We start from the raw sequence: 72,089 nt of genomic DNA, 5'->3' as shown, positions 1-72,089 counted from the left end.
AAGGGTAATTTTCTAGTTGGCTGTGTGTCAGGAATATAGTCTTTATCCTACTTTTTAAAACAATTAACAGTTACAAGACTGTGATAATGTCATGTGCAGTAACTATCACAGGAATTTCCACAGGCGATATCTTGAAAAGTCCATGGTTCTTTTTAACTAACTTAGATTGAGACAGGTAAGAACTTGTGTATTCAAAACTCAGGAGCTTGTGGGTATAGCCCTTGTCCTGAACAATAAAAAATCTCAAATTTGCAGACATTTGTGATTTTGTGGTGATTTAAATGAACTATTTCTCAGTAATAAGGACTATATAGCACTGTCAGGTATCATGGAGAATGACATCAGACATTAAAAGTATTTTTCATTGGAAAACAGACTTCAGATTGTAGAGCTGAATTTTCCTTTTTGTTTGTTTGTTTCATTTATATGAAGCAGTAGCTTATTGCTCAAGTAATACCATTGAAATCAGTGGCATTGGTCCTACATTCAACAGGAACACAAACTTTAATGCCTGCTCTTGTTTTCAAATTGATCTGCACAGAGGTGAGATCCACAGAAGACCATTTTGAATAAGGTCTTGGCAAAAGGTTCAACCATGATGCATGGCAAAGAGACAAGAGATTTCAGAATGATGTGTTGAAATGCAACTTCTTACACTCTTGTTTTTATTTGTTTGTTTAATTTTTGATCTCCTCCTGTAAGTTTTATATCAAATTTTGAAAGTTTTAACCAAACTTATGACTTTGTGCTTTTGTGTTCTAAAGCCAGGGTTTAGTGATGTATGTGCTATGTCATCCAGAAGCATATATGGAAACGTGTATGGTGAAATTCTAAGCAGCAGTACAAAACAAAAACAAACAAAAAAATAGAATTTGTATGGAAAATAGTGTCAAAAGGAGGGGAAGGTGGAACAAAACATTGGGATAAATAAAGAAGAGTGGGAGGAAAGAGGAAGAGAAGGGAAAGAGCACAATAAGCTATGTGTTGTTTTTTTTCAAGACATGGAATCATTTCCAAGCCTTGATCTCCAGATGACATAAAACTGTGCATGTACACTGATATCACTTCAGCAATGCCAATTTAGATAACCAAGTATTCTGCTCTCAGACTCTCTGCAAGTCACTCCTCAGCTCCTGCATCCTTCAGGAAACTGCCTCAAGGCACTAGCAAAGGAGCTGTGACAGCAACATGAAGTGATGAAAGGTAACGTTTGGGTTTTAATGGTTTTAAGCTCCCTGGATGGTGCTTCATTTTGATCGTCTGAGGGTCTGAGAAGTTAATGTAAGAGTCTGCGGAAAACCTAGCCTATCATTTTAGGACAATGCACTACAGTCACTTTTGCAGCCTGGAGAAAATTGCCTCGTTGCAAGATCCAACCACAACAAAGGGAATTTTTCCTCAATGAAATCAGCTAGTGTTGGAAAATATCCATCCTCCACTGAAATCCACACTTGCTGAGAGGTGAAGAGCTTGTTCCACATGGAGTGGGACACAAAGTGTGAAGAAAAACCAACTGCAGAACCCCTCCTGGTCTCCATGGCAGACCCTGAGCAGCAGGAAAGTTGTTTGATTTGTCTATTTGTTCCATTTCTTCTTTCAGTGGTGTCCAAGACAATGTGATGGCAACTGGAAATGTGCCTGTGTCTTCCCCATACACTTCACTTCACCTGGACAGCTAGTACACGAGGACTGTTTTACAAAATTTTTACCCGTTTCCTTCTAGACTGTCAGTATCAGCTTCATTCTGCTTCTTTAAACTTAACAAGTGAAGTGAAGTGAAGTGAAGTGAAGTGAAGTGAAAAATTTGTTCTTGGAATCACGAGCCAAAATAATATCATATTTTATAAAGACCGTTACACTCTATCAAAATGATAGCATTATGTAACTAGGCAAGCAATGGCTCTTTAATAGAAACCATAATAAATATATTAAATGAATTCATGCTGTGCTAATTGGTTCAAGACCTGCTTTGTTTTCTTATGTAGGCAGTTCCTCCTTGTGTAAGTCACCATAGATTTGGTATTTCCTAACAGTCTCAGGTGTTAGAAAAAGAACGCATTTTTATTTATATAGTGTTTGTCATGGCAAAAGCATAGAAAGCCATTGTTTTAAGGTCAAAAGCATAAACAAAATCTCTTGTCACAACAGATGAATGCAAATTCTTGACTTTTGAAAAACACGAGTTCCCAACACTATGGGAACACTACTCGTAGAGCACCCAACTCACCTGCAGCACTAACAGGGTCCATGCACTCACTTGCAATCCCTGTGCAGGCTTTCAGTGTTTGCCTTGACCCTGGCAGAGGGCTGGAGATCAGCCAGCTGCCCGAGAGCAACGTGCGCCCAGCACTTGAGCCAGCACATGGAGAACAACACCGCGCACACCGTGCAGCTGCTGAAAGATGTTATTACGAGTCGGCTGGTAATGAATATTTTCTTTAGAGGCCCACCAGCTAAACTTATTTAGTGTGCAAGAGTCTCAACTTTCCCTTAAAAAGTTATTTTCTAGCCCACATGGCTGGGAAGGCAAACATAAAAATGAAATAGGAAACCTGTGGATCAAAACGCAAGCCTCAGAAGAAGCCCAAATGTTTTATTTTAATTAATCTCACATTTCATGGGATTGCATTCACATTTTTCAATACACGGGATTAGCAGCAGTGCACATGCAATATACAGTATTTATTCTTTTAATTAAACCTGAATTAACCAAAAGTATAGGATTTCTTGTGTGACTGATTTATTTTTATTTTTCTGAAATCTTGTTTTCTTGCATGGGTGTGAGACACACCATGGCCCAAGAGCAGAGATCTCCGGAGCGATCACTAAAACTGATGTCTTTCTGAGGTCTGAAGCAGTATTTTTGCCAAATGAGATGTCTGGCTGAAACACATCTCTTGTGAAAGTTAAAATACCTTCCTGGATTTTCACATACAAACCTGGATGTGGTACATGATAGTAAAGACTGCTAGGAGCAGGGGATTAGTAAGAGACAACAGCCTTCTACTTGACAGCATTAATAAAATGCAGTAATTTGAATGGACAGATGAAATCAATCTTGAATCAACAGTCCCAAAAAATCTTTCAAAGTCATTTTTTAATTTGGACCTGTGTGCAGTGCACTTAGAAACAAAGAAATAAATCACATTTGCTTTATCTGTTTAAAATTCTAGATGGATTCTCTTTCACAAGCAATGGATTAAAGTGGATTTCCTAGCAACCACTTAGCGTGTAGATACTGTACAATAAATTGTCTTTGTAAATAAAAGTGCAAGTCTCTTATTAATGGTAACATACAAAAAAAAAAAGAACAGATGCAGAACAAGTCTTTTTCTTAGCTGAAAAGGCACAACACTCAATAGATGGAAAAAAATATATATATATATTCTTAACAGCAAAAGTTGAATCTATAATTATCTCAAGGTGCAGGATGTGCACAGACCTACTGCTGTTGTGGTCTGACATCTGAAAAACATTTGTTTGGTATAATAAATACGTGTAATTCCTACTGCTACAATGAGAATGATAGGCATAATTATAACAATGAAAACAATATTTGGAAATTATATCAAACAGTTCTCAATCACAATTAAGATAAAAACTTGGTGGGTTTTAAAACCTGATAATTCAGAGTTGAACACAAACAAGCCCAAATCTAAATGGGGCAATATTAACCTGAAAAAGTTGCTTCCTTGTGAAAAGAAAACTAAACCTGTCTGTAATTTTTACAAAGACAGAAACAGTGACAAATTTATCCAAACGGTGAAATTTGAGTAGAAACACATCTCTTTGTTTGAAAGTTTTCCCAATTCTGAGGTCAGTTTCATAAACATTATTAGTTCATTTTTAGTTTTAGCACAATGGTTTATATAGCAGTTAGCTGTGGTAGTTAGCTAATATAACAGTTCGAAGCCAAAAAAAAAGGGTATCTTAAAAACAAACAGAGGAATGAAGTTTAAATTTAGTAGACAAAATGTCAGAAATAAGCATAAAGGAAATGATGAAAAATGAACTTCCAGTGAGACTCCAGCAAATATTATCTTCAAGTTGAGCAATTCAGCAAAACAGTTTGAAAATGTTTGGACAGTTATTCTCTCAAACAGACGTTTTTAGTACTTTGAGAAAGGAAAGGATTATTTTAGAGGCTGAAAACATAGATCAGTATTTAGGATTGTGGTATGAGATTTACTAGAGAAGAGTACCATTATAATAAATTTGCCATTAAAATTATGCTGTGCACTGTCCATTAAAGGGAAGTGATATTGGGCATATTGATATAACACCTTCTGTCTTCCAGAAGTTTACAATAGGAATTGCTTTTATAAGAGAAGAGCTTTCCCCCCCCAATCCCCCACCCCACCCCCACACCCCCACACCCCCCAAAAAAAGCAGTTCAATTCGTTCATTTTTAATCTACCATTAAAAAAAGAAAAGGGATGCAGAGTTGAAAGGCTTTACTTAACCCCATCTTTCAGCCCTAAGGTGCTGAGTCCTTCAGTCTTTTATTGCCTGTTTCTGTCTCCTTATCCTCCAGCCAATGTTCTACCAGGTAGACCTTCTCCAGGTCCAACTCTCAGCCAGGAGAAAGGCTGAAATGCTCCACACTTTTCACATGAAAACCTTTTTTTACTCTCTGTCAGATCTGATAGCTGGTTAGGTCTCCGCTCATAGGAAACTCATTTCTTTATCCCGCCTGGGACATCTTAGAAATCCCAAGTATCCTCCTTGGTACCTAAATGTCTTTGAAAATCTTATTCAAATATATAGATTTTATATATTTATATATATATATATATATTTTTAACACAGGTATGAGTAACACTCCATCCACTATGGCTACATAAAACAGTTTTCTGCAAAGTGACTAGAGACTGTGGGTGGCCACCAGGCATCTTCAGGGAAAAGTTAAAACATCAGCCTTTCTATTGCAACAGGTACAGCTTTCAGCCTGTGACCAGCCTGTGTATCACATAGCCCTTTTTTGGCTTCCAGACTTCTGCCAGAGATCCACCGTACCACCAAAAGTGTGGTGACTGATGCTCAAACCCTGAACCAAGAAGGATCCACTTCCAGTCGGAAAATGCCATTCATTGTCCATCTCTTAGCACAGGAACAAGCAGCAAGCATGCATTTGGCAGCCACCCTCGGTTTTAAGATGGGCTCTTGTAAGGGAGGTGAGGTCAATTTTTACCAGATGGTTTTATCTATTTATGTCTCAGCAGCCCTTGCTCAGCTGTATTTATATTTATTGCAGAGGCTCTGCTTGTGGTTCAGGGATTGCACCAGAGGTGCGCTGGAGCATTGTAATCAGTGCTGACCATTCTGCTTGTTGAACAAATGACAACTGGCAGCCTTTGCAGTATTTCCATTTCGTAAGCACTTACTGCAGTGTCTCTCTGTGATGAAACACGTCAGCTCCCAACAGCATAGGACCACCTGGAGTGCATTAACATCAGAGTGATTTAACATCCTAATCAGATGTATTTCAAATAGCAAGCGGGATTTGGAGGGAACAGGACATGGAAATCACACAGGCTTTTCAAGCAAGCACACTTCCAAGCAGTGATCCAGTTTTCAGCACTCCGTAACTTCCAGGATCACCAAGTAGCTGAGTGGGTAACAGAATATCAGGGGCTCTGAATATTGCCAGGAACTGTAGTACTGCTGCAGCGAGAGCAACTGTACCTGTTAAATATTACGAGACCAAAAACAAAGAGGGGAGCAGCCTCTCTCCACTAGATGTTAGCAGTGGATTATCCAATGAATTAAGGATCTCGTTCTTTTAAAACAAAGATATTTTCTTCCAAAACTGGCAATGATCTTCTGATCAGGATCACTGCCTGTCAAGGAAAATATGGCTATATGATACCCCAAACCCATACTGAAACAGCACTGTGATTAAAAAGCCTCAGAAGCTGGGAAATGCCATTATCAGCCCATGTGTGTGTGCAGAGGCTGTGGGATACCTAGGCAGGGCTGCCTCTACCACTCCATGTTAACACAACTGGTGCTGCAAGGCCTTGCTTCTTCACTAGCATCCCTAGCTGTGAATGCAGGCAAAATAAACAGCAGAGACAATAATCTGAGCTATTACAGGATGTCCAGGAAGGATAGAATTAATAAGAATTAATTCAGCATTTTCACAGAATCATAGAATCATTAAGGTTGGAAAAGACCTCTGAGATCATCTCGTCCAGCCATTTTAAAAGACAATGGAGTACCTTGGGAACACCAGCCCAAAGATTTTATTTTTTTCTTAAAGACTTGAAACACATTTTGTAGTTTTTGAAAATGATTTTATGTATAGGCAAATTGAAAAACAAACAAACAAGCAAAGAGCACAAATAGTAATTACTGCTTTGTTTTATTTTTCATATTAAGGAAAGACATATTTTCACCAGGGGAGCAAATGATAAGTACAAAGAGATCACATTTTCTTTTAATGTTAGTGTTATGACCGATAATAACTGTTACTTTAAAAACCTTTGAGAATGTCCTTATGGCAATTAAAAAGTGTTGTAAAAGAAGAAACATTCTTTTCACTAGTTTTCTTTTGGACAAAGCTGGAAGGGACTGCAGGGGGCACCAAGTCTAGTTCTGTGTAATGCCAGGGAGCCATACAAATGGCTTGGAAGTGTCAGTTCAAAAGGGTCTCTAAAACCCCATCTGAGTTGACCCACACCCCACAGATTATAGCACCTATCCCATCAACACTTCAGGACCTCAACTCAAAGGTCACGTTATAAAGTACCCCCGGAAGAGAGAAGGAAAGATATAGGAAAGTCCTTGTGCCCTAGTTCCCTACAAGAGCAACAGTATTGCTGTTGCATAAAACTCCCAAATGTAAATATAATTTTCATTTTATTTTAAGTAAGTTCCTGTGCTTTTCTTTCTTCCTTTATATTTTTCACTTGATGTACAATTTCTTACATTCCAGTCTTTTCTCATTTACACTTCTGGAAAAGCTTTGTTTATAAAACGCCAAGATCCCAAGGCCATATAAAATTTTGATCAGATGTGTTCTCACAGGGCTAAGGAGGACTCAACATTTCACCTGAAAGTGCCTCTCCGATTAAAACCAGGCCACGTCAGTCAGCCGACGCACGGCTGAGACAGCAGCAGATGCTTTCTGCTCGGCCTTGCTGGCTCAGAAGAACAGGATTCTGCTCCAGACGTGGCCCAGTATCTCCCCCCTCAAAAACGGCCCCCATTAGATGCGTTGGATGCACATTTTGTTTGCTCAGGGCCTGCTCAGCTGCGACCTTCTCCCAGCACGTGGTGGGACCAGCACCAGGGAGACACCTCCCACAGCTGGGACTTCCTGCTCCTGCAAAGCACTAGGCCCTACAGGCCGACACATCGGGCTTCGTGCCATCCTGACCCTGAACATCGGCAGGGATTAAAGAAAAGGGCTTTTTACCAAAAAAAAGTACACAGAGGAGGCCCAGACTAGAGCTTTGGAGAGCTTCCCAGGAGCTTCTGTTGGCCTCTCCATAGATGACTTTGGCAAGGCCTCACCTTCTCCTGCTCTCCTTGTGCGACCATCCCATATAACTTGTGGTGCAGATTTGGGGTTTATCCCCAGGAAGGATGCACATGCTAATGGGAAGCAATGCAGTAGCTCAACCTCTCACCCAACACACGACTTGTGCATATATAACATCCAGGTTGATGATAATGGGGGAACACCATAGATCCTGCTCCAAGTCCTTAGAAATCCACCCTCCGGCTCTGCCTGCTGCATTTTGCCAACCTGCACTCATAAGGGGGCTAAGTGGATTTTATTCCTTTCACTAGATTTCCAGTAGAATTATTTCCTGAGCCATAATTACAGGGGTAAGAAGATGCATCCCCACAAAGCACATCCCAGTGTGCACAAATCTATGAGAGGGCAGGAGCAGGCTCTGCAGATCCCAGCGCTTTGCCACTGCTTGTATCTATAGGGGCAGCATATAGATGCATTTCCCTTTTACTTGTTTTATTGTGACTGGATTACACCTTTTCATTTTTCATTGCAAAGTCTGAAATGTTATTTTGTGTGGTCTTTATTTCCAGAGTGGAGTTCAAGCAGTTGCAGTTGAAATGGTCTTGTGATTCTGACTGAATTTTTGTTTAATCCCTAGCCAGTAAGAAATCTTTTGAAGTAACAAAGCTATGCTTCTCCGTGGGTTGATCTGGACAGACAATAATCAGAGAGAGACAGCAGGCAAATGTACTTTGGAGCAGAAATCACAGGTTTGATGCTAGATTCCTGACAGCTCCGGGTAGATACTCTCCTCAGGTTTTGGCTTTAGTTTTGCATACTTTCCCCTTGCTCCAAAGAGAGGAGCAACAGTGTAAGGACCTCACCCATTAAGCCCTTCAGTCCCCCCTGCTGCTGGCCTAAGACCAAGTGACACAACCCTTGCTGCAGCGTCTGCCTTGCTCCTGCTGAGCAGCCCTGCTGGTCTTCCACTGCACAGAGCCCTGCTCCATGGCATGGCCGCAGCTTGCAGGGCAGCCCCACAACCAAGCTCCGGGCTGGGACCACCAGAGAAAAAAATCAGCTCATGGTTATGCTGTGGAGTTCATCTGTGGTGCGTGCAGAGAGGGAAAAAAAAACAGCTTGAGGTGTGTAAGTCCAGGCTGTGGCTGTGCGGTGGCAGCTGACATGGTCGTGATCCAGGGTGGGATTAACCAGTGACATGCTGCTGCCTCTTGAAAGAGTACTTTGAAACCTAGCTGACCATTACATAGCTGACCATTACATGGCTGCCATAAAACATGCAGCATAACAACCAGGAAAAAATGCACAGAAAAGACTGAGGCAGAGGAGCAGCCTGAAATTGGTGCCTCTTCTGTCATCTCCATCTCCCTCAGAGGAATGCAGTGCCCATCACACAGAAGGATGCAAGGTGGTTCTTAGGCTGCCTTGCACACCTCAAGAAGGTGAAGAGTTCCCACATACAAACCAGATTGCTTCAATGCAGAGGAGAAGCACAGTGCTTCAGCTCCACAAACAATACACAGTGGTGATACAACCTGAAAACATCTTTTCCCAACTATATTCAATAAATCATAAATACAAGATAGTAGACACTGGAAATAGGTGTTGCTGCCACTTACAGTCCTATTCAAATTGACTTTGGAGCATGTGAAATGATTTCTAAACTTCAGTGAACATAACTACATGTACATCTAAGTATCCTCTTGTGACTTATTCAGAGAAGATATTTTTCTTGTCTGGGCTTTTATCTCAGTGTATACACTTTCCATATTCTAAACATGGAATAAATTTGAAAAATTATAATTCAAAGGGAAAGTATTTATACTTTAGCATTCATCCTGCTGTGTCAGAGTGCAGGAGAAGATTTTGGCATCAAAATGTGCTGTGAGGTAGCAATTCCAGGTCACCATCCAGGTGTCCAGCTTGGCTGTCCTGCAGCTGTGCTGGTGCTGTCACAAGTGTTCACTCTCTTCTTTGGTCCCAGTAATCATGATATGTATTTAAAGACAATTTACACTTTATTTAGGAGACATTCATTATGCTGAAGATTTCTTCAGGCGGCATCTACGATTTTGTGTACCAGCTTAACGTGCAAACCTGAGCTTGAGCTGTGTTACATCTGCACATTAAAACTGGGCTAGTGTGACAAAGCATCGAGGACAACCAGGAACCAGCTCAGCTTATTCTGGGACTTGTGTGAGCTGCAGAGCAGAAAATCTGCAACATGTGTCTAGAAATCAGTTGCTCTGGGGAAAAGTAGGACAAATGTGTTAGGAGGACCAGGCCTGAATGGCTAAATAAAAATGTGGTGCAGATAGAACAGACTAGCAATATACTATGAAGTCCTGTGGTAAATTTTTTTTTTTTCCTTAAGCATATGGTAGATATCATAACATCATGTCAATCAGCAGACCTCCTAAAATGCTACATAACCTGATTTTCAAAGCTCCTACATCTATGTTAATATGTCACAGAGAGGACTCGAAGTGCTGTACTGGTAACTGATGCTGTTAATCACAGCACTGCCTATACTATGTAGAAGCCTGGCACTTAGTATTTGCTATGGAAACTGTTTCACAGCTTTGCACTCTTTATTGCTCTCTGGTCTTCTGAACTATTAATATAGAAAATCACCTTTTTTTTTTTCTTTTCTTTTCCTTTTTTTTTTTTTTTTCCAGAGCCCCAGTGAGATGGCAGACATCTATTTTTGAAAGGCAGTGTCAATCTGTTTTAACTGTGTGCAAGCTCTAATGACAGAAAATGATTTAAAAATAAATAAATAAAAAAAATCCAATATTTTCTTGGTTCTTGGCTTTAGAAACCACCAGCTTTTTGCTGCCTTCACAAAGCTTTGTAAAAAGCTCTGTGTATTTAAAAATATCAGGATATTAATCAATTAGGTTCCTCATATTCCCCTTTGCCTTGTTTTTTTAAAGTAAGTGGTCAAGCAAGTAACAGGCTGGTACTTTGCAGCAGGTGAATTCCTCCCTATGTCTGTACACAGGTCCTGCCAAATTCTCAAGTCTGTCCTTTGTCCTTCCCATCTGGAGTTACGTGTGGTCTCCTGCACATCCACAGGCAGACACAGTCATTAAAATTGTCTGCATCTCAGGTAGGTGCATTAGCTGTAAGACCATCTTCCTTTAGGTTTGGTGACTACAACCCAGAGCTGGGTATTTTATTACCTGGAGCCAATCCTTGGTGCAGTATAGAATTCATGAAAGTAAAGAAAATGTAAACAGTGAGGGTCATGCAACCCTTCAAAAACATGATCCTAAGAGCAAGAACAGATTTTAAGCACCCACAGGTGAGTGCACTTCAAATTTTAAATAATTAATGTGTAAAATTTCTTAGATCCTTTTCACGAGAGCAGTGACCAGCAAATATTTCTCACTATTCAGCTCCCCTTACAGTCAAGGGACCAAATCGTGCTGGCACCAGCCCCAGTTTCTCCACCACCCCCTTGGGACTGCCCTTGGAGCCTTTCATTTCTCACTATCCCGAGTCCTCCAGCACTTCAGTTCCTGGACTTCACAGTACTAAAATTCCCAATTCCCTGTCCCTGCCAGGAGCTTAACAGCAGCAAAGGCTGCCTCCTGCAGTGCCAGACACCTACGGCTTCTGCCTCCTGAGGTTTTATCATGCTCATGCTAGTAGATGTAGCGTAGTCTAAGTGCTTTGAACCTTCTGGCCTCAAAAGCTTAGGATTTTGATTGCTTGCCGAATTGTTCTGTCTCAAATACCTGTGTTAGCTCATGCTGAGCTGCCTCAGACCCCCTAGCCTTTAATTACACAGCAACACGTACCCACTGGCATGTTCACTGAATAATATAAACTTCTGTAACACACAGAGGAGAATGGAAAACTATTGAAAATCAGCTTAATGTAAATGTAGATATTCAGTACTTTCCAAATACAGTTTATAAAAAGCTCAGCCACAGATACAAGAACAGGTCTGCTCTGCAGCACCACCTGCTGCAAAGAAATATGCTTGGTTTGCCATCGACCTCGAGAAACGTAACTGTTGAATCAAGCCACACATCATGCTCCTGTGGATTTGGGTTGGGAAAAAATGTTATAGGATTCACCTTGGGCCAGCTGATGCAGCACTGCTACACAGGGATTCAAGGATTGGCTCGTGTGTGCCTGTTTAAGAGGTGTTACTTAAATGTAACCCCTTAAAAAGATGTTTTTTTTCAGTCTAAGAAACTTTTTCCATGTTTTGGTAGTACTGCTGTGGCAGAAGATATTTCAGCTCCCCTCAGTTTGGTAATATTAATGTAAGGCAACAAAGCATTTTAAAAATATTTTTAAATGATTCAATAAATACTGAACTGACAGTTTAGCATGCAACTGCCACAAAAGTATTTTTTAGTGGTGAAGAATTTTTCTTCTGTCTTTTTCCTGATATATTATCCTGTAGGGTATGTAAATAATGCACCAGAATAATAAATTCACAGAAACTGGGCTGAGGTTTGCCCATCACAATAAGAAAGAGGATTTTTCTTTATTACCTTTAAAATCCTAATCGGTCGTGTTGAGCTCTGAGAAGGGATTTGTGTTCGGCAGCTTGGATCAGAGCGACCTGGAAGATGTGCTGGGTACCCCAGTGCTGGTCGGCTCCCGCAGAAGGGTGAAAGGAGGTTGCAATGCCAATGCCACGATACAAACAGCATCAGTGGCATGCACAGTTAATACACTCCAGGGTGTAAATGGCCCAGCTGTGCACTTTTTTTTTTTTTCCTAATTCTCCAGGTGCTCTTTGTGTTATGCTGAGTTACGGTGAGCTCTGTTACTGCGAGTTATGTTGGGTTATGCACGCATTTGTGTTGTGTGGCGCTGAGAGCCGCTTTCCCTCGGTGCAATCGTGGGGAAAATCTCCGCTAAACCCTCTCTGCAGGCTGTGAGCTGTCCCAGGCACGCCGGCTGAATTTCCAACTATGCCCTGCCCTCTTGCGGTGTCCTGCCGGCCTCACCGCTCCTTGCTGCTCCCACAGCCCCCCAAAATAAGTGCCGGGGAACACCCCCCCCCCCCCCCGAGCCCCATCCGCAGGGATGCTGTGGGTGCAGAGCTGTACTGCTGTGAGCCTTAGTGAAACAGTCAGGGAAAAATTACAGAAAAAAAAAAAAAAATCTCATAGTGCCAGCACTTTCCTCTTCTTAGCTATAAATGCAACATTTAGCCCTTCTTTCAGATTTTTAACCCGGTCATATAACTCCTGTTTTTATGTTAGCCCGTTCCCTGCAATAATCTAGTTTTATTCCCCTTAATGTAGTTTGCTCCTTCCCAAGCATTAATGCAGTGAGTGACTGTTGTACGAGGCAGACAGAGGCAGGTGAGAGCCTTTCTACAGATCCCATCCCACCCCTCCTTACCTTGAGATGAAATCTCCCAGTACCACACGAAACAAAAAGCCCAGTCCGTGGTGAGCTCAGCTGATACCTTTCCAGCTAAGGCAACATGGTTTCCCCAAGTTATATCATTATTTTCTTGTCCTAAGCCTTTTCAGCTGATCAAAAAATCAATCCTTTCTTTCCATCTGACAGCTGCGTGTCTCTCCTCTTTCAGCTTATTTCTCTGTCCAATTTCTTCTATTTTTTGGCTACCTTGCTTGGTTTTATTTTCTTCAGTGCAATTTTGCCCAATCGATTTCTCTCACCACTCCAGGATTTCATTTGACTCAACTGCAGGACCTCTTTCCTATGGCTCCCCCCTCCTCTACCTTCCTGCAGCTGTTGTGTCGCATCCTTTGGTCCTTGGTTCAAAAACTGGGGGAAAAGACCCATTTTGGTTGGCTAAGCTGTGAGCATCGCTGGTGAATGAGGCCTTGCTACACATGATACAGACATGTATCCTTTGGCCTCTGGGAAATGTAAAATATTTGATAATTGGGATGCACTGGTCTTAGCTTCATCAAAAGCTCAAGCTCACATTATTTGCAAGTCATCTGTGGTTTAGGCCCCTGTAGCCTGAAATAAAGAAAATTTTAGGAGCTACTCTCAGGATGGGTTTGTCCTTCTACTGCAGTACTCGGAGTGCGAGCACAACTTTCTCTTTGCTCATTCCCATTCATTATTAAAGTAGAGGAAGAGATCATTTTCTAAGTGTGTGAGCTATAGTCAGATGGAGGAAATAACTGCAAATTAGTCTGCACTCCCTTTAAATAGTGAATGGCCGTGCTTAATAATAGCTGGCCTGCGTTTTCCTTGGGGAAGATGCTACTTGCAATGCCACCACTGCCATGCAATGAGTTGTTACCCCAGCAACTGCTACTTCAGTGACTAAATGTCAATTTTAAAGCTCTCAGTTATATTTTCAGCATTCTTCCTCTAGATCATGCACGTCGGATGGACCTACCTGGGGAGCAGGAGGAGCTGGGGACCCCCGCTGTTCCTGTGGTCCCTCTATCCCAGTGAGAGCATCCTAGTGCTAGGCAGTGCCCCAGCCCCAGAGGCACTAACCCAGCTCACTGCCCTGTGCAGGCAGTTTTTTCACTCAGTGTGTGGATGCTCAGAAGCTAGGAGGGTGAGAGACAGGAAGCGTTTCCTTCCTGTGAAATGCGATATGTTGATTACTGTTTGTGCCTCTTTAAAACATTATTTTCTGTTAATTGGGGCTTAGTGTGTACACAGCAGGGCTCTAATTTTCAATGGCAGATTTCAGCCTGGAACTCCATTAAGCCCCTGCCACTCTGGCAATCATTTTAAGGGCCTTTCAGTTGATGGAGGCAGCACAGAGAGCAGGCAGAGTTTCCACGGGAGCTGTGACTTAAAAGCAGGGGTCCCCAGCATGACGCTGCCAAAGTCTCTCAAGCCTCTGCTGCTGCTGACATCATTCCCTTTATAGAGGCCGTGCCAGAGAGCTGGTCCAGAGAGAAGTGTGGATCAAAGTCTGTAGCAGTACCTCTGTAAGCCAGGATTCCCAGGACAGCAGTCTGGCAACTGTATTAATGGCAACGATATGCATTTATTAATACCTAGAAGCACTGCTACAATAACTGCAGCCAGCAAATCTGGGCATTTGATGCCCTGTAGACGTATGAAAAGAACTGGATTTATTTTTTTTTAACCTGCCTTTTCTTTTTTCAATTAGAAAAAAAAATGGAAAAAAAAAAAAAAACAACACGCGTTTCAAACGCACAACATATTGCACACGTTGGCCACAAGATGGTACTGCAACACAAGCCTTTCTGTTAGAAAACTACAGCTGCTCAGACGAGCATGATTGGGTTTGCCTGTGGCAGGGCTATCTATTGGGAGATATCTATTACCTTTGTGCTCCACATTTGTGCCTCGTCTATAACAAAAGAGCGTTGGTTGGAAGATGGATTAATTTCTTAGCAGAAAGTTGTATTCAGAAGGGTGACAACCTCACTGCTTCTCTTCAGTTTGTTTGGCTGAAGCATACAAGCTGTGCACTGGGCTCAGGAGATAACAGCGTATCATTTTCTTTGTAAATCAGTGCCTGTTTTTCTTAGCAGGAGAGCCTTTGTTTTCACTGCGCGTCTTCCAGCCAGCCAACGTGCTTGGCCCGAGCGTGCAAGGTCTTACAGAAAGCACATTTCGCATTCTTCTGCAGTAGCAGCAAGAACATTTGGAAACGACCCTTTCCTCAGTGCCTTTGGGCTCAGGAAAGCTGCATCCTCGCCTGATTACTTTAGTTCAGCAGAGATAAGAGTAAATAGGGAATGAAGCACACATTTTCTGAGCTCTGTGCAAAGAGCCACTGCTACACTTTGGCAAACATGAAAACGTATTGTCTTGATAGTAAGTCCAATTTCTCGGCAAATTACTGCTCTTGGGATGTAGGACAAGTCAGGGCTACAGTGCATAACAATAATATCATATTCTTTCACGTCTAGAACTGTCAACAAGAAGGTAAAGACACTGGAAAAATTTTAGATGAGCCTTGTCATATGTAGAGATTTGCTGTGAGGCCAGAGTGAAGCCACTGAATGGCAGCAGTACTTTGCTCTTGCTGCAGAGGAGGGGTCTGACACCCACCATTACTCAAGAAAATCAAATGCTATTTTATTTTATTCTGAGTCACCAGTTCAATATTTTTTTATAGTCTGTACTAGAGAGCAAATCACCACCACCACCCCCATCCCCACCCCCTAAACTTCCCAAGAGATGCCCTCTTTAATTTTCTACTTTTTAATATTTAGTCTTTCAATAACACAGTGTCATAAGGTTGCGGTTCCTTAAATCATGAGATCACGTGCTGAAGCTTATGAAAGAGATGAAGACATAAAAGCAACCTCACTGGAAACTTCACTTTTGGAAGAACCATAGGCTCCTTACAGATTATCAATAACTATAGCTCCTTCCCGCTGCGTTACTGTTCCATACACACTGTGGTGACACTCAGAGCACCACTGGCTCTATGTTGAACTTACCCACACTTGAAAGGCCATCACTGTCCTCCTTTGCACAGGGAACCCTCAACCTTTCCCCTTCCTTTGAGTCATAACTAGGCAAGATTGTGATCTAGCAGTGTGCTGGGGCTGATTCAACCTGGGGCAGAAATTTTGGCCTTGAAGCATGTTCTAATTTAGATTGTACAAGTAGGCAATGGACATAGAGAGTCTCTCTGGCCCTTGATGAAATTAAAGTTCAGCACCATGCCCAAACTAGTACATATGATTAGTTCAGGGAATTGATGTTCACACTAAATGAAAATGACACTCATTAGCATTTAGGGTTGGTAAGATAGTATCAGATCATGGCTGTAGCTGGCAACTAAACAGAAATACAGAAATGTGTCCATGGCAGTTATGTTTAATAAAATTTCCATATAGTTTTCCTGGCCATACGGTGTTGATTCTAATTCAGAGAACAGCTAGCAGAAATGTGTAGTGTAAATAAAATATTGAGTGAAAATTTTAGCTGTGAATTCGTTCTGACTTTCTGATCCATGCTGCCATAATACATTTTTTAGACGGGTAAAAAAAAAAATCCATTCTCACTCCTCTAAGAATTTTTGATCTATAAACATTTCTGAACCAGAGCTAAACAGTTCTGGTTGTCCAGAACAGCTTACCTAAATTTCTTATTTTAGGCATTCCAGACTACAAACTGAATCCAAAGTTTCTCCACCACCCTTAAAATAGCTTTTCCTCAAGTCTTTATTTTCAAGCCTTTTTTAAACTAGAGGTACATAGTGTGCAACTAGTTCATTAGTTAACATATCCTTTCTATAACGATGCATGATATGGTGTATCCTGTCCATTAATGCATTTAATGACCAGATTTCATAATGATTTTAAAAATGCATACTTCTTTGCAATGGAGTAGAGCACTTGTGTAGGACCTAAGAGAAAACTCCATAAAAGCTCTCCATGGCCAGCATTGACTTTACATCAAGCCCAATAATGGTTTCCTAGGAAAACGTGAATGATATGAATAGATGATACATGTTGGTGTTTACATGAACAAAATATGGAAGGCAAATGGATTTGTTACACTAAGCATTGAATGTGGACTGTTGTTTAAATTTCAGTCATCCATTCTTATGTGAACGTAAAATTTCTTTTAATTTTGGGGCTAGGAAAGCCTATTTATACTGAAGATATAAATTAGACTTGGAAATTTATGTAAATGTAATTATCTATTAAAGTTACTTTCAGAATTAAGGAGACATAGAAACCTTAGTGTGAGAGGAGACTATTTGTGAACATGCTGACAAAAAGAAACAAAATTTTTGGTTGAATTCACTTAAAAAATTTAATGACTACATGACATTGATAGTTTGAAAAAATGAATGAATAATATATATTGAAAATGAGATTATAAGTGTAATTGTAAGAAATTGATGCTAATTCCGTGTTGCAGCATCTTAGAGAAGGTTAAACTTCTGCATCCCAGCCGAGAGTGTAAGACATTGCCTAACACTTTTCCATCCTACACTTCTGCTGGGGTAAAAGAAGTTGCAAGAAACTCATAAGCAAGATGCTTTACATTCTCACAAGGAAAATGTGATATAACTGTCATGAATTGTGCTGACTGAAAGTGAGAGTCTCATCTCATCAATCGGCTTCTCTTTGGAATGGGAAAAATGTAAATATCCACGCACAAAAATAGAATTTAAAAAAATAAAAACTCCTTTAAGCACTGTATTTGTGGCACTAAATTTACATATTATGTCCTTTTCCATAAAAAAGCATCATCAAAAAGAACTTGTGCCAGTTTTGTATTAAAAGGCCTGTAGAAATCTCTTAAAATTGCCTTTGTTGTTGGTAGCATAGGTCCCAGGCTTCTGTCTTCAGGTCGTCTAGTGTTGGATGCAGGACTCTTTGTAATCAGAGCTTCTTGTTTCTCACTTAGAGGTCCTGTGGTAAAATAGAATATTATCTTAGTATTCTTCCCCAAAAATGCCCTTGCTAAAGAAGAAAAATGACTAAGTCGGAAGGTTTGCCAAGTGAAGACAAATGGAATTTGTGGTAGCAGAGACAGTGTTTCAGAATATTGAAAAACAGGTTTAGATTAGTAAAATGAATCATTTTTAGTAAATATGGAAATATGTTTTTCTCTCATATTAATTAATCATCTGTAAAACAAGCAGTGTAATTCACTTCTAGAGGGAAAGATTTGTTTTCAGAAAATAACTCTGACACTGAATATACTCCCTGTCCTTTTTTGGAATCAAAATTCTTTTTTTTTTTTTTAAACTGTTATTTCACTTTATGATGTGAGTTGTCTAATCCGTAGTAGAAACTCACTCATTAGACTCACTCATGGGTTGTACAAGCCCCCCCCCCCTTTTTTTTTATTGCTGTTTCTAAGGTTGTCAGTGGGATCAAAGTGATACACAGGTATAGTAATATATATACACATAATAGATATCACAGGAGTAAATCTTAGCCCTTGACAATGTACTTCAGAAAGATAATAACCCACAGACTTCTCCAGCATAAACCATCTTCAAGAAGAAGATGCCAAGCTCTTCATCTGTTCAATCTGCCACATTCAAAACTTTCTCATCATCTAGACCAGTGTTTGGACCAGTCAGACTATTTTGCAGCCACGTTTTCATCCTCTTGCTACTGTCAAATCAACATTGGGCAACAGTTTGTCTGCCAGCATTTCTCCGAGGATTAGCAACAGATGTCTCAGTCAACACAGCAAAAACACAATTTTCCCCTTCTCCCCAGCTAAAAACACAACCTTTCAACATACCCGCATTTAGATGCTGGATCAGTTTTAGCTGGCAACAGCATTCACAACCTGGTAACACTTGAAGCTGTTTAAATTGCGTGGGATAGATCTTGCACCTATGTAAAACCCATGACAAACAAGCCCTGACTGCCTTCAGAAGCAGGACCAGCTTCTGTCTGATAAGATATATCCCTACAATGTGAAAGAGTTTAATATTTTTTTTTTAATACAGTTTTATTAAGTTCTTCTAACACCAACCGTTCTATGGGAATTAGGGAATTTTAATTTTGCTTGACTCAAGGCAACAAGATTAATGAATCCTTCAAGACTGATTCACACGCTTTTGTTTTGTCTGCTAATAAAGCAAAAATAACCTAAGAAGGATAATAATGATTTTTTGCACTTATCTCAGAACAGCCAGAGGACACCTACCCAGATCCAGAAACTGGAACACCATGTGCATGGTGTATTTCACATTTGATGCATGATCCTCTAAGCGAAGAACAAGTATCTGATCTTTGTCAAAAACAGTCAGCCAGTCCAAAAGATAGACAACATAAAGCCCAACCTGCAACCTTACCTATAAGCATAAAAAACAAACAAACCATCAAACAAAAAAACTGATTAATTTACATCACTTTGAGCAAAAACAAACCAACATTCATTTATGTCTTCTGGGCACAAATCCCAAATATGTTCTCTGGAAGGACCATGAAAAGACAATGTATGAAAAAAAATTAATTTTACTCTTGCTTTCAGTGAAGCTTATGGAAATCTTTTCGAAAGGCCTATCTATGAGAGGAAACATTTTATGAAGGACCTGACCTTGCACTCCTGCCTGCAGCACTTGCTGCATCAGCCGCAGCTCTGCGTAGCAGCGTTGCCTCCTAGGAGCTTGGTGGCCTCTGATTGTGATCTCCAGATCTAGATCTAGGCTGCAACAGTGGCTGCTAGTCAGCGTTTGTGGTGTGTCGGCTGAGCACACGCTGAGAGCATCACGTTGTGCAAACCAGAGAGGAGGAGGATGGGTGGGAAAAGCTTGTCCTGACCTAATCTGTTTCCCTCCAACCCTCTCAATTTTAGATAAGTTGCAATACAAAAATTAAAAGTCCAGCCTCTGACTGTGCTTATAATTGTTTTTCTAAAACTGTTCAGGCTCAAAAGACAGAAACATGAATCCCAAGTCATAAGCGTCTTTCATAAAAGAGACTTAACAACTTTAGTCTCATTACCAGAGAACTGATGAAGACACATAACAAGTCTTTCGTTTCTTACTAAGACTCATGTACCTAAACTACCTAAATAAGCCCCCAAATAAGCCAAATTTTGGATTGTTGCTAAGCGATTGTTATCACACTGTGTGATTCTGATGTGTCTTTGGCTGCTTTTTACAATAAGCCCCCATATTCAGCAGACTTCTTTATATATGTGCTGCACAAGATCTTGAACTCTTATTTGATTAAAACATTTGATTAACCTTATCAATCTTAGCTAGTATCCTGTTTCACTGAACTCTGGGGAAACATGTAGCTCAGCACTGGGTTTCACTTTTTTCTTCTGATAGATAAAGGCGAGTGAAAGTCCAGTCTCGGCTGCACGGTACATGTTGGCAGTGCAGTGCTTTCCTCACACAGGCCTAGAATCTTTTTTTTCAAAGCTTTTCACCAGAAACAGGAATTTTAACTATCTGTCCCATTAATTTTCTTTATATCAAGAGCAACCTTGATTTCCTACCCTACATAGCATATTGTACTTCCAAAACACATCATCATCTTCCATAAGATTCAGTGCTTCGTCCTGCACATCAAAGGGCACCAGTGGGGTTTCCCAAGCTATTCTCCTTTCCATAACATCCACATCTGCAGGCTTGGTTTGATTCCTTTGGCTCAGCATGCCTATATCTAGATAATGTTTTTCACAGATTCTCAATGAGGATAAACTGACAAACGCCTCGTTCCTTACAGGCTGGCATCCAGCAGCAGTGACAACATCTATGACATTCACCTCTCTTCTTTCAGGAACATGCTAACTAATAGCAAAACATAACTGGCAATCTAATAAGCTCACAGGGGAAAGTGATCCCATCTTTTTCAATCTATAGCAAACCATGCACATAACAGAGATTATCAGCTTGTCTGAAGAAGGGGCTGAAGAAGTCCAGAGGAAGGCAGTTAGCATCTGTGTTTTCTTATGAACATCTGCTTGGGTTTGCATCTTCTGAGGGCTGCCTAAGACAACAAATGAAGAGTGTTTCTGCACCCTGAGGAAGAATAGAGAGGAAAAAAATCTTTCCTTCTGGTTCTCTCCCCACACTGGAAGAAATCCGTTTATGCAAGCAGATGCCTGGGAAGTATTGTAGCACCACCTGGCAGCAACTCCTGTCCTTGGAGGTCCTGGAGGCTACCACCCAAGCCTTATGGCTCCATTCTACTGCCAAGGTAAGGAAGAGGAATATCCCATTTTCCCTGCTGCTATGGGGCTCAGGCCTGTGTGATGCACTCATTTATGGGCATTTTATCGACTGAAGGAGACAATAACTTCACCCTGGGGACAAAGGAGGGAAGTATTCCCTCTGAGGCCGTTAAAACCTTAGCAAATAAAACAGGATTGGATGGCAAATTGGCCAGACTTGATACTTCAAGTCAGTCTCCTCGATATTATTCTGCATAGGCGTTCGTCTCCCTCTCAAGGAAAATTCAAAGCCCGTTCTACACTAAAAATGTGAATTTTGGAATACTGAGCCTGTAACATCAATCCTCTGCCAGCAGTTTCTGTATTTCTCTTTATCATTTTTAGATGTGCACAATTTAAAAAAGGAAGATTTATCTAGTTATTGGTAGACTTCTCTTGTGAAAGAATACATAATTTATTCTGTTTTTGAGGCAATTTCCTACCACAAAGGTCCTTGCCAGAGCTACTTTTTGGAGAGATTTGCAAAAAGCTTACACATTAAACTGTAATCTTCCCTAAATGTGCTCTCCATACGCCTGCACAATAGAAAGACTGTATTATTGCTGTTGGCATTCATCAGGGAACAGACTGAGGAGACAGCTGAGCCAGTACATCAGCTTTTACATGCTTACATATATATTTATGTCATCCGCTTTACAAATGAAAAGGAAGAAAGTTTTATTTCTTGATGTTTATAGGCACAGCGTTTTGGCATTTTAACAACCTTGACACAGTGTGTCATTATCCAAGCGAGGAATCCAACGTTATTGGAAATACGTACGGGCATGGCATTGTTAAGGGTGTTGTTGTAGACGCAGGCTCTCAGTGAGTAATCCAGCATGCAATTCTCAAACAGCTGCAGTGATTCTGCCACTTTCTCATGAAAATCTTCTGCAGATTTATTAGCACTTGCAAAGTACAGATAATCAGAGTACAATCTGTGGATGAAATACGTGCAAGTAAATGACAGAGGAAATGAAAGAAGATCTATTTACATGACAATGGCAATCACTTACATGAATTGAGAGCAGTGGCACGTGTGTGTAACATTGCCCCACCAGCCCTGTTCAGCCATGACACATTTTCTATTCAATTTGATGGGCTTTGGCTCAGAATGACAGCTACTCCACGGAGCTGCTCAAAATCTTCCCCGCTTGCTAGGTCAGCATCTTGTGAGATCTAGACCCTAGTAATCGCATGAGCCAGTAATTTCTCATAAAGGCAAACTTTTTGAACATATATACTTTAAAATTGTGTTATCTATAAATGGTAGAACTGGTCTAGGCAGATATCGGTACCCCCCTGTACTAGGTGCTCCACGCTGCCATAGCACATAGAAAAGATAGAAACAGTCCTTATTTCAACAACTTACAGTTGAAACCAAAACCAACAGGGGAATGGGATGAGTTAGAAACAACATTTTTTCTCTGATTACCAAGCTGGCCATCATCAGAAATAATTAAAAAAAATCTAGATTTCCTAGTTTTTCCAGGAAGCTCCACCTCCAAATCCAAAATTGTTTCTATGTCAACTGCCCATTGAAAACTCCCCAATTTACATCATTCCACTTTTCTTCCCTGTGTTTGCAGGAGAGCAGAGCCTTGCACTAACCACCAGCAGCAGGAATTCCTCTAAGTTGCTGTACAGGAGGTTTCCCCTCATTGCACATTTTTAGCACAAGTTTTACAGTTGCTTAACGTCTCTCAAGAAAGATTATCTAAAATCAAATCCCTTTGGGTGGTGGTGGTGGGAAAATAGCCCCAAACCTAGAAGCAAGTAACAAATCTACTTTTGCATTAATCCTTAAGACCTTGATTAAACTCTGCAACAATGCATGGTCCAAAGAGACAAGGGAGATGCTGTAGCATGACAAATATTAGTTTGTGAATCATCTGCTGAACATGGTATTTTAATTTTCTTTCTTATTTAGCCAGTTTTGTAACACTTGAGAGGGATTTACTTTCCCAGTGTTCTCATATTACCCATATTACAGCTCCATGGCACCACCTCCCAACACAAGGTATCTTTCAGCCTCTTTCAAAAAAAAAAAAAAAGGCTCATTTTATTAGTGCGGTAGTCTTTTGTATTGCACTCGTTTTATATTTTTACTTCCCTAGGTTGCCACAGGTACTTTAAAACTCATCATTTAATTTGGAAAGTTTAGGCCCTAATCCAGCAAAGCACTTAAGCCCAGGAATAGCCCCTCTGCACTCATTATTTATGTTAGTGTTTTGCAAGAACAAGATTTTTATTCCCATATGACAGACAAATTCTCTGTACATTTAAAAAGGAAGAGAAGGGATGCATATGTTGCAGACTGTTTTTAATTCAGTTTTTACACCCTTTAAAATAGAAATCACGGCAAAGCATAGAAAATGAGGCAGCAGCAACCAATGCATCATCCATTAAGAAAGATTGAAAATCATTACTTTTGCCCAGTTCTTTCCAGTCTGGCAAATGCTGACGTGCTGCTGCCTGGCATCACTTCCCATGTCCACAGGAGACCCAGCTGCACAGGCAGCACACAGCCCCAGCTGCTATGTCCTTCTCCTTGCTCTTTGTAGTGAAAGCAGAGAATTTGCCAAGGTTGCTCAATTTACTAATTTAACAATATTCTGCCATACTATGCACTGCCCACGGTAAGCGTATTTGATCTAGGTGCTTTGAAAACTGCTTAAAAAATAAAAATCTCAGCAGAGGGTGTCTGTATTAGTTATGTCCCATAGTTATTAATTTAATGCTGATAGACTTTAAAAAAATAAAATTAAATATATTACTGGTGACTTGTTTTTCATTTTGGAAAAATTGCCATGAAAGTTAAGAAGAATTCATCTCAGTCCTGTTTTATGAACAATTTGGAAGCAATATATATATAAATAAATATATATTTAAACGAAAAAGCTCCATCTCAGAGCACAGGAAAGGAGGAAGGGTACCAGGCATGGACCAGACTAACTAGTACTTGAGGACAGCGATGCCCAATTGTGCTTGAGGACTATGACCACAGCACCATGCCTGTCCTTTTCCTCCGGGAGTCCTTCTGCTGGACCCACCAAAGAGGACAAGGATGAGATGAAGCAAAGCTATGGGGCAGAGCCAGCCAACTTCAGCTACATTGGACGCACAACAGCCTCTCCTGTGTGCAGAAAAGTGTGTGCCTGTGAAGAGTGCCGCTTAACAGCGAGCAAACAACAACATGAACAAGACTCATCCCGGGTAGGGCACAACCAGCTGCTCCTAGAGGTGGAAAGGTTCCTGCCTGAGGAAATCAGCCAGCAGGCATCAAGTACAGCATGGGTTGGCTGCTGTTTGTTTAAAAGGCTTAATAGGAGCGCTTAGTATTTCTAATCGTGCATTAAAATAAACCCATAGTTTTAAAGACTTGCTGACATCTTATGGAAAACCATGATCCTGAAGACAAGCTTTCTCTCTCTGCAGGGCAGCTGAGATTTTCTATATTTCTCCCCATCTGTTTTTAATTCTGGGGACATCTGTGTGGAAATAAAACCTTTGCTGATTAGGATTTCAGCTGTTCGAGCTACTTGAAGTCATTACCCTCAAACCCCATCCATTACAATGAAATAAGGACACCATCAATACCCACCATCACCAACCTTGATGTCCTTCAAACACACCCCATTTTGGGGGGCACTGGGCAGTTGCTCTCAGACCCCGTGCAGCACCTGCACACTGCCCCCTCACCTTCCTTGCTATTGTAAGGCAACTGTCCCCTGGTGCCCCTTCCTCCATTCAGAGGAGCTGTAAAGCTGCAAGGGCTTCACAAACAAGAAAGCAATTTTACCATACATACAGTAAGGGAGGAGAAACTCACTTTTCATCTCACCCTCATTACAGCTGGCAAAGAGCTACACCCACATTACAGAGGGTGGTTAAAGCAATCAGGGAATTTGTTGGTAATTTACATGAGGAATTCACTTCGGCCAGCTCTTTCTCATAAAATTACCATCTGTTAAATCCTGAGGTCAGGAGAAGCCGTTAAGGGTTGAGAGCTGTATTTGCTGACATGGGAGATGGGAGGCTCACACAGCTCTGCACTTCATGAGTAGGTCCCCATCAACATCTGCATCCTTCTCTCCTCTTTCCTGGGTGCTCCTGGGTGCCCCTGAGCTCTGACCCAGCCCCACGTAACCTGAATAGGTACCTGAAAAGGTCTCTGCCTTTGTCTCCTTCACCCCCACACCCCCATTATCTTCCTCCTTCAGAGGACGCTGGAAAGAAATCCCCTAAAACTCTCAAACAAAACTGGAGAGAGGAAGATTGAAATGCAGATGGAAGGAAGGACATTTGTGGCTAAAACAGTGGAAAACCTATCAAAAGCAGCTCATACTTTTGTGCAAGTAGAACCCTTCCTTTGCAGACAAAGTCAGGAAGACGAAGAGGGAACTCCTAAGTAGCTGTTAGCTCTGCAAGCTAAAATTGCTTTAGGAAGTTTTATGGGTGTTGCACCAAGCATTTTTCATATATAAAAAAAAAAAGAAAAGTATTGTTTACTGACTCTGGAGCTCTTCACAATCTTTTGATTATTTAGAACCGTATGCCCTTGAAGACATAAAGCTTATTATTTAATATGGATGGAAGCCCTTCTCAGGGCCACTTATGCTGAGACATGTAAATGCCATGCCATGCTCAGTCTAGTGAGCCCTGCTGAGAACCAGGGCATGTCAGCTCAGGTAATAGACTTCCATTGTACTAGGCAACGTACAAATTGCTTTGTTCTGAGTAGCTCTGGTGTCTGTGCATGGCACTCACTGGGGCATTACACTCACACACCTCTCTTTAAAACACTATCACAATTACATACTCCAAAAATTACAGACCAAGAACATGATATGATAAACTAAGTAACTGACCAAATACCACACAAGCGTTTATTTGTGCCCCAGAGCAAGACTGAATCAAGTTGTTATAGTAAGAAAATGTTCTTGCATGCTTTTGCAATGCAATCTTTGCTCACCTTTCAACAGGATCTCTCAGCATGATGATAAGTTTGGCATTCGGTTGGAAGGCATGGATAAAATCCTGGATTAAGAAAGGAGGTTCTCCTTCAGTACTGTTGTCATAAAAGAAAATCCATGCGTTGTTGTCCCACATCGTCGAGGCACTGGCCTCCCCTGGAAATGAAAAACATCGCTGCTAGTAACTCATTTCATTCTTTGTATCAGTGTGGAAATACAATAGCTGGTGTAGACCATTTAAAAGCTGACTTCAACACACCTTGTGGGTTCTTCCAGATGGATCTGGCTGATGCACCCCAGAGCTAGAGCAGTCACGCTGCCTCAACCTTTATGAAGCTGGTGATGGCTATGGCAGGTTTTATGCAATTAGACATGAACTATTAATGTCCCCACTGCCTTTTTTTCTTTTTAATATATAACTGCAATTACTATAGAACAAGTGAAATGTAAGTATTTACTAAAGATTAACATTTCATTAAATGTCAAATTCTTACATACTTAGATTCTGAAGAGGCATACTCTTAAGGCAATGCTACAGGGAGAAACACAATAGGTAACACCTCCACCAGAACAAGGTATATGATGCTTCAGCTGCTAAATATATGATCTGATATGATGTTTTGAATTGCTCGGTCTTCCCTGTCTTTTTAACTAATAGTGGCATTTATGTGGCACACTGCTGCTTAATAAAGCATATGTGATATAGAAGCCTTTTGGAAACTTCTACTCTTTGACAGCCTAATGAGAGCTAACTCTTGTTAATGAGTTTTTTTGAATCAAAAGGAATGAGATAAAAAAATAATAACACTATTGGAGGTTTGTAGACCTGCACATGATTTTCTGTTTTTGTTTTCTCTCTTGGGAAAGACCAATAAAGATTTTAAAAGATTGCCAAAACACAACATGAAATAGTTATTTGCTCCAAACTCTAGCTTAATATAATGTGATTCATTAATAAAGTCTGGGAGTTATTAGAAAACACATTAATCTTCTGTCATGTTCATTTTGCCTCATTTCAAAAGGAGGGGATCAGGTCCATTGGTTAAAGCTGGGTGTCCACAACAGCTCTGTGTTTTCATTCTAAATTAATCAGCCAAGGCATCGCCTAATCATTGGTGGGCTTTGACTTGTCAGTTAAAACTCACTTAGCCTGGCTCCCATGATGGCTGAAGCAGAAACACAAAAGACTAAATATGGGACAAGCGCTGAGATAGCTGGGCCACAGAAGCTATTCCAGTGCTAGCAGAAGAGGGCACATTTTCCCATATTTCTTACTGCAGTGTAAGCTCTTCAACTCCATACTCTTTTATACACAGCCTCTTCCTCTCTCAATACGGTTCTTCTGATCTTCCTTCACACACCTGTGCTCCACAGACTTCTGATTTTATTTCATGCTCTGTATTGGACGGAGCATTTCCCTAATTAGCTCACATAGGGTGACTAAACCTGAACATAAGAACATCTGCATACACACGTGCTATTTGAACTAAACAAAGTCAATGCATTTAGACATAAATGGGCAGATTCTCTTAATACCACAGATCAAAATACTCCATAGAAATCACTTCAGCTGGATCAGCTGCCACCACCAAAATCTGCAGGCAGCGCAGGAGCAAGGGAAGACCAATGTCACACCATCTAATGCAGATAAATGCTCTAATAGTCCAGGTTAGGTTGGGTTCCAGAATGCAAGTCTCAAAACAAGATGGCCATCAAGAATTAAAAAGAAAAAAGAAAAAAGAATCATTCTGGTCCCTGCTAATTATAATTTTAATTTCCTGAAGCAGCCCAAAAAACTTCTGATAATTTGATACTGCTCTTTTCTGAGTTATAATACAGGTTTAATATCTGCAAAGAGAGTCAGCCATACCAAACATGAGAGAAATTAATCGCTGCTATAGTAATTCTATGAAATTAATGCAGTGCAACCAAAAATGTATTTTTTTTTTCTCAAGGACTTAAAGAACACATGAATTACTAAGCTGCTCAAAGAATAAATGTATAACTTCTATATTCAGTCATTAATGGATTATAATCATATTGTGCTTTCAAAAGACATTCTTGTGAATTAATGATATTAATGATCATAGATAAACAAGTCCTGCTCAAGCTGCCTCAAGCTAGTTCAGCATTGTCCACTTTAATTCTCTCTAAGCAGACATAATTTTATTTGGAAAAATGCAATTATTACCCACTAAGTATAATACCCAATGAAGTTTACGTTTTCAAAATAACATAGCATGATGAACTACTGAAATGTTTACAGGTTTAATTAGATTTTTCTTTCTAATAACCTGAAAGAGGAAAATGCAGGATTCTAAGCAAACCTGACATTCATACAGATTCATTTTATCGTAGCTAGCTTTGTTTTGTTTCACCAAGGTAATAAAAAAAAGTTAATGAGCATAATCATTCAGGACTTTTCCTGTAAACTTAATAAGAAAAGTGAACAGAACCTTAATGAAACAAGAAATGAGACTACAGGAAAAAGAAACACAAACTGAACTCTAGAAAAAGCTGTAACAGGAGGTAAGTAATCAAAGATGTACACAGCCAATTAGATTAGTGTATTTAATTAGTATAAAAAATTCACCCATGAAAGGACAGGAGATACTATTGTAAGTAGGAGGAAAATCTGCAGATGTCCTTTATGGCAACATTTCTAAAGACCCAGTCTTGCAACTTTTAGCTCAGCACTGAATATTTAATAAACCAAATGGTAGACTTAAAGGCTAAGGAAGTATTGAACAAATGTGACTATAGCCAAGTCTCTGACTTAAGAAATGTAACACAGTGTCACAATTCCATCAAGCCAACAATAGGTTAATTTATTTTTGGTTAAAATTAAATGAAAAAGAGGATTCTGAGGGTATTCTCTTCATGAGCAGGCAGCAAAACCCTTGTCTGTAATTTCTGTAGGATAATAACTTCAGCTTATTTCAAAAGTCTCTTTTCAACAAGGAACTACCTCTTGCCCAACTAATATTTTCATGGTGGTGTCAGGTTTCCGTGGAAGATTTGGAGGTGACAGAGTAAGATCAGCAAAAGTTTCTTCCCCTTGGCTTTCTGCTTCTAGCAGAAAGCAAAAACAGAATCTAAGAATTTCTGCTGATTCTTCACAGGCACTGCAATCCGTTTGCACCACGGTGGATGAGCATGGTCTACTGAATACCATGTGTCATGGAAAGCAACCCAGGCATCCTTCCGTGGAGCCTGGACCTGATCATAGGCTTCCATAATGTGCAACACAACAGCTTTTCTAAACTGGATATTTCTATTTTTAATGCTAATTGAGTAACTTAATATCAACTGGAACCATAAAATTGTCTTCAAATTCGATCCTGTACCATGCCTCTCAGTTCCACACCTGAAAAATAATGCAGTGCAAGATAGCTTCAGCTTGACTCTGTATACTCCTGCTCTTGAATTTGTGTTATCTTTGCTGTTAATGAAGCAGCTCAGGGTTTCATCCTGTTTATGTCAGTCCACCATAGGCTACTGTTGTAGCCCAGCTGAAGCCAGAATGGCTACATAAGGATGATGACACAAAACATGGTGGTCTTTCTTCCTATGTGTCTTATGATGGAGCTTGAGAAGAGCCTCTTGTGTCACTATCATGGAAACTGTCTCCAGTCAGCTACAGGATTTCTACAGTGTCATTTTGTAAGTAGTAATACCACAATTTGTTTGCTATGCCTGGGAAGAAACATTGCAGCATTTGAACCTGAAGCTACAATCCTGTGGATACAGACAAACCCTTTGTAATGAAAACAAAATTAAAATGTTTGAAGGAGTAACCAAGTTCCCTCGTTTTCTTTTTATTTTATTATTTAATTAAATGCTGATGTTCATCAGGCATTTATTGCTTTCTCAGGCATCTTCTCAAGATAAGAACTTCTGCCCTATCCGTGCACAGCAGGGGAAACAAGCATCAGTGGCCCCATGCAGTGAACCAGTCACCCCTGAGAAAATGCCCTTTTCATGCCTACAGTACGGATGCTACAAACACAGAGATGAAAACACATTTCAGAAGCTGTATTTGCCCTACCAATTATGATGTTATTCGTCTTGCTGTGCTCTTTTGCTGCTTCACTCTGCAGTACGCCCTGAATTTGATGTGCTGCTAAGTCAAACAGATCAAGGTAATCTTCCACTGGGTAGCGGTCATGAAATCCATCCCTCAGACGAATGATTCCTAAAAACAGTGAAAAGAGAGAAGTTTAAAATAATAATAATAATAGCAAGGCAAGATTAACTGCTGGTGTACATCAAGACAGCTTCCTTGACATTGCTGGATCTGAGCCAGCTAACATTGGCACAGAATTAGAGCCATGAAATGTAACACTCAGATAAAAGAGTCAATAATGGAGTAACTGAGATTCAAGATATTACACGATTAAGCCATAAATTCTTAGTGATATGAATATCTTAAGTATTCTGTTTTATAGTTTCTGCATGAATAGCTTGCATTTATTTTCTTCAAAATTTAGCATTTAGAATGAATGAATATAAAAGACAAAATTCTGCTTTCATTTTCACTGGTATAAACCGGAGTAATATGGACTCCAACTAGATTTACTGTATTGAGACTAAGAACAGACTCTGATGCCAAATATGTAAATTGATGTACATTTATCAAAGTCAGAAAACAGGGAAATTATTCATGTCTTTATCTTTCAGAAGTAAGAAAGCAAGGCTCCACGATAGTAACTTTTTTTCCTATCCCTCCATGTGCTGTAGGGTGCATTCAATATCATCATCCTTCTCCCTGCATTTCTCAACATTGTGAGCCACATTTCTCAGCCAGACAGAGGTCAAGGAAAACAACCAAGTGGGAACAAAACTAAGGGCATAGAGCAGGACTCCTTGGCTCTCATTTTCTGTTCCTGCAAGGCAGGTAATTATCATTTATGTGAGAGAAAAGCTCAACAAGAGGGTCCTTTTGCTTATTTCCTCTGATTTTCCCCTTTAGGAAAGTTAGATTTAATGAAGTTGGAGAAAAGCTCAGCAGTGTATTTTGTTTTGTTTTTAAAGGAGGAAAAAAAAAAAAGGCTCAAAAATGCATGGTGTTACAGGCTGCCATGATTTGTTGCCACCCCACTCATGGGAGCAGCAGCTGTGGCTAAGAGCCAGGAAAGAGAGACAGTCAAGCTGGGACAAAGTCCTGTAGAGCATCAACCATCCCATCGGAACGGGAAAGTGGTGATTTGTGAAAAGGGACCTTCCCAGGGGGGTTGTTTAGCTTCAGCTGAAACTAGTCTGTCTTATAAAAAATCCCTGAATCAGGGAATGCCATAGAACAAAGAGACTTTCTTCTCCGGATAAGTGTGACAAACTAAACAAGATAATAACCAGCAGCATAGAAGTCATATCCACAAGCTGACTTTTAAAGAGGGCTGTCTCTATTTCATTCGTTAGCCTACTTGTTCTTTTTTTTTTTCTCCTTTTTATTTTTCATTTTGCTGAATAGCAACCATTATCTAAAGTACTTCGGGGGCAGAAAAAATTAAAATTTAGTTTTTCTGTATGGCAGACTGCCTGAGATGGCCGGAAGGTCATCTCTATAGATCTTACTTCAATAAGATGCCAAGCTCTGCAAACTTTCCTCATTCTTCAGCTTTAAAAACAAACAAACAAACAAACTGATTATGGAAGGAAAGTTCCCTTTGTGGATCTGCTGCAGGTCCCCCAGTGACTGACCACAAGGCTGTGCATGTGGAAGGTTTGTGAGTGCCAGCACTGAGACTGGAATTCATCCTTGTTCTCAAATTACACTCATTCCAAACTGACTTCTGTTCAGTTGGTCCATTTCTGAGCAACTCTCTTGGCTTTAGTGAGATTGAGTGCACAGCCTCCTCCACCATGAATTGCAAACATTGCTGTTAAGACTACAGTAAGCGTAGATACTCATTTAGCATCAAGGATTTTAGCTTAGTTCATCACTTGAGAGTTTGCTTCTGCCTTTCCTGCCAGCACTCTCCTGGAAGACAATCTTCCACAGATGGTTTTGCTGATGGTCCCTGCATCCAGACACCCAGAAACAAGCAGCACGGCATTCGCACTGGAAGGTGTCCAAGTCTCAAATCCACTTTCCTCATTGATCTGACTTTCCACCTGCAGGTCATGAGGCAATTCTTATCATTCATTTTCAGTCAGCCACTGACTGTGATGAATGAACTCCTTCTCAGGGGACTTCAAGAGGCACCACAATGCTTCTTTTCTTTGACTTTGCAACTAGCCGAGCTCCTTCATTCACACTGGTACCTCCTGTACCTCCAGTACTGGAGACAATTATCTTGAAAGCAAAACTGTATTTTCATCATATTGTTTTAACTCTTAATTTATAAGAAACATTTTCTAAATGTCTACAATACATTGAAGAGGGTTAATTGTATTAGAGACAAAGGAAGCCAAGCTCGCTGTTTCTGCACTAGCTTTGTGGTGCACTACATATGAAACACCACTGTGGGTTTGGTACGAGCCACTTTCTCACGGCACTTTCAAAGGAAGAAAACAAACCCCAAGAACACAGCTAAGCCATTTCTGTATAAGAAATTAAGAATCCCAGATCTGTGGCTGAGCCAAACAGCAATGATCAAACCCCCCATCTGCAGGATCTCAAGGGTTTTTCAGGGCTTCAAGGCAAAAAGAAGGGAGATGGAAATGGTAACACCATGTGTATGGGAATGAATTGAAGGTACAACCCCAAAATAAAGCACAGAGGCAGCACTGCAGGTGTCCCAGTCCCTCAGAAATCGGCCTAATGTTAGCCATGGCAGTTCATTAGGAGAGAGAGTTTCTGATTTCAAGGAAGCTCAGGAAAAGCACCACAGGGAAGTAGTGATGTAAAGGCTTCATCAAGTGATCTACCCCACAGTGCTAGGTTTTCCCTTGCTCCAAAGGCAATGGCTATATTAAAGCACAGCAAATCACATACGGAAGGAAAGATAATGTCAATGTAAAATAACCAGCATCTTCTGGGAAACAATAATACCACTGAAAAGTCTGTGAACTTTGATAGCAACATCCTAGAACTTAGCAGCTAGACCCAACCACTATTACCGTGACAAAACACAAAGCCTGGGTGAAATAAAGCAAGTACTATATACGCCTGCATTTAGAGGAAAGCACTAAGCACACAGTAAAGTCAAGAACTGAACTTGGACCTTCTGAGTCTCATCCAGTCTTTAGCCACAAGATTGACCTGCCTTCGTACCCACAGAAGAGAGAACAAGAAAGATATAAACACTTCAGTTGGATAAAACAATGCATTCAGGCCCACGGTTTTCAGACATGCTTTGAAGAAGCGGCCACAACCTCAGCTGTTCCATTCTGCCTTCAGAGATGAAGAACCATTTCCTAAAATACTGATGTCACTCAGGAAGAGAGCATTAGGAATACATCCATGTTCCTCAGTGTGAGAGAGATGTCTCACACAGAGCATTTGACTAGAGCTGTAACACTAGTGAAGCTGCCACTATAATACACAGTTGTATTTACTGAATCACAAGGACAGAAAACACTCATGTATCAAATAATGTCCCATCGTTTATCCATACTTCACAGAAAAATTTTGCATGGTAAAATTATTACTGCTATTCTTTAAACCTCTTATCACAACCTAACTGTTCCTTTTCTTGCTTTTACAAAACATAGTTGGTTTTATCCAGTGTCTTTATATTTTTCTAGACTTTTCCAATCCACTGCAACGAAACCAAATTTAATGTGCATCATCTTGAAAGGTTTAACCCAAAACATTATTAAACAGAAGCAAGCTAGAACCTATTGAGTATCCATCACCTTCAGTTGTTTCAAGGTAAACCAATATGGACCAAATCCATATAATTCACCCCAGATACATACAAGTAACATCAAAGCTTCATAGACCACCCTCCTGAATACCAGAGGGCACGTTTACTCACCAAACCGCTTTCTTGTCCACCAGTGTGGTTCTTTGATTGCTGAGAACCGAACGTCGGGATGCAGCCTGAGCCTATCGTACAAGTCTGTTGTCCCACATTTGGGCTGGCCGATGATGTAGAAGTGGGGGAGGCAGCGCAGCCGGTAGTGCTTGTCCTTGTAATGGTACAAGTGGTTCCAAAATACCTTCCTGAGGTAATCAAATATGGTTCGAAAACGCTTTGAATACAGTGCATAGGAGTTCGTTGTATAAGGATCTGTGGTTGTGTTTCCTCTGTACTCTTCATACCAACAAGGGTTCTTGCTATTTGGAAGGAATTTATTAGGAATTACTGAAAACATCTGCAACATAAAGAACAATAATTTCAGTCAAGGCAGAAAAAAAGTGGCAGTTATATTTTTCTAACTTAGCACAATGATACAACACAATAGAAACATTATCATTAACATCCCCTGCCCCCCCCCCCTTGTTTTACATATATAAAAATATATATATTTAAACTAAGAAACTGACTTAACTTACTTCTGATGGCACTGGAAAAAACTCCAGTGCAAACAGTTGGACTGGGAGAGAAGTACGTTTAAAAATCCTTTGAATTTAAGGCCAGAAGGCAGATTAACAAAACCCCACATCCCCCACCAACCCAGGAATTAATTTTTAAAGTCAAAGTTGTAATATACAAATTAACTTCCAGTTGTTAATTCTGAAACACAAGGTTTGCAATAACCAGTTTTTCAGGAACGCATGCAGGTAGTTAGAAAGTCTCCCTCTTATTTATCACTTTAGGTGACTGGCAAATCTGACTAACTCAGAATGATTTTGGGTGAGACAAGGTTCTCAATTCAATGAGAGTGTACAGCTGCCAGAAGACTGCCTGATTTTTTGTTTCAGGTGTCAAGACCATTTATATAGCCCATCCATTTTGCCTCTGACTCTGAAGGACTTGATCTATAACATCAACTCTTCAACTGGTATAAATAAGGAGGTTCCAGGTGGTATAAATCACAATACGAACATGAGAGCATCTGCACTGTTTTTATCTTAGCAAAAGATTGACCCCAAATTCTTGAAATAAACCAGCACGCATTAATTTCAGACACACTTTAACTCTTACTTACATGTGGCTCTTGTTTCCTCAGCTCTTCTAAATCAGGGCGCTGTCTTGTTATAAACTCTATCTTTGAAGAAATAGTGTCAATAATTAATTTAATGCTTGGATAATCCTTTACATATGAAATATTAATTTTAGAAGACTGGTAATGGTCTTTCATCTCACTAAGGCTTTCATTGTCCATTAAGCTTGGATTGGTAGTAAAAGCTCCGTAATGGAAGGGAGACGGTATTAACAACAGGCCATGTTTGGCTCCAGTCAGTACATAGGATGCCATCACTAGAGTCATTATAATCAACCCAAATATTAAGCTGCATAGCTTCCCCTTCTTCAAGCAGGGAAATCCATGCCAGCTTTCACTGTGATCAGTCCTTACTTCCAAAACTGCAAGCAACTTCATCTGCTTGCTATCAGTGTACAAATGATTTTTATTTTCTCCTTTGCAAACGGGACACTTCTGGTTATTATGGCTAGGTCCACGGCATCTGAAACACTGTCTGTGCAAGTCATTTGGTAATAAATGTATGCAACAATTAATGCAATGCTTCATATTAGTACTGTTAAACTCCTGTATTAATGAGCCTAGCACAGCCACAAAAATGTTTCTGAAGCATATGAGTCATCTTCTGCAAGTCTGAAATTATTTAATTCCTTGAGTGATTCTATGAATTCTCAGTGACACAAAAGGACAGGTTCAAACCAGAACAGTTAAAAGGACTCCAGAAGTGAAATATGACATATACAGGGGGGAAAAAAAATAAATCCAACTACAAAAATAGATGTATTGTAGACACGTTTTCCAAGAAATTGGCTCAGGAGGAGGAATGTGGCAAAATAAAAATCAGCTACACAACTGGCTCAAGTTTTTCCCATTGAACAGAACGGGAAAGAAGAAAATTTGTTACTTGGCATGAAAATATACAAAAAATAAAAAGAATTCATTGTCCTCTGATTTACGTTGGAATAAGCAAATATGCATAGAAATTCCCAGATATTCTTAAAACAAGCAGGTTCCAAATCAGACTTCTGCTCCTGGAAGCTTCATTGTCCCAGAGATGTTCTCAAAGATGTGCATTGTGCAACCTAAAGAAAAAAAACGTGTGTTGACACACGCAGAAGAGCAAATGAGTAATATGTACATTCACCTTCATTCAAGGTCATAGCAAAACTGCAATCCATCACAAGTAATTTCACACTACCGTATGAAAGATGCCTTCTGTTTGCTAAGTATATTAATTGCGGCACTCATGATATTAAACCCAGGAAACGCTTGGCTTCAAGCCGGCAGCGAGTTACCATTTCTTTTCAGTCACCCACCTGCTCACATCAGCAAACAGTTGTTGACACAGGTAACACTACTCTACCTACATCACCTGCTCACTAACCTCTATAACAGCTTTTAATCTGCTCTTTAAGTCTGAAAGCATTTTTGGACAGTAGCCAATAACACAGGTTTAAATGTTCACCCTGTATCTGTGCACAGGGACCTTAAATTAACTTTCCTGAAGTGGGGCAGGAACCCAGGTAAGAGGACAAGGTAGAGATAAGACAACAGTATGCTTTCAAGCACAAGGGGAAGACAGCCAAAAAACAAATAAAAAAGCCACAAGTAAAACATTCAGTAAATTTAAGAGATTAAATAATAGACATAAGCAAAAACTCCTATCAGGATCTTTGTTTTCTGGAACAAGTGGTTCTGTGACAAGAGCAACCACCAGCAATGCACTACAAAGGCACTAAGATGCTTTCAGCATTACCTGTCAAATACATTTTGACAAGATATCAATCAACAAAAATGGCAAGATGTGTTAGTTAAATGAAATGTACAATCAGTACTGCAATTTCAAGACAAGGCCCTGACCCAGAAAATCCTCTTAAATGATCGCACTTCAGTACAGGAGAGGTTGTGCAGTAATGACCACATGAGTGGATGCCCCCTTGCTCCAAGGACTTGAGCACTCACGGATCTCATGGAGGCCTCCGCATCCATGCAGGTTAAAGGACCCTGATGCACAGGACATGTGCTATCCTCCTCTAACCACTTCATTAGCACAGTTGCTCATAGCCAAAAAGTGACTAGAGGTGGTTAGAAGTATTTGTGTCTACCTTTGACAGCATTCATGCCTGGTTTTCCAGACAGAATTCAGAGCAGAGATGTACAAATTCACAAACAAGTCCTCAGCTTTCAAAAGGATAGTCTGAATTACAGCATATTTATGCATAGTTCCTCTAGACTTTCTGTTTTTGCAGCTTATTAAATAACTTCCTGGAACTACCCACATTTTAAAGTCAAAAACAAATCCAGTTTCTCAAAACAGAGATTATCAAATACAAAATTCACAGATAATACATGTGCTTCAATACACTAGATAATACTTATATTACCTATTTTTAAAAATTCCAAGAATTACTTTGGTTTGGGAACTAATGACAGCCCAGAAGCCCAACTGCATCCTTGGTCTGCATCAAAAGAGTCATGACCACTAGGTCGAGGGAGCTGATTGTCCCCCTCTACTCTGCCCTGGTGAGGCCCCACCTAGAATGCTGCATCCAGGTTTGTGGCCCCCATCACAAGAAAGATGTGAATCTGTTACAGTGAGTCTAGAGAAAGGCCACAAAGATGATCAGAGGGCTGGAGCACCTCTCCTATGAAGAAAGGCTAAGAGAGATGGGGATGTTCAGCCTTGAGAAGAGAAGGCTCCGGGGAGACTTCTTTGTAGCCTTTCAATACTTGAAGGGGTTTTATAAAAAGGATGGAGAGGGACTCTTTACTCGGATAGATAATGATGAAGGGGAAAACAGCATTAAATTAAAAGAACATAGATATAGATTAGACACTACAAGAAATTCTTCACTGTAAGGGTAGTGAGGCACTGGAACAGGCTGCCCAGAGAAGCTGTGGATAACCCATCCCTGGAGGTGTTCAAGGCCAGGCTGGATGGGGCCTTGGCCAACCCAATCTGGTGGGTGGCACCCCTGCCTATGGGGGCATGGGGGTTGGAGTTGGATGATCTTTAAGGTCCCTTTCAAACCGAGCCATTCTGTGACAGGAAATATTTTAAAACAATTTTGAAAAGTCAGAAACAAAGCAGTAAACTTGGACAGAATGAGAAGGAAAAGAAAAAGATGCTGAAAAATAAAGAAGCAGTTATGCCCCTGAAGGTCAACTTTTATTTTGGCTTCTGTCACCCAGTAAAGACACAACTTCCCTTTAGTCCCTGGGAATGAAGGTGTTGTAAGGCTTTGTCTCTGTGATACTCCTTGTCCATCCTCACATGGACTCTGTGAGAGCAGCGATCCACTCCCCCCAACACCTCCACTTCCTTGACAGCACCATAATGGGGAGAGAAGGATCCAAGATTTAAAGTAAGAAGAGCTCAGCAGTTCTCCAAATGACATGGACAGTCAAAATTGGCAGAGAAAGGGAGGATGAGAAAGGGAGGTTCTGACAAGTGAAAAAGTTTCCACTTTGCAAGTCAAAATGCAAGGTAATAAGGCACCTGAGCAAAGATTTTCACTGGGAAAGAAATGGAGTCAGGAGGAGACTCAGGAAGGGCAGAGTTGGGTATTATCCATTGGGGCTAGAACAGAGTTTCCAAGAGAGTTCCTTCCCCCAGAAAAGACTGCAAAAAGACCGGATGGAAACAAGGGCCCTGAAAAGAAAAGGGAGCTGAAAGATGCACAAGGAACAGGCAGCAGGTTACAGCGGTAACTATAAAAAAAACTGGGTAACCAAAAGGAACTCTACAGCATCAGTGCAATTAAGCATTTTAGGTGCTGCTTTTATATCTTCGTGCAGTCCTTCCACCCCAAAGTCAACGATACCCAACGAGTATCTCAGTCTCCTCCTAGCCCCATGCTATGTATTTTCAGAGGGACCAGTTACTGTGCACTACTAACAGAAAATCCATTTTATTTTCCAGTCCTCTTCTAACAAGCACCTGAAACTTTCACAGTGTTATGGATTGAACAAATGTACCCCATACACTCTTGCAGAATCAATTCAAAACTTGTGTATTTGACATTATTTCTCAAATTTTTAAAAAGAGCTATCAGAGGTACATTGATGGATTCAGATCACAGGATCTCAGAAACATTGCATAAGCTTCTCAGTCCTATTCTATGTCCATTTGCATGTTAATAAAATGGACCAAAATTTATTGAACTCTTAATAGGTGCAGACACTTCTCATGAAACTGCAGTATACATATTACAAACTCAAGGAAAAATCTTACTAACTGCACTTTTGAAAGCTGAGGAAAATGCTTTATTGGGAAGGTGATACAAGGGAAGGAAAAAAAAAAGAAATACGCTTAGGCCCCAGTAAAACTGAGATCTTAATCACACCAGTCAGGAGAAAAAATTTAAAGTTCCACAAGTAACCATAATTCTGCCAGCTTATGCATATGCACTACAACAGGTTGTTTTATTAGATGATCTCTTTGAAGATCTATCACTGGGCAATATGATATATTACTCAGCTAATAGAATAGAGAGAGGGCTTTTGTTTTGTTGATTTTTATTTATTTTTTTTTTAATAACTTAGTTGCAGACGTACCATTTTATATGACTTCCCACTGTCATGGTCATGCGATATAAAAATTAAAAAAAAAAACACTAAAAAACTACTGTAATGAACACACAAAAACCAGGATATAATTCCCTACAGCCACTCCCTTCTCTTTACCAAGAAGTTTTAATTAAATACATTCCCCAGTCTTCCACTGTGCAATGAAGAATGCACACCCAGAAAGCCAGGATCTTCCTCAGGGCAAGAAGCCCATGTTTTCCTCATTCATCCCACGAAATCAAGCAATCTAAAGTATCTCTTCGTTGTTTCTTCCACTCAGCATTTCCAGCAGTCATAATCACAGATATGCTTTACCTTTTTTGTATTTCAATACTGACAGCAGAAGAAAGTGAATTGCAGACAGAAGAAAAGCTGTGAGACTTGAGTTGGTAATAAAACCATTTATGTCTTTTTATTTTAGTTGCAAAACTGCTGTCGGCTCACTGGCAGAATATTACTCTCTTTACACAACAAGCAGTATCTTTGTACATTCTTGAATAATGTAGCATGTAATTTCCTCTTGTTGAGATGAATGGTGAATTATTTATGATCATGTCTATGCAGTATTTTTCTGCTGTACATAAATATATACCAGCTTACAAAGCAGGAATCAACATAAACCTTTTCAAGCACCTTGGCCAAAAGTAATCCTCCTCATAAAAATGAGGGTTTGGGGGAATCTCCTAAGTAGGAAACAGGGACATCAGAATGGACATAAGAGATGACACATCAGAATGAGGAGGGGAGGGGGGAAAAAAAAAAAAACACTTCAAATAGCTACCTCAGATTTCAGCAAACTCCCACTGAAGCCAACAGGACCTACACTACAGATTTCAACTGAGGAAGACTTAACCTAACAAATATATTTACAGACAACAGAGGATATAATAGGCAAATAATTTTTTTTTGCCTGTTAAAAACTGACTTTTTCCTTGCTAGTTTCCCTGTGCAACTCCCACTTTACATAAAACTGCCCAGTATTGCCCAGGCTGAATGGCCAGAGGACTCCTGCTTGCCCTGTGCAGGCTGCAGAAGACCAGAGTAGTGGCAGGTACACCTACAGATACATCGAAATCAGCACAAGGCAGAGCTGCCCACTACAGCCTAGCAACAAACCTACTGAAAATGGAGTACCCACTATGCCTTATTTATCGTCCTAAGGACAGCTAAAAAGATAAATCCCATGAAGAATAAAACACGCAAGATTTTTCATTGCTCACATATTTTCATACATACCTACATAATTCAAAATTTGTTTTATTTCTTTTAAATAAAGATTTAATATAATCCCTCTCAGTTCTCTTAAAGAACTGTAAGGGAATACTGTAATCAAAATGACTATGAAAATAAATTACTTTCATATGCTCAGTCGTATAACTAAAATTCTCCTCCTCAATGAATAAGATAAACCAGATGGAATAGATTTTACAGATGCACACACATCTTCTGGACGTCTCAGCATATGACTTCTATTTTTCAGGTCACAAGCTTCAATTTTTAATGTGCTTTCCTTTTTTCATAGTTCTTTAAAATGAAGACAAAGTGACCTTTTGCTAGTACACTTAAGTCTAAATTTTATACTAGCCTTGTTACTTTTAGACATGCTCAGCTTTTCCTGCTACCACATGAAAGAGTGGCATGCTGTGAACCTATTATAAACACACTTCAAGTAGACCAGTAACACGCTTCCCAGCTTGATGTATAACAGTGTTTCTCTGTTTGATGTCAGTGGAGCTACATCACTTTGTTTCCTCTCTTCACACCATATAATTAAAATGTGGAACTCATCAGGGCCAAAAGTTTGAATGCATTTAAAAGATTTATTCTCCATTAATTGTCTAATGTCTATCAGTGGTTGCTTTTGCCAATTACCACAAGACAGAAATATGGGGCTGGGAGAAATCTATAAATACCTGCTTTACACTCTTTCACTGGGCACTTATTACTGGTCATGACCAGAGACAGGAGACAGGGACAGAGCTGTATGTGCCATTTGAAGATCTGACCCAGGAAGGTTGTCCTGTTGGGAAGGTCACAGCCTGAAAATGTGGATGTCTCAGACAAGTTGCAAAATAATCCACAGACTCTCAGGGTAGAAGTGGTGAAGCCCAGCCAAAGCACATCTCTCAGATATAGTTCCCACAGACAGGCTCTCCAGTCTCACAAAATTACTTTTTATTTTTTCTTCTATTTTCCTGTTGCCACCCATGTCTGGCATCACATTAAGGTTTTGTCTGCTGATGTGTTTATTACACCTGAGAAAGAAGGGCATTTTTTTCACAAGAAATCTTCATAGTTCTCAATAAAAGCCAAAACCTAGAACTATTAATACACAGAAACACAAGAGAAGTTCATGTTCTTGCTCTGTTGCTTCCTTGTTCTATCCTTACTGGAAAGGATAAGGACTGAGCAAGATTGCAGGCTGCACAGAGGTTTTGCTCTCGAACATGGTGTTTTCAGAGCAAGCCAAGGTATTTGTTCAAGCAACGTGAGGAAGTTCATCCTGTTAGTGAGTAGGCAGTACTGGTTCAATAAACAAAACAGTAGAAGCCATAAAAACTGGACATAAAAAAAACTGCTCAGCAAAAGAAAGGAATAATTGTATATTTGCTCTATCCTGCTTATTGTACTCATTTGGCCGCTCAAGTTAGCACTTTAGGAAATAAACTTTGCCTGAATTCACATCTACTTACCTCAAAGAAATCAAAGAGCTGCCAAAAAAAATGAGAATCGTGATTCATTGCTCTCTGCAACCTCCTTGCAAGATAAATAAATAAGTGAAAATAAATAAAATAAAAATGCTATTGCAATGGTTTAGAAAAGCCACAGGACTCATTACAAAGCTCAGCAACCTCTCACAGACTGAAGTATAGCTCTTCTACTTGCTTAAAAATGCTAATTTAAAAAAAAAAAAAGTAAGTGCAACTCCCAAGAAGTGATATTAAGCCACCACAAACATTTGTAAGGCAATCACTTGAGAAACAGTTTCATTTTTAAAATCTAGAATATGTGGTCATAACCCGTGGTCATACATTCAACCTGTTGAACAACAGCTGAACACTTTTCAAGCGTACAATATTCTTTAAAGAACCCGGTTCTGAAGCCTTTTAAAGCCAAAGCAAACCTCCTGAATCACCACTGAATCACCAGTCTTGCCCAAATACTAACTGTGGCTCATTCCCTAACACAGCTGGTTTCTTTCTCAAGATCTAATACAAACACACTACTCCTTACTCATCAATATACTTCCAGAGAAAATGCAAAAGTGGGACAAATGATAGCCTCTATTTGCAAAAATCAGCAAACTCCCCTAACATCAGATTAACAACAGTATTTTCAATCAAATAAGGACCTACTCTTCTTATTTGTCCTGCAGAGCTCAGGAAATAGTTACTGAGCTTGAATCACCACTTAATTAGGGCATGAACACTGCCTGAATAAACAGATTATCAGAAGCAAGGAAAAAGGAGGGGAGGTGGGAAAGGGAGCAGCAGACTGTCCTAGACCAGCTGCAGCAGGGCAATGCCTTCCCCAGGAGCCTGTTATGTCTGAAGTCCATGTGTGTTCCCAGAAATGATCTAGGCATAGCTTCTTGCTTCTGTGTCAGCATGTTCTGATGTGTTATTGTTTGTTTTACCTTGAAAATGTGAAAATGCTAATTAAGCCTGATATTGTCCATTTTTAGATTATTTTTCAGTGGGAAAAATAAATAAATAATTTAATCACTTCTGAGTTGGTTTTATCTTTGCATTTCACCTGACTTAAATTGGTCTAGAATCAGACCCATCATTTCTCCATGTTAAAAGCAGAATAAAATGTCCAGACAGGAAAATAAAACAGAACGAAAGAGAGCCAGCCTCCATCTTACTGATAAATACCAAAGCATAACATGGTGACCCTGTTAGATCTAAACTAGCATAAAGGTTTAGAAGGCAATGGGCTGGTAGTTCTGCATTTAGCATAGGGAATGAGGTCTAGCCAGTAATTCCTCCATGGTGATACCTGCCTCAGATCCACACACAGTCATTTTCCAAAGCAATTCCAGTGCAAGATTTATGTCAAAGATGAGAGCAGAAGTGAAGCTTAGGGACCTGGAGCATCATTACTGCATTGACTTCTCCAGAAAAGCAGTTCCAAAAGCCCTGAAAGAAAAACCACCGCTGCCAGCCACCTGACCTGTGACACCAGGCATCCCAGGCATGGTGAATCCTTCACCTTGCATCAGGATGGAGCTCACACTGATATTTTTAAGGCATTCCTCCTCTCCAACCACGGAACAAAACATTGTTCTCACGTATTGATAAGGGTAACTCAGAGCAGAATTTTGCTAGTACTCAACTAGCTTCTCAACTCTTGATCAAAGCTTGTTGATTACTGTGTGCAACATCTCCAGTAATTCATCTTTTTGCTTCACTTAGTTTCTATTCATCTCACATAGCGGCTTGCTAGAGAAATACTGACAGATTTATACCGAACATTAAAAAAAAAAACATACTGTAGAAAAACTTCACCTTTACCTAAATTATACTAGTGCCTGTCTTCTCACAGAAAAGCCATTTTAAGCCAGATTCAAAAAGCATTATGCAGGGTCAAAGTTCAGTATCTTTATTTTATTATTATAATTATTATTACTCACATAGTTACCATGAGCAATCTCCCACTGTATCCTACACAGTCACTGAGGTCATCCCACAAAAACAGAGATAAATTGATGTGTCCACTCTGTGTGGCTCACAGATTCCTTTCCCACAAATCTGGAACCAGATTTGAAAGTTGTGGTATTCAGAATGCAAGCAGAAATCACATCTATTTAATGGCTATCAAAACAGTCAGGCCCTCACTGAAAACAACTGAATCACTAAGAGCCAGAACAGATATAAAATATTGATGTTAATGGCAGTTGACTTTTATCCCCTGATAAAAAAAAAAAAAACACACTCTTAAATCTCCAGAAAGACACCCAGCGTCAACAATGTGATCAAAACAGACATAGGAGGTTAAATCACTCGTTCGGTGATTTACTGTCACTGAGAATTCTTCAGGTTGAATTTGCTATATTTATTTTCTCTTTGTTATGAAGCAAAAGAAACAAAGAGCTCCTGGTAAAGGTAAAGGAAGGGACCACCTGAAATACAGCATCAGGTACAGTGGAAGCAATTAGTCTGGCCTTGCACAAATTATTTTATTAGGTATTTAATAGGTTCAAAGATATGTTGAAGTTTCGTTTTCAACACAGGATATCACAATACTTTACAATAATGAAAATTCTTGCTTATATGCACTTTCAAGCAATAGACCACACTATCACTCTGTAAATTGGTAACATTCCCATTAAAAGAACTAATACAACAGGGAAACACATAATGTGAAGGGTGAATCTGTGATGGAGCTCTTCCACTCCAGGTAGTTTTTTTAAAACAACAAAATGCAGGGGGTTGAGGGATTGGCAGGTGGGAAAACAGCTCCCACATGCCCCGCAGGCAGGCTGTAATCAAAAAACAAATAAGTACTTATCTGTAGAAAACTCTGGAGGCAAAGAATTGCTCCAGTATTGACAGAGTTCACTTATCAAAGGCAGGCTATTTTTCACTATGCACTTCTTTCTGACAGCTGCCCATCCCACTTTAGTTTCAGCCTTCCAAACCCGCTTTCTTGGTTGAGTCTCTGGGCTGACACTGCCGTAATTTACTCAAATAGCTCTTCTGGAGCAACTTGCTCAGTGGAGATACAGCTTTTCCCTTCATGTAAAACTGGGTTTGGTGAGGACAGCATGCTTGTTTCCATCACCTTATCTGAACACAGAGAAATCCTCTGTGTGCTCAAGCCGCCCAGCTCTGCAGCAAAGCAGCCTGCCCAGCCATGGAAATCAAAGGGATTTAGAGACCACGGGTCCTCTACAAGCTCACATCAGGACACCAAACAGTCCTGATGCAGCAAGTACAGTACTAGCAGATACTGCAGTAGTGAGTGCTACCACGCCATTAACAGTGGAGGGGGGGGGGGGGGGGGGGAAGTTCAGCAAGCTGAGCTTGGCTCGAGCACTTTCTTGCATTAAGAGAAGCAGACTGCAAGGTTGTCCAGCTCTCAAGGCAGTCAGACAGCATGCAGCAAGAGCCTGAGCAGACAGCACAGCTCTCCTGCGTGTGTTCACGCACTTGTACCTTGGTCAAGTACTGATCCTAAAAGAGCAATACACAGAAACGGCTACAAAAATAACCTGGAAAGAGAAGACATTATTTACCAAACATTGTCATTCCTGAGACAAGAAAATGTGATTTCCCCTTTGATTTCTATTATTTTATTAGGAGCTGATTGGTAGGCCTATTCTTGTCCTCAGATCACAGTGTAATTGTGTACCTACGTCAACTAAACACTGACAATTCTTTTCAGGGTTTAACAAGTTAAATATAAGAGCAGAGATATAAAAATATAAATATAGATTACAGTACGAGTCTCATGCCATTTACCAGACTGTGCTTATAAACAAGAGTACAATTAATGCAGTGAAGCAAGTAAAATGTATGTTCTCAGAGCTCTTGTAAAAATAAGATCTTTGAAGTGCAGGTTCTTGGAGAATTCACCTTCCTAGGTGTGTTTAATCAACCTAAACTTAATCTAGCAGTTTTATAAATTTATATTGGCTGGAAGATTATTAATGAGTATCCATTTGACAATTCCCCAGTTCCGTTTTCCTCAAAAAACAATGTTGCCCTTCGGCTGAAACTCACGCATAAGGATCTGCTTCAGAAAAGCTCAAGTCAGAAGAGATGAAATTAATCAGAAGAAAAGTACATGCCAGAGATCTACACACAATATGATCACATTGGACACTGGAGAGAAATCATCCAGAGGAAGCAGTCTAAATATGACCCATGTCCTTGGAGATCCTATATGTTTACTTGGCTGCAACGTGAGCTTTGAGTGACTTGCTTCAGACTTAGACATCTGCACACCTCTAAGGTGAGATGAACACGAAAGCTTCACCGTGTTGAAGACAAATATATCTTCCTATTCAGAGCGCCAGCAAGCTCTTATTAAAGAAAGAGATGGCGGGTGAATGTAGCACAGCTGACTCTGCAGGAAGAGATCTTTCAGTGATGAAGAGTTATTTTCAGCATGGGTCTTTGTCTCTTGTATTGATTACTGGGCCAGGACCAACACATGGGAGAAAAATGTTCTGAGAGTATTTCCAACAGTCTTGCCAAGCATTTTCAGCCTCGACATGCTGCAAAATAGTGGGCATTCACAGCTATGTTACTCTGATTACCGTCTTGTTCTTTTTACACGTTTGATTTTACTTAATTTTAGCAGCTGCTACCTCAAGTTGATTTAAAGTGAGAAACATATTCTTCCCACCATCTGAAATCTAATACTTTCTGCCACTTTGCAAATGGTATACAGTATAAATTGCTAAATCTCGTGGGTTGTGAGAGATCAGCTGCTAATTTAAGGATGCTTTTGAGGGATGAATATTATTATATGGAATAAATAGAATATGCATAACATAATGCCTCCAGTGCCTGTTTATCTTATGGTTTGGTAAAATATTTTTGTTTGCAATGACACAACAAAATGGCATCCACTAGAATTCATTTGTTCACACCTCACACTTCAATAAATAAGCAGACTTTCTAAAGGGAATTTGTTGATGTGAAACTTAATATTGCTTTAAACAGTGTTGTTTTGACAATTTTAGGGTATATGCTAGCAGCCTTTCCTCTGATTTTTAATGACTGGAAAGGGATTTTCCTCCACCTCCAAACTAAATTTTCTCTGTAAGCTTTGTTATCTTAACCCTGTCATCTGAAATTTACCATTATGACTCATATATGGTACCTTCTCCATGAGACATACATTAAAATGGATGGAAAAACATATCTCATCTGTACATAACTACTGTGTAAGTACTTTTTCATGAATAGGGCATTTCATCTTTCATCTAGAACTGAGTGGGTGAAAGGAAACATACACAGCTGCATCCTGAAGAGACAAACTAAGTATTGGAGTTTGTCATTAAAGTGTCTTGTAAATTCAAACAAAAATTAGTCAACAAATATTATTCATTGAAACCAAGTCACAACTGCGACTTTGTTTCAGTACAAAAAAAAAGCATAGCAATAACTTTTATAAATGTTCAACAACTTGCATTCTTTAAGTGACAACACAGCAGATAGATCTCAGCCTATTAAAGTACCAAGAAGGTACACACTTTTTCCAAAGTGAAGTCAATTCAGAGCTCACAGTCCGAGAGCAGAACCCCACTAAGCCTAAATATTCTCAAGTAATTGCTAATTAAATAAACTCTAAGCATAACATGGTATCACTAGATAACATTCCTACAGGTAACTTCTGGCTACAGCTAATTAAGCAATAACTTACTGCATCTTATGTAAGAATAAACACCTTATTATTTATTTACTTTTATTTATTATTTACTCAAGCAATACTCACTTCCAAAGTCTTCTAATGCTATTCATAAGCATTTCAAGGGCTTAGCCTGTACTGCTTCACCCATATCACATGCTCTTTAACTACACAAAAGTGAAACAAATTTTTTTACTAACCAGCTTACAAGATACCGTCTTTCTGAAGACATTACTGCACCACTACACTCTCTTTTCTGCTGATAGTAACACTTATCTTTGTAGGCATAGCACATGCTTGATGTGAAACCTAATGCCATTTGATAATGGCTTAAACACGTGTTATCATCCTCTCATATCTTCAGATTATTACTTAAACCATAAACTTAAGAAGAAATTCAAATATCTTCATTTGCTGATTTCCACTTTTAAAAGAAGGAAAACGTTTCATTCTTTCACCATCGTCCCAAAAAAATCCCAACTCTTGACGCAGTTTTCATAACCCAGTAAACTCTAGCCTAGTAACTGCACAAAAACCCTAGTTTGTAACAGAAACAGTGAAGATAAGGTCATGCTGTGTATGGGACTGACCAATTCCCAGTAAATAAATGCTGTAGTATCCAGACATACATAATCCAGGCTAATAGAAGCCTGTTCTTCATCCCCTAGGTCACTGGCTCCCTGGACGTGGCCATGTATTCCTACAAATTTTGCCTGTGTTTGGTTTCAGGGTACTTGCTTTCCACTTGGAAATAACACAATCACAGGCATCTTTGCATTCTTTATGTTGCACTTAGCCAGACTGGAGATCGTAAACAAACAAGATACAAATCTGAGAACTTTCTTTACTGATTTTCAACGGAAAGAAACTGAGGGGAGGAACTCTGCATAATGATGAATGTACCAAGAAGAACCTGGAAGATAACTCTCCCCGCCTCTCCCGCAACATTATCTCAAAACAGAAGACGACAAGAGTCTCTTTAGGAGATCCCAGCTGAAATCAGACCCACAGAAGTTCTGGAATGCTGGTTCCACTTCTTGAAATGAATCATTTACTGAAGCAATTCAAAGATAAATCTAAAGCAACACAAATTCAAACAACTACAGTTGGCATTCAGCTTTTCAAAAAGATTCATGTCTGTTAATGAGAACCCAAAAAACTTAGTTTCTAATGACAGAAAAAAAAAGATAGGGTATCGACATTATAAAACTCCATAAAGAACTAGAAGAACCTCCAGAATACACACCACTAAATGCTTTGTGAGGAACTGTAAACCCCAACTTTAGCCAAATTAACATATCTAATTAAAACCATCTCCAGCAAAAAATACCTCCCATGTATTGAAATGCATTTCCATCTGTTAGGTTTCTCTTTTTACACTAGTGTTTACTCTACCTAGAGTCAAGGATATGGTTCTTTAATTTCATGAGCTTAATGCAATAACTTGATTCAGGCTGTTAATGCATTCAAGGCCTTCAGACACCCAGGAGACTCAAATGGCATCAAGAGCATACAGATGCATTTGGAGCAGATATTGTAATGTGAAGTAAACAATGAATTCCTTAATATATGTCTGCTGCAGAGACTACACCAAAATAAGAGCTTATTAGGGTGTCTTAGGACCAGAAGAGATGGCTTCCAAGCCCATTTATGGTTTCTAAGCACTACTACATTATATAAATAATATCGCCATGAAAAAAATAAAACGCTGTCAGTAAGTGACAACACAAGAATTCTATGAAAGCAGAGTTCATTTCTCAAAAGTGACACCCAATTACTACAAAACAAGGATAAATAGAATACATAAGCGTTGTGCAGATTACGGTGTAGAAATACACTTCAGTTATGGTGCACTTGTCAGCGGGAGCATGAGGTGCAGCTGATGGATCAAACTGCAGCTCCAGAGATGGCACTTGTTTCAATGCCTCAAGTCCAGAGAAATGGGAGAAATGGGCTCCATACTGACCTGCCGTATAAATAATGCTATTGAGTTATGCCTACTTTTTTTTTTTTAAGGGTATCAAAAGAGTTTTATGGTTTCAAAAATACAGCATTGTACAATTCAGTCTCTGCTCAGTTTCCTTTAATGCTTTCCACCCTCAAGAATGCTGTTAACAAAACACAGCGTGTGCTGCAGAAGGCCATATCAATCATTGTCTTCTGCAAAGATCACTCCACGCCCACATCCAAAGCCAGCAACACGTAATCAAGTGCCACTAAATGCCACATCTTTCATCACAGCCTCAGGATCATGACTCAGCAGCTGGCAGGAACAGTCTCAGACACCGCAGCCCCATGGCACTGCCTCTGTAGCAGAGGGGACCGAAGAGCAAAGCCACTCCTGCTGCCCTCTGCGCCTGGCTCCAGCAGACACCTCCAACACCGGGACAGCCAGCAGCCTTGTAATCCACACATGCGGGTCTCTGTGAATCCAGGTTGTGAGGTGGTCAGCCGAATTGACTGATTGATTATTATTTTTAATCGTTAATTGCTTTGGTGCTCTCCCCATGAACCCTCCACCTTTTGGTACCATCATTAGTGGTGGCTCTAATGGACAAAGTCTTTCTAGAGGGCAAAAATGAAGCCTACTGTGTAAACCACTCTAAGTCACTCACCTGCTGCTTTTACAACACTTTCTTCACCAGCGTATGTAGAAATTAGGCAAGCTAGAAAACCAGCCATCCTAGGATTATAGGAGAAATGACAGCCTCACTACCCTGTTAAATACGATTTATAACATTCTCACTTGTTTAAATCCTGAAAATATGCCTTCAGTATCCAAAATGTTTATAATCAAGTAAGTGCCCTCACAGGTTCTAACTGATCTATAAACCCAGACGATTTCACAGTTCTTCTCACTATGTGAAAAAAATAAATTATATAGTGATAATATATTTTAATTTCCTTATTGCATGGCTCATTATTGAGATTAGACTTCAGTAATAAAAGCAAATCTGAATAAAGCCATACAATTGTGGTTTTTTCTTCCTTTACATGTGGAAACTGGGCTTTGAAGTTATCCTTACCTTTTTCTTATAAAGAATGCTTGCTCAGGGCTAAGCTAGGCCAGCAAGACTGACGTAGAACAGACAATAAGTTACTGTCCAAACATGAACATTTAAATAAGACACATGAATTATTTTATTAATCTTTTACATAGAAGTTTCTGTCCAACCTGAAAAAAATAAAAATATTAGATGAGCAAAGGCATTAGTCTCTGTTGCAAATACCATGTAGATGCAGCAGACTTGGGAGGATGCTGCAGTGCGTTCAAAGGTACTCGGAGCTTTCTAAAGGTCCATGGGGATCAGCCCCTCAGGGCACGGACACCATCCCCTTTCTTGGAGTAACTCCCAGTGGCAGATGTCAGCGTGCTTTGCAGTCTGTGACTGACAAAGCAATGTGCATACTGATGTGTGTTACCTGTGATACCATGGCATAAAATGGTAGAAGACCAAGAACAACCCAGGTCTAACTCACCACCTCGAATTCCATGAGTTGAGGATTGATGGACAAAATTCAGATATGTGTTGCACAGGATGCAATGCCACTGGCAATCCAATCTCTAGAGAAACAACCGAAGACAGGCAGCACTGAATCTCAATTCTCCCCAGTAACTGCATTAAACCAGACAAATGTCAGCCTCTCCACGAGCTCGCAGGGTGGAGCAGCTCATTTCTGGAAGATGACGGACAGGTTGTGCAATGGGGTCCTCTCCAGGGCTGAGCCAGCCCCTGCCACAGCAGCAGCCCCAGGTGGCATTTTCGGAAGCGCTGCTGCGAGACCTGGAGTGAGGAAGTGAAACTCTCAGGCTCATAAACAATGCTCAGTTAAGACCCTCATTCATATGATTGGTTTCGTATTAACTGCTAAAACACCAATTTGCTCCGTTTATTAGTCAGCACCATTTCTAGCAGTTAAACAACGCTTTGCCTCTGGTTTTGCTCAAGCACAGAAAAGGGAAGTAAAAACAGTGTCCTATACTCTGCCTCCATTTACTGAATGCCATGCTACAGCACATTTTTCATCACAGATGAAAAATGAAGGTAAGTAGTCTTTCAAAACTGCTGCTCCTGAGGACCCAAACTAAAAAGACTTGGGAGAACAACCACCACATCGTTCACTCTGAGATATGGATTTATGCCCTCCAATCTGCATAAGACCCACAGAGATACTACGACACCAGCACAACTCAGTCTTTCTATCTCAAGTACAGAAAATTCAGTTTCTATTTTTTAAACAGCTTTGCTTTTGCATACAGACCAAGAAGCGTGCATCAGTCAATTGAGCATCTCTGGTGAAGGAGAGAAGAAACACTGCTAAACACCACAACCCTGATCATGAGCTCTTTGCTTGCTCTCACTGCTGAGCAATTAGCCATTACGTTTTGCTCATCAAGACAGCTTGTGCTCATTGGGTTTTGGAGAAAGAGTTTTACACTGGGCACCAAGTGTTCCTTTTCTAGTTCAGAGAGATATCCCCGTGTATCTATCCATATTTACACTTTGCTTTGAAGACTTTAAAACCCGACGATTAATTGTGGAGTTTTGTGAGTGGATACTGTTTTCTACTTTTAGAAGCGGCCCTTCTCCTGTCTGAACATCCTTCCACCATGATTTCAGTCCTGCATGAGTTTTTGACTCATCTCACTGCTTTTAACTTGGCTGGAGATGAATGTATATGTAAATCACAGGTTAAAGTATCTTTACTGATCGTACAGTTCATAATAAAAAGACTGTCCTTTGTACAGAAATGTACATTCGTCCTTCTGAAAATTTAGTAAGACTATTAATTATATTTTTAAAGACTGAATCTCAAAATGTCACTGCTGACATTTAAGGCTCATATAAAATGCAAGTCTGTCTTGTCTGTGAGAAACAAGTCTATACAATCTATTTTAAGATGAAAATATTTATAAAGGAAGGAACTTGCCAATTAGGAATACAAACAGAAACAAACCCATTCAGAGCAAGTTGCTTTTTTTTTAAAAAAAAAAAAAAAAAAAAACTTTTATACACAAGGGCATATTTCTCCCAGCACAGTGCACAAAGTAAGTGACATCTGGTGGCTACATGCTGTAATATAAGTAGGCAAGTCATTTCAATGCTGTTAACCATTTCAATTAAGTTTATTGCTTCTTAGTAAAGCTGTAAAGCTTTTTAGATGTTTTATTTATTTATTTTGACACAGACACTTCTGAGACTCTCAGGCACTGTGATCCCTGGCAACTGCTGTTAGCTAATTAAAGCGGGGTTGTCATATTCACATCAGGAAAAAACATTACTCCAAAAAGGAATTAGCAAGGCATAGCAAAACAGCACTAAGATATAGCCAGGCAACCCCAGTTAAAATTGCAGAGCCATGCTGTAAGGAGAGACTGCACAAAATTTTGAGAAGGAAATCCTTCAAGGGCTCAAATAAATTAACATAGGTTTGGCTTTCTCCAAATTGTTTTTCATTAGATTTTAACTTTTAAAAAAAAAAACCACTGATTTTTATTCTGAGTTTAACAACATCCTGGTGACTAAAGCTTTAACAAACACGAAAGTCTTTCCTCTTTTCATCCCTTCTTGATCCTCATTGATGGTCACATCTAATCCAAGTCCTCTGCAACTAAACCTGCACTCCAGGCAAAGCAATTACAGCTACCTTTCTAGCTTCTGCAGCCAGAAATAAAGTTCCCTTTTATAAAGCAATAAGCCTCTCCTGGATAATTAACAAATATATGGTCAGCTACAGTTAAAATTACAAAATTGCCATCACTGCAATTTCAAGGCCTGTGATACCAATTTCTTCAATAATAAGTGTTTACAGAAAGAATCTGTAAGCACTATCTAGCAAAAAATCAGATGAAATATAAACAGACTCTAAATATTTATCAGCAGAGGAAGTTCAAAAATATCGCTGGGAAATAAAGCGGATGGCAGGCTAAATCCAGAGCCATTGAGTGTTCTTCGAAGGATGTGTTTAGGAGGAACTTCATTTTCAGTTTGACAACACTAAATCACATTAATTCCTTCCTCCTATTCAATTGCTACTTAAAAATCCTTGGTGCCAGAAGAACAACACTAAAAATGTCCCTAAAACTATTCCTGAATACTGTGCCTGATGAAGAAAAAAAATAAAAAAAATAAAAATAGAAAAATCACCTGCCATAACTCTTATCCACACAATGCAACAATGCAATACTCTAAGAGTTGGGCTTTGGGGGTTTCCATCACTTTAAAGGACAAAATATCTGCAACAGGAACGTCCACCTGCACGCTCAGCTTTCCTTAGCACCAAAGTGGGTCCCCAAAAAGGGGACCTCTGGCATGAAGCTGCAACAAGGGCGGTTCAGGCTGGGGGGTTAGGGAAAGGTTCTGCACCCAGAGGCGGTCAGGCACTGGGACAGGCTGCCCAGGGCAGTGGTCACAGCACCGAGCCTGATGGAGTCCAAGAAGCGTTTGGACAATGCTCTCAGACACCTGGTCTGATTTTTGGGTAGGCCTGTGTGGAGCCAGGACTTGGACTCAGAGATCCCTGGGGGTCCCTTCCAACTCAGGATACTCTATGATTCTATGGGATAACACAACCACTGCTATATTATTTCAACTGGAAACGTTATTTTCTTTTCATACGCTCTCTTCCCCACCAGACATCATCTTCACCTCAGAATTTCCCAGCTGAGCTAAAGAACATAAAGCTACATCTGAATGACTCCAGCAACTCATTAAGAAGAAAACTTTTTAAAATCCCCTTTCAATTTATTTTTTTTAAATCCTGGCATGCTTAAGTCAGCAGGAAGAGTTTTCATTGACTTCAATGAAGCCAGAAGTTCATCCTGAGAATTGCTGTTTGGAATGAGTGCAGCATTTATACTACCTAATTTGAAACCCTGAAATTTGTTGTTAAATGCAACTGAATGATATTTGTTGTTTCAGAATTATTTGTTATCTTTAAAGATACACAAAGAAAGTTAAAATACTGCAATGTAACATTTTTAGTGATTATGTTTGGGAGAATCTTGTTTTAGTAGCAAGCGCATATTTTTAATGCACTACTACATATTGTCATAAAGTTTCGCTTTATTTTCCAATAGTGAAAAGCCTTAGAAAAGTATATTGACAAAATATCTAGAATTATAATAGTCCAACAAAAAACCTTGTTGATATTTACATTGTTACATGTATTTTCACAGTAGTTTTTTTTACTGCCTTTGTCAATTATTATCCAGTGTACTAGTACAGTGAGATGAAAACCTAGACAACTGGAGAGATTACACCCACTTAATGGGTACCATTAAAAGACAAAGCTATTAAATCTCAGCAGAAGCTTCTTATGCATTCCGCAGTATTAAACCAAAATGAGTTACTGCAACATTGTAACCATGATATCAAACAACAAGAATACTAAATTCTTAAAGCTGCATGCAGAAATAAGCATCAGATGACTTGAAACCATCTATGAAGTGCGTTTTACCCAAAGAGTTACTGAAACCTCTTTACAAAAAAAAAAAAAAAAAGCAGTGGAGACTTAAGCTAAAAGCTCCTCATTGTCATGATATGGCAGTGTTAAAGGCACCAGAGAACCCCCCAGTCCATCCCTTCAAGGTTCAGGAAGAGTACAAAGAAACTCCCCATGTACCCCAGGACACTTGCTGGGCAGGGGCAGGAGAGGACACGTGGGGACAGAGCAGTCAGGCATTGGGACGGGGTACCCAGGGAGGTGGTGGCGTCACCGTCCCTGGGGGTGTTCAAGGAAAGGTTGGACGAGGTGCTTGGGGACATGGTTCAGTGGGTGACGTTGGTAGTAGGGGGATGGTTGGACCAGATGAGCTTGGGGGACTTTTCCAGCCTTAATGGTTCTAGGATCCTATGATTCTACTGCTGGACCAGGTACAGCATGTAAACAGTGATCAGCTCCAGCCATCAGCAAGAGAGACAGATTTCATCCAATGGGACAACTCAGCTGTGTGGTCTGTCCCAGTGCAAGCACAACGATGTGTCCAACAAGATGGAGTTTTCCCACCGGTGATGTGGGGAAGCAGAGGGTGGCATTGCCTTCTAGTGAGGACACAAGGCAAAAGCTCGTCTGGCCAACGCACTCCCTGATGCAGGCTCCCAGCAAGGTGCCCTCCCTTGCAGAAAGGAGTGCACAGCTGGGACATGACTCCTTACACACACAGTCAATGCTGAAATTCTCCAAAACAACTGGAGAACTTTTTCTGTGCCCACATGTTTGAGGTGCCAAATTCTTGTCCCCCTTACATCAGTGAAAACCCAGAGCTGGGCTGCTCCTGACCTACCCTAATGGAAGAGAAATCCACGTGGGATTTCTGTGGTTACCAATATATGTTGCATTTTACTATGTTGTGTATTTTTAATTTGACTGCTTTCCTTAGCAGTGTTTAAAAACCTACTCTGAAGAGTTAAATGCTTCAGTATTTAAATAGCCTGATGTTAAACAAATCAATTCTTCCTCCTTCCTATAATGAGAGCGATGAGCTTAGGTTCCACTCTTCCCTTCTGTTCACCTCTCACATCTCTTTTCTTGTTGAAACTGTTTTAAAGCTGGCATAAATAGCTTTGCAAAGTAATTCTAATACTGAATGTCAAGAGCAATACTGGTTTCATTATGATTTATCCTTATCTGTTCCTCAGGCAAGTTAATCCTCAACCTGAGATACTGTTTTTATAGCACTATAATTTATGATTTTTTTCATCTAAATTATTTACTTTACGAATGAGTCCAACAAGTTGCTCACAGCCTAAAGCTGTAATACTCAATGCCAAAATGTTCAAGAATGTGTTTTTGTCTTTTTAAATGAAGAGACCACAATTTTAGCAGTAATGTAGTAACTAACTAATGCAGTAACTGTTAATGGCAGCCTTTCACGCAGTGGAGCTTTCACACAGCAAAATTCAGTCACTTTATCTGACCTTTGCACTCGCAATAGATGCGAAACTATGATCTAGATATCGTGATTAGAAATCCAGAGAGCCACAAAACAAGTGAAGAATCCTGAAGCACAATCGCACAGCATGAACCCATATGCCTTCATGAAGCTGACCTGCTATCAGACCTGATGTACACGTGCAACCTGCCCCTCTTCCACTTCAACAAAATAGCATCCAAAATCCTTTAGAAGAATAGATCCAGGCAATTTTCTCAGGCCCTGGCAATCAAGCCAGAAGGACGAACTCTATGGCCGTAGCCTAGCCCTACAGATGCACTAATCATGATCACAGAAGGAAGAAGAGCACAACCTTTGGCATCACACTGTGAAACAGGTCTATGAACTACTGAGCTTTCAATGTTCCTGGGAAGTCCTACACATTTCAGAATTCAATTTAACTTATTTAATATTAACAATGTCTACTTAACATTATCTATTTAATATCTACACTGTTCAGTTAGAAGACAAATTTCTGATCTAACAAGTAGCCAAAATACAAGAGTTTGGAAAGGAGTATTAGATAAAAATTAGATATAGAATTTTCAAGGGATGAAGCTTCCAAAGAAAGAGCTGGGCTCACAGACAAACCCATCTCACTGCATGATAAACCTATTAAATAACCTATTAAACTATCCTTCTTGATTTTCTCCTATTTCCAGCTTTTTAAAGTTAGACCTCCTGGCTGTACCAAACATACTCCTCCTCCTTTTTTGGATTAATAAATTTATTAATAAATTCTAGTGTCCGTAGGCCATTATATCCAATCTTAGGCACTACACTGAGCTCACATTTTCTTCAAATCATGTGCAAAACCTTCCAGGGTCCTGATTTCTATTACTTTTTTCAAAATGTCTCTCCCATTTCTTGGTATCTCACAACTAATTTCATGCCAGATCTAAAGCACTTTAATTAAGCAGTTTTTTCCATATAGCTCCAAGATCTGAATTTTAACTGGACACATAGAGCACATAAGGACATTGTCATCTTCATCTGAAGTCATCCAGTGTTTCAAACTCACATCTATTGGGCTGCTCACTTTTGTAGCACTCATTTGACACTGCAGTTTACCAGGCTTCTTCCATCCCTTATACAGACACATTGCATATAAATCATTATTTTTTCTATGTATCTTACAGAAGTTTGCCATTTTTCAAAGCAGTCTTATTCTGTTTTCTTCGTACTTCTAGAAACCTTTCATTTTTTCTCTTTTTGTTTGATATCACGGTTCTTCCCAGTTAAAAGCCATTTGTAGAACTATGACTGCCATTATATGAAAGGAAAGCACTTCCTGATATTCCATGAGAAGTTGACATGCCCGACTTAAACTAGGCAGATTTAAGCTTTGCTTGCATTCATACTAAAAAATAATAATGCAGAAGTCTTTTTCAATCTCATCAGCTTTTCTAATTTTATGGTAAGATAGCAAGGTACCTTCACCCACACTGAACACTGATGTTTTATACAGGAAAAATATCTCCTTATGAAGCACATTTCTCCATCCTGGAAGACATGAAGCAAATGAAAAGCAGTCAGTTTTAATATTTTGCTATTTAAGTACAGATCTGTTTTGTACACTGTACACCTCACAGTAAGGAACAGCTACCCTAGATATAAAGTTGGCATCATAAAACACAAGTGTATATATAAAGTGACATGCATATTTGATGAGTCTAAATAATAGCACATTAAGTTATAAATTAAAAAGTGTGAATTTAGTAGTTCTTGGTATAAAAAAGAACATTTATAACTAAATTTTAGGGATCTCATGATTCAGTACTACCCATTCTTCAATCCTATCAAGTAAAGCCTCAAAATGGACTTACTGCTGTATAAAAAAAACAGCAGGAATTACACTCAAAATGCACAGTTCAGGGGTCTGTAATCTAGGACATGCACTGGCTCCTGCATTTTAGATTGCTTGTAGGGGTTGGATTGAAAGCCCAAAGCTGCACTAGGATCAGGCCTGCCAAAAGCAATCTCTGTGGAGCAATTTCAGCCTGGGGAAGGGCAAGGGCCTTGTTTTTAATGAAACTGTGGACATCCTATTAGATATGATGCCTTTCTATCTATCACTTCCATCTTAGGGTGAAATTCCAAGGCCTTTGTCATTTCCCTACTACCCAAAACCACATTTCATCACATGAATGACTTCATTTAAAAGGAAACCTATTACAAAGGGAGCAGGCACCTTGGCAGCCAAGTTCCTCCCACACTCTGTAGCACTGTGGTGGCCTTAGTCACTTTCTGGAGCCCAAGCGAGGAAGGGCTGCTGCACCAGGAGCTCCAAAAACACCTCTGGAGCTGGGTTAGCTTATGGGTACTACCTGAGTTCTGGCAAGCTCACTAGGAAACCAGCAGGCTCGCCACTTCAGAAACTTGGAGCGCATGCATTTCAGGTAGTTCAAGCCACTGTGGGAACACTGAGAAGCTGGATCTGGGAATGGGAAGCAGCAGGGCAGTGGGTTGGCGTTGGCAAGTCCATGACCTCAGTGCTCTGCCATGGGAGGACACAGAGAGGTCATTCAGCCAGAGCCTGACACGGGCTCCTGTTCACATCCACCATCACATCTCGTCTCTCATCACAGCCACAGCTGCTCCATCATTGCCATCAGCCACCGCTACCCAACTGGACTTGGGTTTATTTTGTTTCTTCTCGCTAGGCATCAAGCACTTCACCTGGTTACATCCTCTTAGGGAGGGTTCCACGATCCTTAAAACCAGTGCTTGCAAGCCACGTCCAACAGCTGCTGGAAGCCAGGTGTAACATAAATTAATAAATATTCCATGGAAAAGCTACATTAACTGCTTGCCCCTAAAGTGCTGTTTAGTGGCATGTCGGGCACAGCTGTGTAATCAAAGGATTACAGAGCTCCCTTTGCAGCGCGTCTGCTGCACTCCAGCTCCTCGGTAGCTTTCCTGTCTCCCTCGCATGTAAAAACCAAATCGAGCAACCGGGGCAGAATTGTAATCACGTCCTTCGGACAGGGAAGCACAAATGAAAAGGACGTACAGACAAACAGCCAGTGTGACCGACTGTACAACACACTTTCTGTTAGATACACATACAGCCCAACCTATCTTTAAGAGAGTGGGTCAACAATGCTATACATAGCCAGTCTATTTTAGTGAAATTTCAGTAAAAGTGGAAAGATCAGTGTAATTCAGGCTGCTCTGAGATAAGAGCTTGTAGGAGCTCACAGATCCCATCCCCTCATGTGAATAGCTGTATTTAGACTCAAATCTGGCTCCGCAGTTCTTCAGTAAGAAAAACAGTGCCTTCAGCTAGAAACATAAATAAATAAGAAAAACTAATTTGTGGGGAAAAGCACTAAAAAAAAATGCTCTCTTATTGGAAATCTACCTTGTTTTTCCACCGCACGTTGGGTTCTTCCAGCTGAGCAAAATAAGTCCAGCCAAGGAGCGTGGTGGAAACTCAGTTATCCCTCCCTGTGCAAGGTAAGGAGAAAAATAGGTGGGGCAAGGGAGGAGCTGAAGACTCAAGAAAGCAATTAAGGAGCTCAGCTCAAACAAGGGGAGGCTCCTAAAAACTCTCCAGGATGTTGGAAACAGAGCAATTCACATCACCTGAGTTTCCAGAGCAGCACTGAATGATTTAACAGCACATCTCCTTGCACTTTCTAATGGCAGGATACACAGCATTTAAGGACATAGTAACTGCAAGAGTAGTTAAAACTTCGGAGACAGAGGGAGTATATCGGTACCTATTTAAGTCATGTCTCTCTTCACCTGAATGATGTATCTGTACTGAAAGAGCACAGCTGGGTGTTCCAACTTCCTAAATTGTTGTAATTTAGGCAAGATCAGCCTGCTGCTGCTTGTTTGTCTCTAGAGAAAGCATCTGAACAACTTTTAGAACACCAAATGTAAGAGTAACACAATGCTGAGCTACAGTTTCTTAAAATTTTGCTCCTTTGAGCATGTGGGGAAGTACTCAGCAGTGGAAAAGTATTTAATAACGTGAAGGATCCCCTTGCCAGGCAGCAGAGGAATTTTGAGAAAAAGATCCCTATTGGGTGGCGGGAGGTGTAGCATCATGTTTAACAATAGCCCCGTGAACTTTGGAAGTTTGCTGTCAACCACCTAGCAACTTGACCTTAAGTATAAATAAACACTTAAGAGATTTTAGTACACAGTCCATGTTTAAGAACACATCCAATGCCCACTGAAATCACCTGGGCTACAAACATCATCTCTGTCCACTGAAAGTCCCAGTTCTCATAGAGCTCCTGCCATGGGTTGCATGTTATCAGGCCACAAAAAGAAAAAAACACTCTCGGTGACACTTCAAGTTTCAAGACTGTTATGAGGTGCTCGCTCACACTCAGAGGACTTTAGCACAGAGGATAAATAGCAAAAGAATGACTTGTCAATCTCTATTATTAAAATTGTTCATCACAGTTCATGATTATTTTTGCACAAGTGTATTTAATTTGTCCAGAGGGTCTCTGATTTCTAACTACTTTCATTGTTTTTCTCACCATAAAAATTTGCTGTGTATTTCAGACTATTTTAATTTTATAGTTACCAGTCTGCTTCTAACAAAAACATCAATTCTAGACAGTAACTATATAGCAATATTTTGTATTAAAAAAAAAAAAAGTAAGAAATAAGTCAACTCCAAACTTATGCTACTTCTGGACACAAATACCACAATGGCTGTGCTGTTAATATAGTGTTAAAATATAAGCAGTATCTCATTTACCTCTCTTTGATTATGCCTTTATAATCCCATCCTTACTAATACTGCTAGTGGATTATATAACTTAACCTTCCACTTCAACTACATGAAATAACCCAAATATGAGAGTCTGCTTCAACCTGCTCATTTGTAGTTTCCAGATAACTACTTTTTGTTTAGCAAAGAAGATAAAATCCATTACTGTCTTCCACTGCATTAGTGGAATTAAGTGTTTTGTCATGCAAATCTCCGCTGTTTCATCATGTTCCTGTTCCAAACCCTCAAATAAAGCACTCTGAATTTGGGATTAGGCTTCCTGTTACAAAATTTGAACCACGAAACTATTTTGTTAGTGATTTCAGAACTGCATGTTGACTGCACTTACAGACATAGGATATAAATGTCATTTAAAAGAAAAAAAAATAAGAAAAAGATTAGTTTCACTACTAAATCTTCATAGAAGTAGTTTCTTCTTTTCTGCATTCAAATTGATTTTCTTCCTTTTGGCATGTGAAGAGCCAGATGAATACTTTGACTCAATGCCCAAGAGTGAAATGGCACCAGCAGCAGAGAAGCTCTCAGGCCAAGAGATATGTGACAACATTTTGATCAGTGACAAAGAAAACCTTAAGATATTTATTCCATTACTATTTACTGTTTATGAGTATGTATATATATATATATATGTGTGTGTGTGTTTCTTTATAAATCAAATACTTACATCACTTTATATAATAGCATAAATAAGTTTATATGTATAAATCCTATAGAATATATATAAAACCTATAGATGCTGTGACCTCTCATTAAGATAAGCTTCCTTTTTGCCAGAGACCTAGTAGTCCCCAGTTAGTATCAAGTACGATGCTGTTCAATAAAGCATTTGTTTACACAAATGAGCGCATGCAATTTTCATTCAAACCTTAAAGATATTTACCCTTCATGACTAGCTCCAGCAAACTTTGGGGTTTAACCTGTAATCTGCTCAGCTGACTGCTCTGCTCTTTCCTCGATCACCAAACACAAAAGGCACATGTTTGTTCTTCAGATGTGAATGTTTTCTGGGTGTTTTTTTCTGGCTAATGCAATTCAAAAAACGAAACCTTTCTTATGTCATATGCAAGCAAATCAATATAAAGACGTCCTTAGGCCCAAAACCATGGAATAAGACAGAAATACATTTCCATATCGGAAAGTTTGGTGGGTGTTGAGATGCAGCACCCTAGCAATGTTGCCATCTATCCCCGTCTAACCTGCAAACCTGGCTGTGACCAAGTAAGAGGCTTCACCGCAGGGTACGGCTGTAGTATCACAATGAAGCAGCACAGGAAGAAACAACAACAACAAAAAGCCACCAACTCACCATGTACGACACCACCAAAGTTCAGAGAGGGGACTGTTGCTTAAGAGCCTAACCATAACAACCCGCCACTGAACCTTGACTGCATTCTCAGCAAACGCATGCCACGAAGCTATTTTTACCGGCCAACGGCTCGCGTTGAAGAAATACCCCCTTTTCACCGAATAATAAGCAGCGGTGAGTGGCGACATCCCTCCGGGGCTTAATTCTAGGGAGGATGCGGTGCGGGAATTGGGCGCAGCTGCCCGGGGGAGCCGCTCGCCGGGCGCCTGCTCCCTCTCCAGGGCGCAGCTCCCTGCGGGGTGACAGCGAGCGGCTCTTTCTTTGTCACCGCGGGGACACGCTCAGGGGGGACACCTCTCCCCACCGGCCGAGCCCCGGGGGCGCAGCCCCTCGTCCCCCCCCCCCCCAAAAAAAAAAAAAACGGGAGGATGGGGGCTCGCCAGCCTTCCCCTCGGAGCAAAGCGGGGCAGCCCGAGGTGTCCCCGTGGAAGCCCCGCGGTGCCGCCCAACTTCCCGCAAAGTGCCGCCGCCTCCAAACTTGGGGAGCGGGCGGCTCGGGAGCCCCCCCAGAGCCGGCTCCGCCTGGCTCAGCCTTACCTCGGCTCCGCACCGCGCCGGGAGGCGCGCCCGCCGCTCTGCTCGTCCTCCCATCCGCGCCCCTGCGGGGGGAAGGAGGAGGAGGAGGAGGAGGAGGAGGAAGGGGAGGAAGGGGAAGGGAGGGAGGGAGCAGCCCCGCGCCGCTCCCCGGCCGCGCTGCGCAGCCCGGGAGGAGGCGTGCTCGGCTCCGCTGGGGTGGGGGGGGACTCCCGCTGTGCCCCCAGCGCACACACCCCCAGAAACACGGCACACACCCGTACACACCGCACACACCCGTACACACCGCACACACCCGTACACACCGCACACACCCCCAGAAACACGGCACACACCCGTACACACCGCACACACCCGTACACACCGCACACACCCGTACACACCGCACACACCCGCACCCAGCCGGCTCCGGGTCCCGCCGGGCATCGCCCCCGCATCGGCTGCAGCCTCGGCTCGCTGGGAGCTCCCGGCAAGGCCTCTCCCGAGGGATGCTGCGGGGATCCCGGCTGTCCCACCGGGACGGGGCCGGAGGAAGGCGGCGGCCCCAGTCGCCGAGTGGGGGCAGGAGGAGGGAGAGCCGAGGATCCCGAGCGGGTCCCGCAGCCCCGCTTCGGGTTTGTGTCAGCACAAACAGCACAAACGCTGGCTGGGAAGGCAAAACCCAGTGCTCCGAAAGCGCACGGTTCATCCTCCGTCAAGGGGACCCCAGCGTGTGGACATAAATAGATGTGTTTATCTGAACGTGCAGCCTGCTCGTGAAACCGTCCGCACAACGTCTGCACGCTCCTGCGGCGCTCAGCGTGCGGTGTCACGGCAGGGCCGCGTGCCACGCTCGCAGGGCTCGCCTTATCTGAAGTTGTGCAGCTGTGCCTGCCCTGGCCAAGGTCTGGGTGTTAGCACACCGCAGGTGGAAAGCTCTCCGTACCCCTCTCCTACCACGAAGGGAAGCCACTGTCGGGTTTCCAACCGCATGGGTAGTGCTCAGCGACTTCATTGCTAACATGTCGAGGTAACAAAGCATGAGCTAAGTATGAAAATGCTGGGTTTTAGGAGATTTTCCATTCCTAAATCCAACTTTGGTTATAGCAGTCAGAAACATCTCAAAGAAAAAAAAAATCACAGGAATCCCCTTTGAAGTGAAACCATATATAACTTAAAAGTAGACTGCAAAACAGCTCCCAGACTACAGCTGTGACTGGGAGCCAAACAGAATTCAAATACACCTGTAAGATCACATACAGATAACTAAGAGACTGACTTAAAAACACACATCCACAAGTTTCCTACTTCGTGGTATATGTGAGCTCTGGATGGATCAGAGAGCCTCAGCTAAGGTCATATATGAGTCTCACCAATTTCTCACCTTAAAATCCTCTTGGAATAAAACAGCTGACTGGGTAAAACCTGGGACTTCTGAAATATTCACACATATTCAGTGTTTCTGCTCCGGGTTAAATATGCTGCCCTCCAAAGCCTTTTTAGGCCTCATGGGATGCTCTGAATAGCAATTACGCTTAGCCACATTTCTGCACTCCCTTCCTTCCTTTCTATATATTTAAGAAAAAAATCAAAGAAACTGTCATGAAAACAAGATCTTCATTCCCTGGGGAATGATCTGCTCACCCAGCTCCCCACCAACCATCAGATGGAGCAAATATCTTCATGCAGTATCCACAAGCAGTAGCTTCCAGACAGTCCATAAAGTTTCTGTCTACCCATCTCATGGGCACTTGCGGACTATCTTCAACTTTACCCAGTGATATGGGGAGGGAAATCCAAAATGTTTTGACATATTAAATCACTCTCCAGCAATGAATTGTGTTATCGCAGACAATTATAGTCAGAAAAAAGAGCAGTCAAAATAAATAATCTTTAAAACTAAGGTTGGGCTTTAATTCTCATGATTCAAGATGTTTAAAGAGGGAAGAAATGAAGAGATTAAACAGAGAAATCATAGGAAAACTGTCCCTGACTATACTGGCTTTCAGAAAACAAAAGCTCCTGACCCCCACCTCTGTAGATACGATTCCTCATGCTTGCCATGCTCACTGTGCATGAAAGGATCATCTCGCTTTTAAAACATGTTTGAACATATTTGTAAGCTCTGAGCAGGCTTATCAAGTCATCAAGTGGGGAAAAAAAAAAAAAAAAGAAAGAAAGAAAGAAAAAAGAAACCTGGGAGCACAGATGCATGAATATAAAAGGTGATTTTTTAATGCGGGAGATTCCTACCTCATTGCTACTGATAACAGTTAGGGGCAGACCCCTGGTGAAGAGGTCTGGTGGCTGGGTTTGACAGGAGCAGAACTGCACATTTACAGCCAGAGTTAACTCCGGGATAAACAAATCAGATTGTGTCCTCAGAGCACAGCTGTAATGGGATGCTAATCCGGGGAAATGGACTGCTCTTCCTCTGCGTGCCTGCTACAGCATCAGCATCTTTAGGCTATTCTCACAAAGAGGGCAGGAATGCTGATGTGTCTGCTTGGCGCTTGCTCTCTCCCACCCTCAAACACTGGAGGAAGAAGTCCATTCCCCGCAACAACCCCGGAGACTTTTGCTTCCCACTCCTGCTGCTTTTGGGGTGTTCTTTTCCCACGACCTCCCATCCCCAGGCCCAGCTTTCCAAAGGCTTTCTCAAGGGATTTTTCCACAGGGTACCAGCATAAACTCATGCCCTCACATTAAATTCTTATCTCACCAGAACCTGATGTGGGTTATGACAGGAAAAGCGAATAACGTCCCCAAAGAGCTTCCGTCCCCCTTGTGCTGTGAGCTGCGAGGAGCAAACAGAAAAGCCGAGTCCCGCCGAGGCAGCAGGTTCAGCACAGGGAAGCAAAGGGGGAGCTGGAGCTGGGAGCAAAATCATGTCCTGCGTGGGGACCTCTGAATGGTGCCGGGGAGTTTCCATGCAGTAAGTCCAAAAAACCACAAGGTGCTCTATACGGCATGTGTAGCAGTTTTAGGCATTACACTGCTATGCTGCTGATCCGCTTTGCTGGGCACAGGCACGGCAAAACCTAATTTCACGCAGACATTCAATCCTGTTGAATGCACGGCTGCTTTCTAAGACGGACTGGGGTTAGGGCTGCAGCGCTGTCAGGCTTGTGGAGACCATTTCAGCACTTCTTCCAGCTCTGAGGCCGGGTTCAGAGCTCTAAGTTGGTGCTATGAGAAAATTAGAGAAAGATTTATTCTTCTTCATGGACTGTTTTCCCATTAAAGTGTTGGTACAGTTCTCGCTGGAATTAATGGAATGTGTACGTTGTAAAGAAATGCATTATTACTTTTATTTTCCCCGTGGTATCCTGGCAACAGACACATTCTTAAAATTCAGATCACTGATTTCATGTCTTTATACATCCTTTGGTGCTGGGGAAAGGGTATATCAACCTTCAAATACTCCAAATATTTTTTTTCTTGCACTTTTCCCAATTTGCCACTGCTTCTTGGCTCATAAATCCCTGGATTGCATCTGGGAGTCCTTTCTCAGTCTTTAATTGAAGACAACAGGATTTTTCCAAGAACAGGCAATAATTGATACTGAAACAGGATTAGATAAATGTGTCAGGATTCGTTTCCCCACAAATGGTCTGTTAGATTTAATGATGTGTACTCAGAGCCAGTTTCCCTTTGCCTAACACCATCCTTTTATCCCAAGTTGTATGTCCTTCAGCACCCTAAATTATTCCTTTTTATTTGTGATATTTATGCCCTCCAAGTACTTGTTGAAGGGTATCATTTCCCTCTTAGTCATCGTTTAGCCAAGTGATACATATTAAGTCCCTTTAATCTTCACTCATAACTCAGTCTCTTCAGACCCTTAATCATTTTTATTGCTCTTCTATGAATTCCTTCCAATTTGTCTGCATCTCTCTGGCAATGAGGTACCCAGAATTTAATGCTGTATTTTAGGCATGATCTCCCTGCAGCAATACAAAAGAAGATGTTACCTCCTGCTACTTTTATCTACCACCCATTTAACAATATGCTGGAATCACAAAATAGCCAGGAATCAATTAAAATAGATTTTAAATGGTTCAGTGCTCAGAATTACCATACTGCTTTCGTGGCACCACACGCAACAAGAAGGCTCGGAGCCGATTGAAGCCTGCTGCTTTTGGAAATACGTGTGTTTAACTCCTAGGGCAGGCAACGCTTTTCAGCCTGGTGCATGCACAGCTCTGCAATTCCCTAAAGGAATCTGAATGAGGGGTTATGATTTAGAAGACAAATGAAGATGGGTTCAGATTGGCAGCAGAAATAGCTCACATGTGCTGATGGCCAGGGGGTTTCACACTGCTCCTCCAATAACTCTCGACACCAACCAAGGGCTCTTTGCAGCTGTGGAACAACTATGTGAGCCAGCAACCAAGGGGCTTGGCGTTAGGTTAGTTCAGTTTCTTATTTGAATTATTTGTATTAATGCAGAAAAAAAAAGTCTTTGGCAATCTGTAACACATCATGAGCTTTGATTATAGAAGGAGTTTGGGTGGTTAAGGCAGACTAAATAGGGAAAGATGCTCCAAGATGCCACAGATCTCCGCTAAAACTCTCCGGTGGCTTCTCTGGCACCAGTTGCATGTAGCTCCTGGTTCAAAGCACACACTGCTGCCTCTGAAGTTAATGGCAGCTCTGCTCCTGTGAAGGAGGAGGGAAGAGTGTTGCCCTTGGAGGTGTTTAATTTCTGCTACTGAGCCATCTTTACCCCTCTGTGTCATACATTTAAAATGTCACTCTCCAGATATATGCTGTATGGTCACATATTTCACCACTGTGCCTGTGGTAAGGAATTGTAGGTCACTGGGACATTTTGTGTGCACTCCCCTGCCCAGGGTTTCTCTTTTCATGTCATTTATTCTTCTTCCTTTAGATTTTAAATTCAAAAAGAAGCATTCAAAATTTGATCAAGAATGTGTTCATAACAAGCACAGGGAAGGGAAGGGAAGGGAAGGGAAGGGAAGGGAAGGGAAGGGAAGGGAAGGGAAGGGAAGGGAAGGGAAGGGAAGGGAAGGGAAGGGAAGGGAAGGGAAGGGAAGGGAAGGGAAGGGAAGGGAAGGGAAGGGAAGGGAAGGGAAGGGAAGGGAAGGGAAGGGAAGGGAAGGGGGAAGGGAAGGGAAGGGAAGGGAAGGGAAGGGAAGGGAAGGGAAGGGAAGGGAAGGGAAGGGAAGGGAAGGGAAGGGAAGGGAAGGGCTGTTTCTTTTAGCCATAATGTGTAAATATTTGAATTACCAATGCTGGTTTGTTAATATAAAGTACATGGGGTAAATGTTCTCTGTATGGACTGGCCTTTTGCTACAACAGAAATCCTACGTATGAGGAGAAAACCCCATACCTGTATAAGAGAGGATCCAAGGGGTTCTCCAGGGGTCCTTCTGACCTGGTGAGGAGTTGTCACCTGGCCACTCTGTGGGTAGAGGGGCCAAAATCTGAAGCCGGACTTGCACTCAAGCTTTTGCAGGCTCTGCTTTTAGCCTCGGGCAGCTAGCATTCCCTGAGGGTGCCCGCTTCAGGGAACAGCATGGTCAGGGGCTGTTCCCATAGGCATGAAGTCACTGATGAGGTCAACACATGAGATCAGCCCTCTTTTAGGAGAAGAGAGTTTAGTTGTGCAATGAAGGCTCTTGCCAGGCTTCCTTCCCTCAGGACCAGACGATGGGCCCTGACCCTGTCCAGCTGTGGGGTGATGCATTGCCAGGCACACTTATGCTAGATTAGCTTTCATTTTAGAAACACAAATAAAGTCATTTAACTTCCTAGATGTCATATGAAAAATAACAAGCTGGATCAACTCTTTACCTTCTAAGTTACAAAAACCATTATTACAAAGATAAATCACATACCTCCTTGCTGACATACTGATAAATGTTTTCTTCAAGTGCTATTCTTCATGTTAATTTCAGAGAAAAAAATGAATATTCCTTTTTTTTTTTTTTTTTTTTTTACCCTTTGTCAGGCTTTGTTATGGAGTCATTTCAATTTGTAGTCATTCCTCCAGTACACCTGCGGTGGTAGAACTGGTAAACACTTTCTTATGTTATCATTTTTAACGTCTGCCATAGTTGCAACTGAATTCTGACTTCAAGAGGAATGGTAGAGGTAGCAGAAGACAGAGAAGTAAAATTCAATCTGCCTCATACAAGCTAAAGAAATAGCATGGGAGGGCTGAATTTCATACATATATTATCTATTCTTATTACATATTTTTCAGCGATAAGTTTCTATTCACATAGTTAAAACACCGCCATGCTCAAATCTGTAAGGAGTCTCTTGGTTTCTCCTCACACTGGTTACTTCTTGTCTCCCAGTGCCTAAAAGCTGAAACACAGCAGCAGAGCTTCTGCAGACTGGTAATATCTTGCTGAATCAGGCACTTTGGTGCAAAGCCAATTTCTGTGACTCCTGTGGTCTCGCATGAGAAATTACTTTTGTTGAATAAGTGTTGACCATTTAATACACAGTGCCGTGCCCGTGACTCACCGTATATTCTAAGAGCACTTTCAGATATCTTGATGCTGTCTCTGTATTTTACAGCCTAAACATATTCTCCAGAGATTTATTCATATTTGCATTCCTTTTCACATACACACTTCCAGGGGTTTTTCGGGGGGGGGGGGGGGGAGCAGCGAGGGAGCCTTTCCTCTGCAGGCAGCTCACCTAATTTAGCACAGTCCTGTCTTTTCCAGTTCACCCACCTGCAAAATGGGAATAATAATAAGCACTTAAGGGAGAGGATTCACATGTCTAGCTTGAGACCTCTAATGTTAGGCTCTCCAGAGGCTCAGCACAGAGAAATAGCTTCTAACTCAGATGCTTTGAATGCCTTCTAATGGAGCCTGCTTCTCTCTGCTGATGGTAAGGGAGACAAGTTCTCAGCTCAAGCACCCCTACATCAGACACTTCAGTTTTACACACAAAGCCAGACAGTGTGAGCATCCTCTCTCATTCCTCATCCTGCAATCCTCTCCATGCTCTGCTTTCCACTGGTGAGCAATCTGATTAACTCAGTGGTTTTCCACGAGTGCAAAGCTGATCAAGTTGCAGGAAGAAAGTCTTGCATAACCCCCAGTGATCAGCGAGGGTGAATGAATTAGTATTTCAACAGCACTTTAAACGTGCTAAGCACGGTGAAAGCGCTATTAATTTTCAATATGGTCAGTCATTATTATTCATTAGTGGTTAGAGCAAACTAACAAGAATCGAGATCTTTGTGTTTCAGTCTCAGGACTACAACTGTGTGATATTGAATAAGTCACTTCATTTCTCTTGTCCTCACTTTTCCTGTCATAAGGATATCTGCCTCATTCTTAAACGTAACGTGAACCTTAATTAGGTTTGAAAAGAGCTTTGAGAACTTCTAGTGAGAAGTGAAATATTAATGGCAAGCATAACTACACAGCAGATGAGACCGAGGGACAGTCTCACCCCTGTACAAAGAGCTAGGACCAGTGCTATGGAGCACTTCAGTGTCCTCTGAATCTTATCCAGAAGTACTGAGGGCAGAAAAGCACAGCGAGCCAGTTCTCCTCAAAGTGAGAGTCGAGAAGTACCACTGGGGAACTCAGACTTGGAAAACCTGCAGCTCTGCTGCTATTCTTCTAGTTGCAGAGGCAAACTGCCCATTGGTATATACAAATGGATATTTAGGCGTCTAAATATCCACTCCTGGCCACGGAAATACAATTTGTGAGTGTGTTTCACATAAAAGTACTGGCAAAGAAATCAATCTTCATTTCAGAAAATCTCTTCTTTGCTGTTCAGAGTCTTTGTGTTGATTATATGAATTAAATTCACATTACAAATGAGCTTCATGTCCCCGAAACTAATGTGCTTTGCTCAAGAACCAAGACTTTCTGCATTTCATCATCATTCTGTTCATTAATGATTTGGCTTTCCTGGCAATCTTGAGATATGTTTATTTCCCTGGAGTGTTTCTGCATGGTAAAATTATTGTGTTAGTTGTGGGCAATTGATATTGTATTGACTCACCAAGGTTATATTGCTATATTTAATAACATTGTTTGGGAACCTGGCCACCTTTCTCCACACCTCTGGTTGTCTCAGTACCCCGTGGCCATTATTAATTTAGTCAATTCATTTTTATCCTTAAGACAGTGGCTGCCAGCTTCTGACTGCTTGAAAGCATAACAGCAGGACAAAATAAAGAAAAATGACAGTGACATAAATAGTAGTGAGAGGTCTTAGTGTGCATTTTATGGACTGTGGTAAATCAGAGTGGTGCAGAAAGACAGATTAGTAATGCCAATGTAGAGAGGTGAACGAACATTCTGGAATCTACATTGTCCTGTAAAATACAACTACATTTCCTTTATACCCAAGGCTAGTAACACTGTCATAATGGTGCAGAAAACAGGGCTATGTTTAGAGCTAGGTCAAACTCCTGCACTATTCATTAAGTGCTTCAGAGGTCATTGAATTAGCACGAGATCCCACAATGA

At 40.8% G+C, this 72,089-nt stretch overlaps 1 protein-coding gene across 3 annotated transcripts; it reads right to left on the bottom strand.

The window, feature by feature from the left end:
• Positions 1-17,198: 17,198 nt before the first annotated feature.
• Positions 17,199-64,293, bottom strand: CHST15 (carbohydrate sulfotransferase 15). 3 transcript variants are annotated; one of them, XM_048073532.2, is made up of 8 exons: positions 64,023-64,293; positions 35,110-36,185; positions 33,993-34,332; positions 30,119-30,265; positions 26,070-26,226; positions 21,876-22,032; positions 19,076-19,223; positions 17,199-17,817 (listed from the first exon to the last, which is right to left on the bottom strand). In XM_048073532.2, exons 2-8 carry the CDS (start codon positions 35,650-35,652, stop codon positions 17,627-17,629), a joined length of 1,683 nt encoding a protein of 560 aa, XP_047929489.2. In that variant the 5' UTR covers positions 35,653-36,185; positions 64,023-64,293; the 3' UTR covers positions 17,199-17,626. The 3 variants fall into 3 exon arrangements, with proteins under 3 accessions (XP_047929489.2, XP_047929431.2, XP_047929686.2); XM_048073474.2 differs by lacking the exon at positions 64,023-64,293 and adding an exon at positions 63,634-63,783; XM_048073729.2 differs by lacking the exon at positions 64,023-64,293 and adding an exon at positions 63,037-63,365.
• Positions 64,294-72,089: the final 7,796 nt, after the last annotated feature.

The sequence above is a fragment of the Anser cygnoides genome, chromosome 7 (genome assembly GCF_040182565.1).
Source record: "Anser cygnoides isolate HZ-2024a breed goose chromosome 7, Taihu_goose_T2T_genome, whole genome shotgun sequence".
Taxonomy (NCBI): Eukaryota; Metazoa; Chordata; class Aves; order Anseriformes; family Anatidae; genus Anser; species Anser cygnoides.
This window is presented reverse-complemented; position numbering and strand designations above follow the sequence as displayed.

What these genes read in the sequence shown, in the direction of transcription:
- CHST15 (XM_048073532.2), bottom strand. Translation starts at nt 35,652, where the DNA reads ATGAAGCATTGCATTAATTGTTGCATACATTTATTACCAAATGACTTG. An exon ending in TGAGGAAACAAGAGCCACAT is followed by an intron (nt 34,333 to 35,109) that starts GTAAGTAAGAGT and finishes TTTATGTTGCAG; the next exon opens with ATGTTTTCAGTAATTCCTAA. An exon ending in CTGAGAGATCCTGTTGAAAG is followed by an intron (nt 22,033 to 26,069) that starts GTGAGCAAAGAT and finishes TTTCATCCACAG; the next exon opens with ATTGTACTCTGATTATCTGT.